Below are 72,089 nucleotides of genomic sequence, written 5' to 3'. Positions count from 1 at the left end.
ATCAGTACAAGGATAGAAGAAATCCACTCAACGTTTACACGCGATTGGCCTGCCCTGAGCGGGGTACGTGTATTCCGGGGGAGCACTTCGAGTTTCACACGCGATAGGGCTGGCTCGAGCGGGGTACGTGTATTCCGAGGGGTGCGTGTGAAGTTTTACACGCGATAGGCCTGGCTCGAGCGGGGTACGTGTATTCCGGGGGTGCGCGTGGAGATTTACACGCCATTTGGCAGTGTGTTCCGTCCCAGGTGTGCCACCCCCCCATACCCCTCAGGCAGCCAACACCACAGGGGACCACCCCACACCCCTTGGGATGCCCCACAGGCAACACATCACCCCAGTCTATAGCCCGCAGGCAGCCCATCACCCCTGGGCATGCCCCGCAGGCAGCCCATCACCCCTGGGCATGCCCCACAGGCAGGCCACATGGCATCATGCACTTGGGAGCCCCGACACATGTCCCGCACCCCACCCCCATTGACGGGAACCTGCCAGCAGGCCCTGACTCATGTCCCCCACCCCACCCCCATTGACAGGCACCTGCCAGCAGGCCCCGACCCATGTCCCCCACGCCACCCCCATTGACAGGCACCTGCCAGCAGGCCCCGACACATGTCCCCCACCCCACCCCCATTGATGGGCACCTGCCAGCAGGCCCTGACTTATGTCCCCCACCCAACACAGCATCACAATCCAGATCCATGGCCCTTATGGCCACCCAAATACCACCCCACGCCACCCCAGTCCAAACACCCAACCAATCATTCCATCCACTCCAAATTGAAATCCCCATGTCATGATAGATCCTAAATAACCAGAATGCGCATGAGTACATGTCTGTCAGACCCACACAAAGGCGACACATGACTGAGAAAACCCACATTGTGACATGCACAAAACCAATGAGAGAAGACCACACAAATGAAGTAAAAAATAAAAATGTATTATATACAAAAATGAATGAATGAAACGAAATTACACAAGAATAAAATGATAAATAAAAGGATGTCCGAAATGAAGGAAAAATTATTAATGGTGAATTGAATGAAATGCAAAGAAAAATGCCTCCAGAGTGTCCATCCATAACACCAAATCCAAAGTCAAAATAAAAAGAAAACCATTCCTCCATGGTAAAAAAAATATGTAAAATCAGGTCCATAACTATATAAAATCAAGGGTCGATGTGCCCAACAATCCAAACGAAACCTAAGAAAAAACCTACCTAATAAATAACTATTTAATAAAAGTCGGGGCATAGTCCATGCACCCCAAAGGAAAAAGTAAATAAAGGAAACCTACAACTACATAACAATTAACAAAGGCGGCGGGCTAGTCCCACGGCTCACTGCTTGATGTTCCGGCCCGAGGCATCATGAACTCCATGACGATGTTCCAGAGGTGGGCCTGTTCCCCGTGACTCGAGGTCTCACAGGGATGCAGCCATGGAATCCCTAAACTCCCTGCGTGTTTCCTCGAGGCCCTCCGCCCGCCTCAAAGCCCAGTGCATGGAGTTCTCCGCCCTGACCATCCTGAGCCATGCCCTCTCCGACCTCTGCCTCTCCGCATCTATTTGCCGGCCCATCGCTGCCACACGGAAGACACTCCCAGACCGGGGTCCTCCTGCCCCCGGGGTGTTGATGGTCTGAGCCACGATGCCTCCCACGCTGAGCCTGCTGCTGCCTCCGATGCAACTGCCTCTGCTACCACGACGGCATCCGGGCTAATGGAATCCCCCGCCGCCATTGTTCACGTGCCCTGCCCGATGATGCCAGCACATCCTCCATCCGCTGGGGTCCAGTTGGTGGGGTGGCCACCCCTGCTGGACCTCCGACTCCTGACTGCGGCAGGGATGGGATCTCCACCTGGCTGGCTGCGTTGGTTGGGGCAGATCCACAGGGGGCCCTGGTGGCATCCAGGCCAGAAGATGGCACAGAGAACGACTGGCATATAGTGTGCACAGAGGAGGAGAGGGCTGCAAGGCTTGCTGACAGATGGAGGAAACCCCCGACCATGGACCCTCCCAAAAGGGCCATGTTGGCACACAGCTCTTCGTGATGACGTGTGTGGCCCCCCCCAGAAAGCACTCACATCATCACGAATGTCATGTGTGCGCAACACAACACCAATCAGGACAGACTCCATCCGGTCACGGGTCCCCTCGTCCGCAGGTAGAGGAGTGCCAGATGACGTGGACCTCCCCCCTACCTGCGGACGGGTCTGGGACGAGGCATCCCTGCTGGTGCATGGTGATGCAGTCACAGTGTCAGGGACAGAGACTTGCACAGGCACCTCTGCAGCGACCTGCGCTGCCTCCTGCACCTGCCCAGGACTGCACCACTTGCACCAGTGGTACCACCCCCACCAGGCCCCATGTGCGGCTCTGTAGCGGCCTCGTCCTACTCTATAGACACCACCAACCTGGATGGCTATGCACCGTCTTCCGCCGTTGCAAGCCTGTGTGGGGGCTCATCCGCCCCTTCCGCTGCAGCCATAGTGGCAGACGCGGCACCAGTCCCCTCGCTCCCGGATGATGGAATTTCCTGGGAGGAAGACTGGGCTTTGCGTCGCCGGCCGGTGGAGGCATCCCTGCCGCTTTCCTCCCCAGCGCTGTCTCCGCCCTCTTCTTCACTTGCTGCTGTGTAAAGGGAGACATTGAACACAAGCATCAGAGTACTGTACAATAGTCCCCTAGACAGCAAGCAATAGTACATGAATGGCACTGTCAAACATCACTTCCATCATGTCTCCCAACACCACTTGGGTCAGTGCAGGCAACACACATGCAGGAACCGGCATGGCACATGCAACACATATTTGCATCCATGTCCACCGCACCGTAGAAACATCCAATGGTAGTCTGAAACTCAAATGCATCATGCAACATGCTGATCACATGCACACGCATCACTGGAGGGTCATGCATCTGGCCCTGTATGGATACAAGGATGAGTAGGCTGTATCAGTGAATCAACACATCGTCACGGACATGTGTCATGCATCCATGGTGCACACACTACTCAGACACACAGACATGTACATCATGCATGTCCATGACAGCAGCACACATCTCTCACACCCCAATCATGTCAAAGTACAGACACAGGCATGCATACATGTGTGCATTCTGCATGCTGCTCCGCATGATGCATTGTAACACATACACCATCCATGTGCGTCATGCATGACTGGACTCACATGCAGCACCATCATGTCCCTGCACACACACATCCATACATGATCCATGTCACACATGCAGCCAAGTAGCTAACTACCAGCACACTGCAACATGCACTGTTTTAAATGTGAATGCATGGCCACTAACTGCTCAACTCCAGACGGGCCTGCATCCTGAGGATCTGGTGGTGAAGCACTGGGCGAATGTGCTCCATGACCCTCATCTGCTGGGGGGTAAGCAGATCCCTTCTTGAGGGTCCTGGACTTGTAGTCCTCCCAGCGCTTCTGGACATGTTTGATGTCGCGGGGTGCCACCCCCTGCGCGTGCATGGCACCCACTATGTCCTTTTAGATCATCTTCCATCCTTCATTATCGGCGCCCAATGTCATGAAGAGGGCATCGTTATGCCCCAGTACTTGCTCCACCAGGATACCAACTTCCTTTTCACTGAAGTTGGTACCCCTCTGCCTCTGTGCTGGGGTGTAGCCACTTGTGCCAGAAGGTGTTGTGTCGGACATGGCAACCCCCGAGGCAGGTGTGGGTGGGCAACTGGGTCCTGGGACCGGGCTGTGGAGTGATGGAACACCAGTCGTGAGTCTTCTGTTCCAGCATGGGTGGTCACAGCAACTGGACCCCTGCAGATGGCAGATGTGCAGGCACCAAATGGCAGTGCACAGTGGCAGTAGGCAGGCAGGCAGCAGAAGTTGGCTCGTGGGAGGATGTTCAGGGATCTGGGGGGCAGTAATTCAGCTTTCTGGGCAGGAGCGTGGTCTTCCGTGTGTTGTTGCGTGGCCAGCTTGATACGGAGTGATTTAACACGTGAAAAACAGCACGTTTTTGTGAATTCCGAGGAAAGGCCCTTGGCGCGTAAGCACGTAGGTGACGTAATGTGCACGTGGGCGTTTCCCTGGCATGGGTTGAAGGTCCCATGTGGGTTTCCATCGCTCTGTACGTGGAAAGCGGTGCGTGTGTTTTCCAGGTGTTGGGGTTCACACGCGATTACTTCACAGCGGCTACAGTGCATACTTCTCCTTTTGGCGTGGGTGTTGGCTACGCATTCTTCTACACGCAAGGCAGACGTTGAGTCGCACATGCTATTTTTCATAATGCAGGTGTCCCTGTTAGTCGCGTACCCCTTTTTTTCCGGGCATACTAACCTGCGTGTTGATCACGTATGTATTTTTTGTTTTCCTGGCTGCCTCAGCGTACTGTGTGTGTTTTTTTACATGCACGTGGGCTACAGGGGTCGCTTATCTCTTTTTCTTGCTTTTTGCCTGAGCGTTGCGTGACATGTCATTTCTCATAGGGGACCACAGAATGGGACATTATTCGTAGCTGTATATAGGTGTTTGTTGTTTGCGCACACACTTTTGTAATGCGCAGGGACTCTACCGCCTGCCTTCGTGTGGCGGACGTGTTTAGGTCTGTGCGTGTCTTTGGCCATGCGCAGGTTTTCCCTATTTGATTCCATGAATACGTGTAGTTTGCATGCGTGTGGGCGTTCCGTGTACTTCCCAGCAGTACATCCCCAGTTACGCCCTTATTTTCACCCCATCCCCATTCCGGGCATTCCGCCCCGTGTTCTGCCCCCTTTTTGGTGTGTGCGCTAACGTTGTGCGCTTTTCGCTGTGTGCGTTGCGCATGGCGTTCGGGATGTTGCAATGATGTGTACACCCGTGTGCGCCACGCACAGATTTGGCGCACATCCCGGGGAAAACACGCGCAGGCCCTTCAATGAATCGCACGCTTGCGCCACGATTTTCAGCGAACATTTGTTCTATGAATCGGCCCCATAGTCATTCACAGCACCTTGAAAAGGTGTACAGTGAGCTGAGAACCCTTTCAGGGCCCGGTCATCAGTGTTAAGATGGATTTCTGAACTATGACCTGGTGGGCAGAGGTTCAGAAGGCCAGCCTATTTTCTTGGAATAAGGTAACCTCTGGACAAGCCAGAGCAATCAAGGTAGCTATGGCAGGCCTCAGTGAGCACACAAAGCAAGGACACTTACAAATTACTCCCAGACAGGTGTTATATCAAAAATATAGACACATTTATTACAAGGCCTTTGTAACTCTGACCATAGCAAAAGAATCACAATACTAAGTAAATCAACACAACACTATCAATTCAATATATATACAAGACCATTGGGGTCTAAAGGGTTAAATGCATGAAATTTGTCGACAACCTAGATGGAAAGGAAACAGGCAGTGCAGGTAGCCTTTAGGCCCCCTTCGACATCAGCAACACACCAAACTAAGAGGCAGTCCAAGCCCTAAGAAGAGAGGAGCCTTGTGCTCAATACTACATGCAATGCTAGCGCACCCGGTTGTTCCAATGGGCAAATCGGGGTCCCTTCAGGGGTCTCTAGCAGCTCAGAAAGGTGGATGAGGCGATGAAGAATACATTCCCACTCTTCAGGGAGGACATCCATTTGAAGGCAGAGGCAGTTCCAAAGTGCGGGATGGTGTCACTAGTTCGCATTGGCAGTGGAAAGGAGAGGGACCCTCAGGGGCCACTCGGGCTTAAAAAGGGGCCCTGGCACTAGGGGTCACCGGTTAGTGTTGGAAGTACTCACCGGTCCCAGGCGCTCTCGGATCCAAACTTCACCAGTTCAGTCCACTTCGCTTGCAGGTTCAAACGTGACAAAAAGGATGTCTCTGCCGCTATCAGTTCCTGAGATACAGTGAGGATTCCCAAACGGGACAGTGGTGATTTCTCCACTCCGGGTGGATGGATCGACCTGGTTTCACTGTAGCAGGCTTCAGGGGCAAGAGAGTCACAAATGCAGCGTACTTGCAAAGGTTGTTGCCGCTGCAGGGCAACACAGTAACTGCATATGCTCCGGTCCTGGTGCACTCGTCTCACTTCACACCTGGGAATGCCAAGTGTACGAAAATTGGTGTGAGGGTGCCGTGGACACAGAGCTAGCAGTATCGCAAGTTTCAAGGGCTTCCTTGAAACGGTGGCGGTGACAGAGCAAAGCAACTGGGTAAGCTGGTCAGTCCACTGGTTGGCCCAGGGACACTTCAGATAAAGCTTACTTGCAAGTTTTGATGAAGGTGGTAATAGTTGGTCCCACTATTCCAATGGGGCAAAGCGTCTTCGCAGACCTTCTAGGACGACCAGATGCAGAGGGTCCCACGGGACGACAGTGGGCTCAGGTTGCCAAACCTTCCTGCAGGTCACCAGCGGTTCCTCGACTCAGCTTCGTAGATTAAGGATACTTGGATCCTATCCTTTGTTCCATGAGAACTCCAGAGATCGACAGGGTGTTTTCAGCCTCCTCTTATCCAAAGTTTCCTTTGCGCCGAAACAGAGAGGACCCAATGGGAGATCTGCTAACAAATACGCACTCCATACGTGGACCAATAATGGACCACAGTGGTCCCAGTCATTCACTACACTCCAGACTCTCTGGCACCCAGGATGTGTATTGGGGACAGACACCCCAGCCCACATCCTGGAGGCACACACACAAGGTATGCAGGAGCCCACAAAAGCTTGGCGTTTTGCGGGAAACTGCATGTCCAAATAAGGATTGCCCCGGGTCGACTCGACCTGGGGAAGGTGAGGGGGCAAGGTGGCCAAAGGACAGGACAAAGAACAACGTAGCATGGCCATTTTGGAACCAGGCCACCTATTCGTGCCAAATTCGGTTAACAATGTTAACATGGCAGAAAAGGGTTAAAAATAATGCAAAAAGATAGCTGCCACCAGCCCTGACCATGACACATCTGCACATCTCACAAAAAGTCCATCGGTTGTATCTATCTGAAGGCTGTGCTTCTCTGGCAAAGTCAGTTTATGGTGTTGAAACAGCAGCAACACGTTTGGCGGTGTACACATGGAGGGAAAATGACATACAGTTATAAAATCTTTCCTAACACTCGCCCCTCCCAGACTTAGGACATGGGGAACTAATCCACCCCTGGATGAGTTTCTTGTTCAGGTCGGTTAAACATTCTGGACAACACATCAGCATTGCTATTTTGGACACCTGGCTTATGCTCAATAGTGAAGTCAAAGCCTAGTAGACTTATAGACCACCTAAGCAACTTTGGATTCTCTCCCTTCATGTTCATTAGCCAGTTTAAGGGCTTATGATCAGTTTGCACAGTGAAGTGGGTCCCATAGAGGTAGGGCCTCAGCTTCCTTAGGGCCCACACAACAGAGAAACATTCTTTCTCCACTGTGGACCATCCAAGTTCTCTGTCATTAAGCTGGAGACTAATGAAGCCAATAGGGTGTTCCTTACCCTTCTCATCTACTTGTGATAGTACAGCTCCTATACCAATGTCAAAGGCATCTGTCTGCACAATAAAAGATCTTTGGTAATCAGGGGTCCTGAGGACAGGGGCCTGGCACAAGGAGTCTTTTCAGCCATTGAAGGCCTTCTCACACTCTTCAGACCAAGTTACCTTATTGGGTTTCTTTGGAGTTGCGAGAGCAGTCAGAGAGGCAGCTATGGTGCCATAGTCTGCCATGACATTTCTGTAGTACCCAGTGAGTCCTAAAAAGGCTCTCACTTGGGTCTGAGTAGTGGGGGTAGGCCAGTCTTGTATTGCTTGTACTTTACTGGGTAGAGGCTGTATCCTCCCTCCACCTACTTCATGTCCAAGGTAGGCCACTGATCCTTGTTCAATCTGGCACTTACTGGCCTTTATGGTCAAGTGGGCCTTCTGAAGAGCCTGTAACACAATCCTAAGGCTCTGTAGCTCTGTAGGCTCACTACACAGGAGCCCAACTTCCCAATAAATCCTATGCTTCCCAGGAGGTACACACTCAAGCTGGGAACAGGCCTGTCTGCTTAGGCCTTCCAGAGATGGGCACTCACGTTGGCCTTTACTGAATTCCTCTCTGTCAGGACCACCTTCCACTAATAAGTCTTTTAGTTCTGGATGATCATTTGGATCAAATACTTCAAGCAATACCTCTACCTCGTCAGGTTCTGGTGTTTGACCAACTACCTCCACCTCAGTTGTAGTTGAGTTAGGAGGAATATTCTCTTTCCCTCTTTTGGATTTTCTGACTCTTTTAGCATTGGGTTTCCCGTTTGGCTGGGGGGTTGCAGTGGTCTTGGCCAGTGCTTCCCTTGTTTGAGACCGTGTGCAGGGTCTTTCAGCTGTATCTCCCACAAGCCATAAAGCTCTGAGATCATTTACCAGCAAGACCTTTCCTGGGACTTTCACTTGGATTCTCACTGGAATCCTAACTGCTGTCCCATTCAAAGTAAGAGTTACAGGTATTACTGGGAACATGAGAGGAGGGCCATGAGCCAACTTAGTGGGTAACAGAGTAGCTTTGGCAACTTCCTCTGGGTTTTCCAAGGTAGAATCCACTACAGTTCGACTACACCCACTATCCCTAAGAGCTGGAGTATCTACTCCATTGATCAGCACACTGTCCTTAAAGTAATGATTGGTATTATCTGGAATCCTAGCATAAGCCTCTGAGACTTTAGGCTCCCAGGAACCGAGGGAAACTAAAACTATCTCAGAATCTATCCCACTGGGGAAGGAATCTGAGGAGAAGGATGCCCCTGTAATCTCTTCCTCCTCATAGGAGGATAAGGCCAGATAAGCAGAGTGGACCCCCAAAGTTTTGACCTTACATCTGGCGTCCCCCTTCACATGGTCAGTTGCTCCACAAGCAAAACAAGATCCACTGGGTCTGTTTACATAGGGAGGCTTATTATAACCAGAGTTCTGTTTTGTAGAGACTGACCTCCACTACCCTGTGAGTTCTCTTGTGACTTGCCCTTATTTTTCTTTTTGTGGACCTTCTGGGAGGAAGTTTGATCAGATTCCCCACCCTCCTTATCTTTGGACTTTTCCACCTCCTCCTGCTTACCAGGATGAGTCTTGTCCTAATGGGACACTCTATGTGACACCCACACATCTGCTGCTATGGCAAATTTCCTAGGCTCTATATCCTTAGAATCTGCCAAATGCTGCTTAAGCTCCCGGGAACAAGATGCAAAAATATGTTCAAGCATGACAAGACATATCATACCTTCAAAAACAGAGACCTTATAACCTTCAACCCAGCCAGTCAAGTTTTCTAAGGATTCAGTCACATAAGACACCCAAGTACCACCTTCTTTCTTTTTGTACTCTCTGAATCTATATTTCCATAATGGCACTGCAGCCAGAATGGGGCAGTCTGCTAAGTAACCAGGCAATTTTATCAGCATTGTCAACCTGTTGAACTTCACATGCCTACTCAAAAGTATTCAGCCAGTCCATAATGTCATTCTTTTCATCATACAAACTGAGCAGATCTTTAGGAAACCGAGGATGAGAGGAGGACCCAGACCCATGTCCAGGACCGTTAGATCCATTGGAAACTTGAAGCTTGGCCAGTTCCAACTGGTGATCCCTGTCCTTCTGTTTTTCTGCCTGCTCTATCTTCAGCTTGGCCATGTTAAATTCAAGCACCTTCAGCCTAAACAGCAGTTCTTGCTTCTTGAATTCAAGCATGGCCTCAGCATCAGCACTGGCTGAAGAAACATTGGCCATCACTTCATCTAAATCCTCATGGGTCCCATTGATAAGTGCAGCGGCAGATATGTCAGTTCTGCCAGTGAGAGCAGCCCTGCCACCTTATGCACTCTTCTCAGGAGCTATGGCACTGAGTTTGGACTCTTGCCATTCCATGATTCTTTGACTCATTTCCATTTTTGTGCCTTGAGCAGGTAAACCCCTCTCACCACACATCTTTCTTAATGTTTCAGATTTAGAAGCATTTAAGGTTAACAAGGTACTTGTTTCCATACTGTTAGATAGGTCAATGGCCTTTTTTCAGTTATGCTACAACTATTCACTAAGTGTCCTGGGTTGAAATAACTTGAAATGCCTTCACTAGTGTGCAACACTGGATACCTTCAGTCCTATCCCTCTGCTGTACGCCAATTTGGTAAGATGGATTTCTGAACTCTGACCTGGTGGGCAGAGGTTCAGAAGGCCAGCCTAGTTTTTTGGAACAGGGTAACCTCTGGACAAGCCAGACCAATCAAGGTAGCTATGGCAGGCGGTCAAGACTAAGTCTCAGGAGGGGTGAGGGTGACTGAAAGACCTCAATGAGCACACAAAGCAAGGACGCTTACAAATTACTCCCAGACAGGTGTTATATCAAACATATAGACACATCTATTACAAGGCCTTTGTAACTCAGACCATAGCAAAAGAATCACAGCAGTACTAAGTGAATCAACACGACAGTATCAATACAATATATATACAAGACCATTGGGGTCTAAAGGGTTAAATGCAGGAAATATGTCGACAACCTAAATGGGAAGGAAGCAGGCAGTGCAGGTAGTCTCAGCAACACACCTAACTCAGAGGCAGTCCAAGCCCTAAGAAGAGAGGAGCCTTGTGCTCAATAGTACATGCAATGCAAGCACACACGGTTGTTCCAATGGGCAAAACGGGGTCTCTTCAGGAGTCTCTAGCAGCTCAGGAAGGTGGATGAGGCGATGCAGAAAAGGTTCCCATTATTCAGGGAGGATTTCCACTTGAAGGCAGAGGCAGTTCCAGAGTGCGGGATGACGTCGCTAGTTCGCACTAGCAGTCGAAAGGCGAGGGACTCTCAGGGGCCACTTCTGCGCAAAAAGGGCCACTAGCACTAGAGGTCACGGTTAGTGTTGGAAGTACTCACCGGTCCCAGGCACTCTTGGACCCAAACTTCGTCAGTTCAGTCCACTTCGCTTGCAGGTTCGAACGCGACAAAAAGGACATCTCTGTGGCTTTCAGTTCCTGAGATACAGTGAGGATTCCCAAACGGGACAGTGGTGATTGCTCCGCTCCGGGTGGATGGATCAACCTGGTTACACTGCAGCAGGCTTCTGGGGCAAGAGGGGCACAAATTTAGCATACTTGCAAAGGTTGTTGCCGCGGCAGGGCACCACGGTAACCGCATATACTCTGGTCCTGGCACACTCGTCTCACTTCAGACCTGGGAATGCCAAGTGTATGAAATTTGGTGTGAGGGTGCCGTGGACACAGAGCTAACAGTATCGCAAGTTTCGAAGGCCTCCATGAAACGGCGGCATTGACAGAGCAAAGCAACTGGGTAAGCTGGTCAGTCCACTGGTTGGCCCAGGGATACTTCTGCGAAAGCTTACTTGCAGGTTTTGATGAAGGTGCCGAGAATATTTGATCTCACTATTCCAATAGGTCAAAGTATCTTTGCAGACCTTCTAGGAACACCAGATGCAGAGGGGACCCACGAGACGAAAGGGGGCTCAGGGTGCCAAACCTTCCAGCGGGTCACCAGCGGTTCCTCGACTAGCTTCGTAGTTTCAGGATACTTGGATTCTATCCTTCGTTCCGTGAGAACTCCAGAGATCTACATGGTATGGGTGTTTTCAGCCTCCTCTTATTCAAAGTTCCTTTCACGCCAAAATGGAGAGGACCCATTGGGAGATCTGCTCACAAACACACACTCCATACCTGGACCAATCATGGACCACGGTAATTCCAGTCATTCACAGCACTTCAGACACTCTGGCACTCAGGATGTCTATTGGGGACAGACACCCCAGCCCACATCCTGGAGGCACACACACAAGGCATGTAGGAGCCCGCAAAAGCTTGGCGTTTCGCTGGAAACTGCATAATCTGTTAAGGATTTCAATCAGGCAATACACCCGGGTCTCAGCCTAGCATGCAGTGCACAAATGAAATACTTATTTTATTATGTCAATAGGTTCAATATTCTGAGTGATATACCACTCATATCACACCCCTTCTCAAAATACCCACAGGTCACAATGGACCAGGAATCAGGCTGGATGGTAAAGGTAATATTTATTTATTTAAGATTAAAATTAAACATATAATTTTTAATAGGGAGCAGCAATCACCAATGTGGTGGCAATAACAGATAATATGGTATCTAAGGCAGTTAAATTCACTTTTAGCAACACAGAATATAAAACACAGAGAAAAGAACAGTTTTGGCTTGTTTGAAAGATAGTTTGAAATTCTAAAAGATGTTTAGTAAGCAGCAGGTAGTCAGGAATAAAGAACAGAGAACAGGATTTGAATCCAACCTTCCCTCCCCAAACAAGAGAGAAAAACGGGTTTGCAATCATACACTTTTTAAAATGACATTCCAAATTGGCTTAGCGAAACAATGAAAAGTGTGCAAAAATCCTTAATGCTGTATAGATTTATATGGGCACAACATTGAAAATATGCTAACAATCATAAGCTATAGTTGAGCAACAGGAAACACTCTGAATCTTAATGGAAGTTTGGGAATAATTGAAAACAAGAATCACACTTTGCATGATTGCGAATTCCCACCTAAATTTCACTAAACGGTTTTTAAGGAAAACGGGTGTAATATACTGATCTTTAGTGTGGATTTTGTGTTGCGATGTAGCTACAGGTCTTATGTATAGGTCAGAGTTGAACTGAAGTCTCTAGCTATTAAACTGAGGAAGATATTCAAGGTTGAATGAGAGGCGTTTTCTAGAAAAATCGGGAAGTGAAAACAGAAAAGAACTCAGTTTGGACAAGAACATATTGACTATAGTGTTACTCTATGACTAGAGCATTCCAGCTAGAATACCAAGGAGGGACAAAGCAAGCTCTGGAGTTGATTCATGACTTCAGCACCAAATCCCCAGTGTCCTCTCCTGGCGGAACCAGTCGGATCACTCGAAGCAGGATGGATGGGTTTACATTTACACAAGATGAAAATGACTAAAGAGATGGCGCTTAGCAAGATAGAACAAAGACAGGATACCAATAAGGATTCTGACAATGTGAAAAGTTATAAAGGTAAGGATTGGATAGTTAGAGATTGAGGTGGAACAAAACAAGGTATGCTATGATTTTCTATGCTTCCTATTAATACCTACAGTCCACTTTAATTTAAGATTTTGGACTGTCAAGGGTTCTGGTCATCACATGGATCAGTCTAACCAAGGTCAGCAGGGCATATCTGGCGGAACAGGGTCATCTGGGCGGTTCTGGTCACCAGACTGCACACTGGACTGGACTGCACTGGTTACTGGAGACTGTGGATCAGTGGGATGGCGAGTTTGTTGCAGGCAAGCCTTTAGTAGTAGCAAGCCAGCTGGATCAAGATGCTTCCCTGGGGTTTTGGGATTTGTTTCAGAATTTGGGCCTAACTGAAAAAGAAGTTCAGCAATGCTGAGGCCTTGGCTTTGTAATGAAATCAGGAACCAGGAACAAGGATGGAGATTTCAGGAACAGGGTGCCACACAGAAAATCAGGATGAAGTTAGGAATCAGTGTGTCTGTGTGTTGTGAGGTTCCCTTATGTATCATGCCAAATGACATCACTAAATTATATGGCAGGGGCAAGCCTTTAGTCCACACCCCTACTGCTATGATTGGGCAAAAGCCTACTCTCTGCCTGGCTTTTCGCTGATTGGATTACAGAAAGGGATGTCATGTTTTATGGTGTTCTTTACAATGTCTGCAAACCTCCCATAGCTATGGGACCAAAATCTAACTTTACCACAAATACAGATTTATGTAGTTATGACCTCTTAGAAAATCAGATGTACGTGTTACATATTTCGTGGGTCACATTTCAATCCAAGTCCCACATCTGTGAGACCTGTTTTTGCCTTTCTGATGCATTTTGGCAATTTTAACCATGAAAGATTTGGCGTAACATTTCCCAATTTTGTACACAGATGCGCAATTACTCCTGGGATATGTGTACATCATGTTAAGTTTGCAACATTAATACTTTTCGCACAATCAGTCATTCTTCACAACTTCGGTTCCTTATGCAGTAAGAAGCTCTACCAAGTTTTCAAATGAATAACATAAATTTAGATTTAGAGTTATGCCCTTTTCACCTTTTCCTCCTTCTTGTGTCAAAGTTTCAAAGTTAAATGTCTTGAAGTTCAATTGCAAAATAGGCATTTTAAAACCAAAAGGAAGTCCATTGTCACTTAAGCAGGTTTTTTTTTTCTTTCTTTCAACTGTAAGCAAGTGTCAAATCCTTTGAAGCAGGGCCGGGTCATCTTCCTTGAGAGTGAAGCTTCCTGCCCCTCCCACTGGAAGGGTGAGTGTCTTAGCCTGCTATTGTCCTGGCCTGAGGCAAAGACAAATGTCTAATGTAACTTGAAAGGCACCATTGTCCTGGGGATTCCAAGCCAGCAATTTCCTGTTCCAGCAGTTGAAGTGTCATCCTTTCTCAGGGTCAGCACTGACAGGGCAAGTTTTTTTTTTGTTTGACATAGTTTGCCATTCAGACTGGGTTGAGCTTTGATTTACAGTTTTACATCTTAACTTTAAAAATATAGAATTAAAAGATCTTATAAGTGTGTCTTTACCATTACAAATCCTTTTATATTTCTTAAATAATCAAGCCTCTACACAATGACATACTTTTAACATAGGCAATTTTGCTCTTCATTCAGGAACAAGCACATTTACTTATTTCTTTTAAATTCGGTTTTCCTCTGCAGAAAATACCCATTCTAGTCAGCTCTAGTCCTTCCCTTAAGTGCTGGAATGGTTTGCAGCATGGAAAACTGTATCAAGCATTTGTTTAGAGTCTTTCTCTGGACAGCTGATTCCTGATACTGTTGTGTTTCCCATGGAAAAATGAAATCACAGTCCCTGGTTTGCTTTTCAAAGGATACTGTTGCCAGGAGCTGTCATTCAATGAGGCCTAGTTCCTCTGAGCCCCAATGGATGATCCTGAGCATTTCAGAACCTTTTTGATCATAGTGGTTTATGAGAATATGCTGCATTTAGCACCAAGCAGCACTTTTTAATATTAGTAAAATGTCATTTTAAAAGGGAATTTTCAGGTTTTCAACACAATGATGCTGTTTCATTCACTTTGCTCTATGTTGATTGTGGCAGAGCCCACTGGCATGCTCCTGCAGTGAGGACTCTGTTTTCACCCCACTTGAACTGTGTGTGGCAGGGTGTGCAGCCTTTTTCTGGTTGTGACACAAACGCAGCTTTTAAAGATTTTGGCGCGCTCATGAGTTAGCGCAGTCATTTTGGGCTGTTTCTTTCACCATTGCAGTAAAGTGATGTAGTGAGGCACATCTGAGTGGGTCAAAATATCCCACAGTCCAAATAAGGGCTGCCCCGGGTCGACTCGACCTGGGGAAGGTGAAGGGGCAAGATGGCTAAAGGACAGGACAAAGAACCTTGTGGCATGGCCATTTTGGAGCCAGGCCACGTATTTGTGCCAAAAGCGGTTAACATGGCAGAAAAGGGTTAAAAATAATGCGGAAAGATAGCTGCCACCAGCGCTGTCCATGACACATCTGCATATCTCACAAAAAGTCCATCGGGAGTATCTAGGGCCTTTGGAAAATGACTACAGACCCAAGTACTCTATGTTGATTGTGGCAGAGCCCACTGGCATGCTCCTGCAGTGAGGACTCTGTTTTCACCCCACTTGAACTGTGTGTGGCAGGGTGTGCAGCCTTTTTCTGGTTGTGACACAAACGCAGTTTTTAAAGATTTTGGCGCGCTCATGAGTTAGCGCGGTCATTTTGGGCTGTTTCTTTCACCATTGCAGTAAAGTGATGTAGTGAGGCACATCTGAGTGGGTCAAAATATCCCACAGTCCAAATAAGGGCTGCCCTGGGTCGACTCGACCTGGGGAAGGTGAAGGGGCAAGATGGCTAAAGGACAGGACAAAGAACCTTGTGGCATGGCCATTTTGGAGCCAGGCCACCTATTTGTGCCAAAAGCGGTTAACATGGCAGAAAAGGGTTAAAAATAATGCGGAAAGATAGCTGCCACCAGCGCTGTCCATGACACATCTGCATATCTCACAAAAAGTCCATCGGGAGTATCTAGGGCCTTTGGAAAATGACTACAGACCTAAGTACACTGTACTGGAAGGTACATTGTGTACTTGTTACATGTTGCAGAAAAGCTGCCTTAATGGCATGTCAGTTTCCCCATAAAAAGTGAGCGAAAGCCCAGAGGAGGGCAGCTGAAGGCTGTGCTTCTCTGGCAAAGTCAGTCTATGGTGTCTAAACAGCAGCAAAAAGTTTGGAGGTATACACATGGAGGGAAAATTACACACAATTATGAAATCTTTCCTAAAAGTCACAGTTTAGCACTCTAGGGGTGGGTAGAACCAATGGTAGGCCCACTGCTCTGCAACAATGTAGTGAGATAGATTTTGGGGAAGGGACAGGCCGGCCACCTGACATGTAAGTGCCAGTAGAATTACATGTATATGTACCCATATAGGTTATTATGCTCCTGTCGCCAACCCCATGCAGCAATAGGTTTTTGGAGAACGGCCCAAGTGATGATGGAGCAGTGATGTGTTTTCTAGACAAAAGAGGCCTCTATGCCATTTACTGTGTGACATGCAGGAATCTTTCTGAGTTCTTCTATCAATCCCTGTTGGTTTTGGCTGTAATAAACCACAGGGTGTACTAAGCATCTGGCTGAGTTATCCATTCATTCTGGGGAGGGAGTTCAGCCCTCTGAGTCTGTGGACCTTCAGCATCACTCTGGCATACCTGGGAGTCCGCCCCTAACAAGTTGGTAACAGAGTTGATGGTTGAGTGTGGCAGCCTGGCGCAAGATCGTCTTCCCTGCCGCAGAACCCGAGAGGCTGCAGGACCCTCACATATTTTGAGAAGACGGAAAATGCATACCCATGGAAAGGCCGTCAGGAGCCAGTTGGAAATCCCCATGCTCAAAGTCAGCGAGGAGTCCAGACAGACCAGGACAGGGAAGTGAGCACCTGGAGGACACTGAAACTGAGCAGCGCCAGCAGACCACAGAGTGTAAGCATTTCCCAGTCGAATGGCAACTGTGGATGTGATGGAGGGTATTGAGTATTGCAGTGTATTGTTTAGTATCATCGAAGATTGTCAAGGTAGATGTCACTTTTCTATGTTTAGGGTACATTTGGTTTTAGGGACAAATGGTTCTGGTGAATAACCTAGACTATTGAATCGAGGGCACGGATGGGAGAAGATATGTAAATAGTGGTTTTCCTGTGGGTTGGGTGTTCTAGCTCGGGTCATAGATGACAGTATCCCTGTAAGGGTTAGCAAGGGAAGCTAGCCTATATTGCGGAAGGTGAGTCGACTGGTTAAGTCTCCTGGAGTGAGATATTTTGCACTCCTGGAGGTGGGAAGACAGCTGTGGGATTTTTGTGTGGTTTTGGAGTAACGGGCTAAAACAGCGTGCATGCAGTAATTTGATTTTTCAGCACTACCTTGGTTAATGGTTTGTTGACATCACCCACATGTTTGTAGATAGGACACAGAGAGTATGAGACAGTGAGGAGCTAGCATTGGAAAATTGGATTGACAGACAAGTTGAACTAGTGGCGGTGCACGGAAAGGCACATGCGCAAGATTTTGGGCATGCCGTAGGAGGCAGTGAGCGCGAGTTTGTAAAAGGGTGGTGCGCCAAGCATGCTGGATAAGTTGTGCAGCCAAAGAGGCTAGTACTAACCTGAAAAGTATTGTTATTACACTGTACCTTCCTTTCAACTAGCGTAGTGTCGAAACTCTCAACTTGAGGTCAGGTAAAGGCACACAAAAGAAATGCATCGGGGGAAATGCGGGGGTGTCACTCCCACCTTACAGGGAGAAGATTTGTAAATATAGCATAGAATGGTCCATAAGTACAGAGAGAAAATTAATGAAACCATGGCCACCATGTAGAAGTTACTCCAAAGAGGTGAAGCAATCATTACTGACTCACATACAGGGTGACTCTAAGGGGAAGAAGCTAGCAAAACGCATGGCTATATTTGAGTTCTGGCACATGTTCCGGGAGGGTGAGGAGGATGCAGAGAGGCATCAGTGGATGCAGAGTCACCAGGATGTGAAGGAGCCAGGGGCTCACCCCTCCGCTTCTCCCCATGTCCCTCCGAGTGTAGCATCCGATGACACAGACGATGAGCAAGGGACGTACCCATCGCAAGCGATAAAAACCTAACTGGAATTGAGAGCAGAAGAGTGGTATTCAAATCCACCATACAAGCCACCATCAAATACAAAGGAGGGGGGCCGAGAGGCGCAGGGCAGCTGAGTAGCGAACGAGAGGCGAACAGCAAGGTGCAGAAGCTGCGAAGGAGGGGCTCAGGAGCATAGCAACAAAAGAGTGGATAGGGGGACAGATACTATTGAAACTGGAAGGGAAAACAGACAGGGAGGCGGAAGGGGCAGCTAAGGCAATGGAAGGTCTGAAGGGAAGTAGCAAAGCATCAGATTGGGCTGAGATAATGGAAGAGGCAGATATGAGAGAGAAGGTACGAGAGGAGAAACTAGAGACAGAGGACAGGGAAAGGAGAAGAGAAGAGAAGTTGAACAGAGAAGACAGAGAACAAAGGAAGGAGGAGTAAAAGGAGCAGGTGCAGAGGGAAAGAGAAGAGAGGATCAAAAGGGATCGCAAGGGAAGGAAATGAGCAGAACAGGAGCAGCAGGACAGGAAGACAAGGGAAGTAGAACAACTTGAGTGGCGAAGGGAAATAGCAGAGCAGGAAAAATGCAAGTTGGTTGAGAGGGAACAGAGGAAGTTGCAGCTGGACAGACTAGCGAGGGAACGTGCACACAGGGTACTGCGAATCACCCTCTAACTCCAACAGAGTGATACAGATGGACTTGTGCAACATACGGATGGAGTGCACCGTTTTACAATACGTAGACAACATTTTGATTTGCACCATGGCAGAAGATCAGTGTAGACAGGGCTCAGTTCACATGTTGACTGTACTAGCTGACAAGGGATACAAGGTGGACAAGGCCAATAATGTCAGAAGGAAGTGCTTTACATTCAAAAACAATCTCACAGCATTGTCAACAGATTACCCCAGAGAGAGCAGAGGCAATACACAAAACACCTAGGCCCATGACAGTGAAAGAAATGCAGCACTTCTGAGGATTATGTAACTACTGCAGAGTATGGGTTTTTGGCTACAACACATATATGAGGCCCCTACTGGGTACACTGATGGAAGCACAGAAGGGACACAAAACACTAACATGGACCACAGAGATGATCGATTTCTTCGACATGCTGAAAGAAGAAATATGCGCAGCACCCGTGCTAGGGATCCCAGATTACAAAAAGGAATTCTTCCTGTTCTCACACACTGACGGTGTAGTGATGAAGGCAGTACTGACACAGAAGACCATCATGGGACACAAACCAATAGCCTACTACAGTTGAAAACTTGACCCAGTAATGAGAGGAGACAATCAGTGCGAACAAGCTTTGGCAGCTGCCACATTTGCAGTAGAGAGGTCAGCAGCCATCGCCATGGAATGCGCTAACACCATTTACGTGGAGCACGCCCTCTTTGATATACTGCAGAAGCCAAAGAGCACACTGACGACACAAATAGCTTTAGGGTATGAAGTGATACTATCAAACGCTACACTGAAGAGAGTGAGATGCAGAGTTGTCAACCCAGCAATTTTCCTAGCAGATGTCCTACAAGAAGGTGACTATGTACACGACTACGCAGAAAACATACAGGCATTCAGTGACACTCGCAAGGAGACAAGGACGCATGTCAGGGAGGAGCTGTGCTGTACAAAGTCGGGTCATTAACTATTGACCAGACAGATGGGGTAGACATACAGGAAGTGCAGTATCGAGGTTGAAATAAGATGCGATGAGTGAGGTAGTGGCAAATGCGTGATTACCATCCCATTACTCAGCACAAGCAGCAGAACTAGTGGCCCTAATACTAGCATTAGAGCACAGCATAGGCAAGGAAGTGACAGTATATTCCGACTCAGTTTACGTGACATCAACAGTACAACAGTACACAACATTCAGAAAGGCAGACGGGACACCATTACAGCACTTTTATTGGGTAAACTGATTGAAGTGATTAATTACCCTGGACGGATAGACATAGTGAAGTGCCAAGCCCACACTATGTGGAAAGAACCTATATCAAGGGGAAACAAAGCAGCAGACTTTGAAGTGAAATGCGCAGCATATTTTGGAGAGCCATTAGAAATGGAGGCAGCATCACATGCTTGAGAGTGCACCAGGATGATGATACTAAAAGGAGAGTCCAATGCACTGTCAGAAACAGAGAGTATGGAACTACAGGGAACTCCACCCCAGGAGGAAAAGGAATTGTGGTTTAAAGGGGATGCACAATGTCTCCAACAGATGCCCTATGGTGGCAGAATAACACATGGAAAGTGATTATTCCTCTAGCATTATTGAACACTGCACTGACACAATTGCACCATCCAACACACATGGGAAAGAGGTCATTGCTGCCCGAATTGGAGAAACATGATTCTGTCCTAATTTGGCAGAACACATGGCTGAATTTGTCAGGAAGTGATCCGACAAGTGCTGCAGTCAGCAGTACCTGCATCAAAAACTTGGCTCCTTTGCTCTTTTGTTATCCTGATTTGTGATCTTGATTCGAATTTTGGAGTGTTTCTATAGTGGCTGCTGGTATGCCGCAAGCCCTGCCTGCTAAAACTTTCCCCACTTATCACAAAACTCCTGCGAAACAGGCCGCAAAGTGATCCGACAAGTGATTGCAGTCAGCAGGCGGCAGGCTGCGGTGAGAACCACAAGGAGCTGGGTGTGATTGTCCATTGCTGTGAAGTAAGAGGGGGAAAAGGAAAAAAAGTATGCTCCATTTGTGGACTCGACCACATGTATGTTTTTTCTTTTAACTGTGTTTGCCAAAGATTGTGCAGACTTTGTCGCTTTGATCTGGCCTATCTCATATACATGGGCCTACTCGAAGATATAAAGTGTCTATGCTCGGTCTATTCATGCGGAGCATACAAAGCATTTTAAAGTTGTGCTCCATCGCTGCCGTATTCAAGCGACCCGAGAAAAGAGATTTAAAGATGGCTGCCCAAGTACTTTCCTCCACCACCGCCCCCAACCTAGTCTCCCACTGTTTCTTAAACCTCTGTCTACTCTCTAACTCTGCTGTAATTAGAACCTTATAAAGTCTTGACAGGGACTCTCTCTCGATGAGGATTCAACAATGATGTTCTCAAGTGGGGTAAGGGGCCGGGCCAGCCCCTCCCTCCACCGGCTATCCATCAAAATCCCCTTAACTCGAATTAACTCAGAAATTGACATGAGAGACTCATCCATGGCCTCCACCAGGCTGGGATATTCAATAAATTTACCCTGCTGGAAGAACTGTGCCGCTTGTTCAAGGCCCGCATCCGACCAACCCTGTGTCCCACGCAGATCTCTTTTGCCCAGGTCGATTGGGGGAACCCACAAGGACGACAGAGGAGAAGGCCAGGAAGAAAGAGCCAAGTTCTCTCTGTTGTCCCTCCAAAGCTCCCATAACACAGACAACGTTGGATGATTCCTAACATTATGCGGGAAGGATTTATAGGGGACCACAACAGATCTCTCACCTTCCTGGGGTGAACTTGTACATCTTCGATGTAAGATCAATAGGTTCTCAAATCATCTCTTGAGTGCTCCAGCATCACTCGTAGCTGAGCAGCTTTGTGGTAAAGCCTGAAGTCCGGTAAACCAAAACCCATGTACGCTCTCAGGAGCGTGAAGGACCCATGATTGATCCTTGCTTTTTTCCCCTTCCATAAAATGTGCTGGACCGCTAGATGAAGGGATCTGAAAAAAGACCTCGGTATGGCGATCGGGAGGGAAGAAAACAGGTAAAGAATCCTGGGCAAAATGTTCATCGAGACTGACACCATACGACAAAACCACGAAAGGGTCAAGGGGCCCAGCGACGTAAATCAGACTTTATGTTGGCTAGAATGGGAGGATAATTTACTTCGAAGAGAAGAGATAAGTCACTTGAGAGTAGAACACCCAGATAGGATGTAGCCTTATGCTTGACTTTAATGCCCCCCGCCCCCAGGACTCCCTCCCCTCAACTTCCAACTCGGCACTACCCATCGGCATCAGACATGACTTCCCCGGGTTGACTTTCAGCACCGAAAAGCAGCCAAACGCTCGGATAAAATCCATGAGGTTCGGAAGCGAGGACTGAAGGTTGGTCAAGTACGCTATGACATCATCTGCAAAGAGGGTGAGCTTAAACTCGAGATCCCCACAGCGGACACCCGTGATCCCTTGATGTTCCCTTATGGCTATCACCAGTGGCTCCATCGCCAGAGCATAGAGAAGGGGTGAAATCGGACAACCCTGACGGGTCCCCCTGGGCAGCGAGAATAAGGCAGAGACCGTCTCATTCACTGCCACTCTGGCCCCTAGACCCATCCTCTGCTGGACCCTACCCATGTAAACCCACTCAACCCGGTCGAAGGCCTTCTCCGAGTCCAAAGACAAAAGATAGGCCTCCTCACCTGTAACCGCCACTTTGTGCATTAGGTCCAATGATTTCCTAATGTTGTCCCCCCCCTGCCTCCCCTGGATAAAGCCCACCTGATCGCTGTGCACCAGAGAAGGGAGAAGTGGGGCCTTGGCGTGTTTATATTTTTTGAAGATCTCTTCTGTTGCTATTGCTACCACTGTATACTCTAATAACATTCCCCCAACCCTAGCAGGTGGAACGACCATGTCAGGTGGGCGGGAGAACACTGCTGATACGGTAATGAAAGGTAAGCGCAGTGTTGCCATCGACGTGAAATGGGTAGACATGTATCTCACCAACACTGCTTGAGTGTCTAACAACATGTGGCACAAACATATAACAAAAGTAGGTAGCAAAACTACCAGGGAGAGCTGCTATGTCTGCTCACTAATCCCCTATGCCATGAGTGCCGTCAGAATGTACATAGCAACTGGAATACCAAAAGAAAGATCACAATGCTTGATGTATTTCTCAATGGTGACTACTTAAGGGAGATTCCACAGGAAGATAGCAACATTGAGATGGATGTCCAGAGCCACGTTCTCGTATGAAGATAGTTACATAGAGACATTAGACGTGATGAACAATTATTGTCAGCTAAATGCAGCTATACAATACATAACTGATGGGCCTGACAAAGGAGAAACAAAGACTATCATCCTAAAGGAATTGGCATGTTGCCATGTCCCTGGACGAGAGTGAAGGAAAAAGGAGGAGAGCATGCGTGCTGGGAGAGACCACAGGTACTTGTGCATGGCCAAGTGTACACAGAAGATGGATGGAAGGATGGGGTCGTAGGAAGCAAAGCATTGACATTAGCACAATCAGCAGTAAACAAAGTACAGGAAGTAAAACAACAAGTGCCTGAAAGAATGGGAGACGAGTGCAAAGTTACTGTCATGGGTGGAGAATGCAGCTGGACCAATGTCAATAATACCCCTGAAGAAACCAGCACTGTGCTATCAGAATAACTGTGAAGTTGAAGTTGCGAGAATGTAGGATGCAGAAGCATAGAAAAGCATGCCACTATGAAAGCAGGAACATCAGTACTGAGGCACCACTGCTGAGCATGTGGATAGAATGCGTACGAGAAACTGCCACCTAACTGAGGAAGAGTTCGCTCATTGGTAGATATCAATATGCCATCATTGGTCGTACCAGGAAAAGATGTGAAGCTCAATGAGTTCCCAAATATGGACACTACCAAAAGGAAGAAGAGGTCGGTGGAAGGGGTACCAATAGCCGAGAGGAGCAAGCTGAATTGAGCAGAGTGAAGAGAGGAGGCAATTACATCTCAGAAGCATCATAGGTACCGCTAGATGAAGTTCCGGCTGAACACAGACTGTTCAGTAGGACACAACTGTTCTTTGCAGCAATAATACCATCTGTACAAGCATACACAAATCCAAAATGGCTACAAATTATCCATTGGGAGCTGATGGTGACAATCAACTCCACAGTGAATGGGTTCAATGCAATAAAAGAAGAGCTCCAAGCAGTGAGAATGGTGGCACTCCAGAATAGATACGTTCTGGATTTGCTGACAGCAATGGAAGGAGGAGTTTGAGAAAAATTGGGAGTTCCTATTGCACGTTCATACCTGCCAATTACGAAGACAACGGTACACTGTCAGAAGCAGTATTTCAACTATCCCAGATGCATGCCAAAATGTAGGAAGAAGCAAAGGGGACTGGAAAGGACCAGGGCTGGATAGCATACATATGGTCATATATGAATGTGCGTGATAAAAATATACATGGCGAAGTGCAAGAAGACGGCGGAGGAAGCTATCGGGATGCAGGTCCTGATGGATGCGGACATAGGAGGGACGAAGGACAAGATTGTGGCAGAAAGAAACAAGATATGAGAGAGAATTGCGACATGAAAATAGGAAGCTTGACAACCCATTCGATGCAAAGTACTATGAAGGTAAGCGGGTGGGGTGCAAACCTGAAGGAGTGTGCTGTTAAATGAACTTGTCCTTCGATTATCATACAAACTACTATGGACACCTCAGAGGAATAACGAAGATATGGCAGCCAAGAGCAAAAGGACTGTCGTATAAGGATGTGGTCGACAGGTAGACCAGAGGGGGGAATGAAGAAGGAGTCGGGATATTGCCACCACCCCCCTCCCATCAAGTTAATGAAAAGACGGAAAGTCAGAAAACATAGTAATCACCCATTCTATTTTGGATGAATCCCAAAGGCACCAATGATCGATAAATACACTGAGAGGTATCCTCTCAGTCAGCAATACCGCCCTGGCTCAGTACAGATTTATCCATGTGTAAATGAAGAGCTGCAAGCCAGGGTCAGAGACACCTATATGGACAGACTGGACATAGCACCAAAAATCCATGTTGCTGACATCATTAGAGATACCACGACATAGCAGTATTAGACAAGAAGCACACATGCAATCCGCACTGCGGGACACAAACACACACTTGAATACATGAAGAACACGAGTGTACAGTTCTATAGTTAGAGGACAGATATATATACACACTGTCATTGCCTTTATTATTTTTGCCATTAGCCAATTGCAGCAACACAGAAAACCGCAAAACACAAGAGATCCTGAGCAAAAGCTTGCAGATGCGTAAACGTGAATAACTCTATGGAACTGCAGGAGCACCTATAGGACCTGACAGAGCCAAATGTGACTAACCTATGGAGAATATAGCATAGCATGGAGAATGTAGAAACTGCATTATAGGGTTTAGGAAAACTATAGTAGGCCTCAAATTATTGAGCAGAAAACGAGCTGAGCTGATTCAGACTGCTCAGGGAGCCAATCGTGTGAGACGAAGCCCACAGCCAAGGACAAGAGATACAGAGACATTTCAATCCTCAGACGACAAGGGGACCAGCTGCAGAAAAAGGGTCATAATTCAGAGCTGCTGAGCTCATTTTCGTGGTCTCTGGACACGTGATGCAGCTGAAGTAGACAATGGACAGTGATCAGGGGTGAGAAAGGAGAGCCGATACCAGGACGCCAGATGCAGGCTGCAACAAATGTGCAACAAATGTTGCGACAAAGCGGGACATGGTCTCGTAGGCAAAGGTGGTACACACAAGTTACAATTCAGACACATAGTTATTCCCAGCACCTTGAAAAGGTGCACAGTGAGCTGGGAATCCTTTTGGGTCTCAGGACTGGGGACGTCAGCTCTAGCCAAATATAGTTTAGAACTCTATGGGTGGATAGCAATGGGTAAGAACCAATGGTAGGCATACTGCTCTGCAACAATGCAGTGAGATAGATTTTGGGGAAGGAACTGGCCGGGAACTTGACATGTAAGAGCCAGTAGAACAACATGTATATGTACCCATATAGGTCATTAGGCTTCTGGCGGCCAATCGCATGCCACAATAGGTTTTTGGAGAACGGCCCAAGTGATGACAGAGCAATGATGTGTTTTCTAGACAAAAGTGGCCTGTGTGCCATTTACTGTGTGACATGCGGGCATATTTATGAGTACTTGTATCCGTCCCTGTTGGTTTTGGCTGTTATAAACCGCAGTATGTACTTGCTGGCTGACTGAGTTCTCTGTTTATTCTGGGGAGGGAGTTAGGCCCTCTGAGTGCGTGGACCGCCAGCATCCCTCTGGCATACCTGGGAGTCTGTCGCTAACATTAGCAATATCTAGTGTGTAGGTTCATGGAAAAGGGAAATGCAGCCTTGGGTGCCATGCAGTGCTTATGGTGTAGACCCACAGCATGCCAAAGCATGGATTGCCATAAGAGGAAGGTGGAGTGATAGTCATGGAAAGCTGGGAAGTGCCTTTTACTATTTCATTTTCTAGAGTCGCAGGTTGGATCTTATTTTAATCACTGTGACATAAGAACATGGACAGCAATCAAAGTAATTATGCAAAGAATAGCAAGAGCATCAAATGTAAAAAGAGTGGACGTGAATGAAGGATTTGAGGAGCCACAATTATCCTGACTGATTCCAGTGTAACGCACTAAGACAGAAAATGTGGCGACAATCTCCCAATCTGGGTCCTGATCGAGTCTCGGGTCTGGCCAGCATTCATGTTTACAGTCTCAGGTTTGGAATGAGAGAATAGGATTTACAAGTATTCAAGGCCATTAGGTTTTCAGGTGAGATTCACTGAATCTTGCACAGTTGGCGTAGTGAGTTTGTTAATCAGTAAAACCTTAGTTTGGACCCAAGCGATCTTATAATCAGATATCTTAGTATAACCCTTGATCAATGACATGATGGGTGGAAGGAACCAGCAAGGCACAGCTATATGCACAGGAACATTACCAGTGTGCAGATAATTTCAGATGTGTATCCTTTACCTTTAACCAGATTCTCTCATGAGTAGGTATTTAAAAGCAAAGATAGACAAAATAGGGAAGGTGGGGCACGCCTTGCAGGTACCCCATTGCAGGTTGGGGAATTCATTACAGAGTTGCAGTTATTCCGGCTGTTTGAAAGGTGCCATTAAAAGCGAGGTTATCTTTTATAATGTGTCAGTTGTAAGCCATCTTAGACAGCTCTGGGACCATCCCACCCCATTTAGGGGCAGGTCTTTCGATGCACTGTTATATGCTGGTGACACAGCTCTGAGCGACCTGACCCCTGCGGGGCTACAAGCAGGCCTTGACTATGTATGTTATGGCTAATAAGTTAACCTTGAAAGGGATAAAACTAAGATTTGCATATTTAGTAATAGTAGGAAGAAGGTAGGTTATCCATGGTTTCTCAATGTTTAGAAAATAGAGTTGTGGATTTGTTTTGTTACCTTGGCCTGACCTTTGACTGTAATGGGAAATGGGGAAAGCATTTGGACTCGGTGTGTATAAAGGCCAGTTCCAGGTTAAATGGGTTAATTAGATTCTACCACAAATTTGGTGGGCGCCTGCTGGGTAAGGTGATAGAGGTCTATAGTACAAGGTGGGGCACATGCATTGTACGGCAGTGAAATCTGGGGGAGTTCTAACTGTGAGAAGTTGGAGGTCGCCCAAAAAAATATTATGAAAATGTTGACGAGTCTCCCGATCGGAACCCCAAATTAAGCTCTGTGTTTGGAGCTGGGGATCACAAGGATAACCACAAAAGCTAAAATGAGACGAAGCGCCTTCTTTTCAAAGGTTGTGCAGGTTCCTCAGAAAAATGACAATATTCAGTTCCTGTTATCAGAGATGGCAGGATCAGGTTTCTCTTCAAGGTTTAAGTGGTTTTGGGAGGGTTTTAACACACTGCTGACAGCAGGAATTGAGTCTCTGACCACAGCAAGATACCTGAGCCTGACAGAACTAAAATCAAGGGTCAAAGAGGGGATAGGGACTTAATTCAGGAGTACAATGCAGTTGAGGCCGTAGGCTCTCTGAATCTGCGTTCGGCTATGAGATTCAATGCCGAGCAGAGGGGCAGTGTGTGTAGTGTCCCCTTGCCCAACTGTAGGTACTCTATTTTATTAGTGCATTTAAATATGTTACCACTGAAAGCCTGCACTAATCAGGGACTGGGAGACCCTTCGAAAAACTGTACGTGTTGGCTAAAAGTAAGGGAGGATCTTAAGCATTTGTTGCTAATTTGTAGTTGGTACTTAGAGCTGTAATAACATTTGTTAAGGCCCCTCTTTTTAGCAGATCATTTAAGGGAATGTAAAGCGTCACCGTATTTTGTTTGTAACTTCCCGGACCTTGATTTTATTTTTAACTTGGGAGCCTACGATTTTATTTTTAACTTGGGAACCTACCCTGCTACGTGAGCGAGGCACTGACAAGAGGTTCCAAGAAAGTTTTAAATTGAAACTGAAGTGGGGAGAATTTCCTTTTTAACATTGTGTTTTAACTGATTTAAAATTTTGCATAATTCATTCTTTTACAATGCTGTGTTTGATGATGTATGTTAATGGATAAATCTGATCAGTACCGCTTACTTACTTACTTACTGGAAAATGTGCGACCATAAGGATGCAGATGCTGGTTACTAGCGTAGAGGGATCTATTTGAAAGTTTGAGGTCTCAAGTGAAGGTGAAAATTGGGGACATCTTTACTCAGGGGATCATGTCTCTGTCTTAGTGCCATTTTGGGGGGTTGCTTCTGCTCAAGAATGAGGCATCCCTAAGTCAAAGAGGGAAGGACAAAGGTCAGTGGGGACTAGGGTGGAAGGTTCCCACTTGTGCTCAATCAAACATATTATGAAAAAAACATGAATTGAAAATAATATGAACTATTGAACATTTACTCAAGATAGATCATCCACAATGTGATGTGTCTTCTCGGTCTAATAACGTGTGTTACAAATGTTCTTGTTGTAGACTTTCAAAAGATGCAAGAAAATGAAGACTTCATCAACTGATATGAATTTCAACTATTCTGTGCCGCAGCCATGTAGCCTGGTCAGCTATGTTATAATCTTAATCTAGCGCACTGTGAAACTGGACCACTTACCCTTGAAATAATATGAATAAGGAGGGTTTGAAATCAGTGAAATCCTTCACATGTTTAAGCGATCGATGCAAACTTTGTGTCTGGGAATAGTGTAATGATGGTACCTGTATTCATTGCACCTCTACTACTACCAGGCACTTCCCCAGGACCACCTGGTTTACAGGATCCATTGCTATATCAAGGCAATGAGACTGAGTAATGCCACTGCACCAGCCATCAGATACACATTGTTAGTGTAGGTTCTTTTGGGGGTGATAGGTGATAAAGCTTCATTTGTTGGAAGAAATACAACATGCTGCAGAGGAGAGTGGCTAATAGGGCCACGTGCATTAAATGAAATGCAATGGATTGGGTGGTGGGGAAGATTGTGCAGGGGTTCATTGAATATCTTAATGCATGTCTGCCTGCGTGGAAAACAGAAACACACAACAAAGATGCATGTAGACTTTCAGACACCAATGTAGAGGGACATGGATGTTTTGTGCATTCCAACTTGAAGACACAAATGAAAAAGGCCAAAACACATTTATTTATTTTCAGTCTAGAAGGTATTAGAACTACTTACACTATGGACAGTCTTCTCCAGGCGGAGGTCGGCTGTTCCACTTCAGAAAAAGAGAGTGGTTTCTGCCTCTGAAAGAAGGGAATGGATGTAGTTTTACAGGTGATGGGCAATGATAACATGCAGTCGGTTTGTAGCCCAGAAAGACAGCAGCTAAGATGAAATTAAGCATTGAGTCTCTGTCTTCTCCCGTCCATCTCTAAGCGCTCTCTCCCTTCCTCCTGGATGTGCTTATATAGAGATAGCATATAGACTTGAACTGTCTCAGCCCTTCAGAGACATGGTCCCTGGAGCTGGAAGTGGCGCACATCCACATGACACACCTGCGGCATCAGAACCTTACTGATTAAAATGTTGTTTATTTATCTCAGTTAACATCTATCATCCAATTCTTTGGAAAGCCCCTTTATGAGTTTTAATGATGAGGCAAACTCAGCACATAATGAAATCCCAACAATCAGATGAGGGCATCTAGTGTCTGGCATGATCCACATTTCCTATGCTTGGGCTTTCGGTAACGATTCGGTAATGATTATAAAGGTCACTAAAGGTCAATACATTGCCATTTTGATTTCATCTAGTTCAGTTCTTAATGTGGTTATTCGCTGGTGAACAGCGCATTCTGTTCTGCTTCCCCTCTATGCCATATGTTGCTTTCAATACTATAGCATTAAGAACTGATCCGCCGGGCCTGATTGATTCTTATTATCCTGGCGCCCGGCTAAAAGGCCCAAGCAAAGTGAGGGCTTTTAACAAGGGTCCCCGGGCAGATAAGACTTGATCCGGGCCACCGGAGAGGGTCTTAAGGCTATTAGTACTGCAGTTTCCAATCCGGAAAGCCTGGGTGTTAATATAAATGTGTTTTCATTCAACGAATAGGACGTGTGTGGCGTCCCGCTCATTGAACGAAAATACTGGCACAAGATGGCCATCATGGATCTGGAAGGCGGGGCTTCTCTTTCATTTCCATGGAGGACGCGGAGCGGCAGCAGAAGCCCGGCAGCTGTGGATAGGGTGCCTCCACCGCTGATGAAAGGAAGTAAGTGGGACGGAGCAGGGGTGGAGGGAACAGTAAGAAAAATGATTAGGGATTGTGGGGGAAATATGCCGGTGCAGGGCGGGGAAGCAGCCTCTAGGTTCCATGGAACGCAGGATAAGATAACCCGTTTCAGCCTGCGATCCAAGGAACCTGATTAGCTGCTCCCCCCGTTGTGGGTATTAATAACTGGTATGTTTTGTTTGTGATTTGCAAAGTACTGCATTGCAGGCAACCAGTTCAATGTACGAAGGGGGATGACGCGAGGGACATCAAAGGGGGCATCAAACTGATCATGACTCATATGCATGTGTCATTCCACACTATCCTGCATATCACACAACTTAACAACAGACAATTACATGCGAGTAAATACTTAAAGTCCAGTAGGAATAAGATGGTTCTTCTGTGGTTTTGTTCGGAACTGATATGGACAGGATGTTCCAAAGAATAAGGCAGGTGATGGAAAAGGTTTTTTCCACACAGTCATTATTCCTTGCATCCTGGAATGCATGGAAAATATGTGTTGATGGTCTGGGGTAAGTCAGGTAGTTTTAGTGTTTGAATATGTTCTAGATGCACTGTAATCCCATTCAACCCAGAACAGCCAAAGTGCACACGCATGACTGCCGATAGAAAAAACTTAAATTAGAGGCACTCAGGAAACATCCTGAGATCATTGTCTACCAGAAAGGGCCACACTAATTGATGTTGCAATGTCTCTTATTTCTATTTTTGACAACGCAAACATCATTGGTTCTCCCCCGAACTAAGACCTGCCAAATAAGAAAAGGAAACATGTTAGCATGCTAGTGGTGATCTACTTATCTGGACTATGATAGCATTTCGGTAATTAGACACACCCTGAAAAAATCTATGGTTAATAGATAGATAGTTCATGAGTAAAGCGCTGTCCTTTTGCATGGAGCAAGCCTGCACTTTGCAAGTTAAATCTAGCAGCAGAGTCAAAATGTTTGAGTAGGCCTAGACACACGTCATTAAATAAGACCCACAGCCCCTCAAGTCTTTTTGGCGTGAGTCCTCCCATACCTTGAGTGTACAGCATGTTCTTTGCATGGACAATGCCTGGATCCAACTAATGATGGATTCCCAGGCATCTCAGAATAATATAAGGAGCCTTCATTCTCAGGTCGAATGTTGGGCTTACCCCCCAAGGTTTTCTCAGCCAACCAAATCAGAGACCCAAACTACTCCTAGTGGAATTGTGTTACTCTATAAAAGGCCCCGCTAACTTCCTGTTCCTTTGGATTTTGCCAGACTATGAGGGAAGGTGTTAGAGAGGGCAGGATCACACAAATAGGGCACTTGGCACATTTGGACAGTTTTGGGCGGATGTTTGGGTGTTTGTACAAGCAGTTTTAGATTTTTTTGTTGTAGAGTATATTGCTGTTTTTAGGAGTGTTTTTGTTGTCCACATGTTGTGCCAATTTGTCCCCTTACTGTTTGTTCAGTAATTTGTTTCACCCATATGAAAAACAAACGTTGTACTTTAGTCTTAGCTCATTTCAGAAAGAAAAATTAAAAGCCAAAAAATTATTTCTTGTCGATGATCCTAATCACAGAAAATCCAGCCAAACTACCCAAAATATCTGTTTAACCTTTCCTAGTTTCTGTTTACCAGTTTCTTTTCGTAGCTGCTTTTCTCTCCTCTTGCTGTATGTTAGTTTGTCATTATTTATAATGTGGCATTGTGTTTTATCCATGCTCTTGAATCACTCACTGTGTTCCTAAGAATATGCTGATGCTGGAATATTGATTGGTGGGGTCAGGCCCCTGATCTCATTGTATGCAGATGATATGCTGCTCTACGTCAACCACCCAGAAGTAAACCTGCACTATATTTTGAATATAATGGACCAGTTTGCGGAACTCTCCGGCATCCATATTAACCATGACAAGTCTTGCTTGTTCCCGTTGGTGGGCCTTACAGGTCTGGACTGGGATTGGCTGCCTGACGTAGGACTGCAGTGGAACCCTGACACCTTCGCATTATAATGACACACAGAGGGAACTAGACTACATAGTAAAATCCATATCATTCTGGAGGAGTCTGCCCCTGTCAATGGTAGGCAGAGCTGCCCTATTCAATATGGTGGTGCTCCGTCGCTTGCTATACCATTTTATTAATATACACTACAACATACCAAGAGGTGTTTCAGTGAGCTAGATTCAGTAGCCAGGGCATTCTTATGGGCGGGGGTGGGCAGAAGTGCACTGAACACACTACATTGGCTCTGCAGTAACGGCGGGATCAAAGTCCCCCATGGTATGTTATGTTATGTTATTTTGCATTCATATAGCGCCTTATATACCATTGGTATGGCCTGAATGTGCTGTTAGGTTGAACGCCCTTGGGAACCAAAGTTATGGTCAGTAGAGAGAGGAGAGGGAGTCGAGGTGTGTGTGAGCACCGGGTATGTGTGCAGCTCGTGCGGTATTCGTGTAATAGCTGCTTCTTAGTGGTAGGTGTGGTGGTTGAGAGATCAGGAGTATGTGTTTGTTCTGGCAGGATTTATCCAGACTGGATGTGGCTGTGTTAGGCCTGAGGAGAACGCCTGACTGGGGGGTGTGTAACCAGCGGTGTTTACTTAGAATGATGTGGAGTGAGCGGCGGATGTTGGTATGAGAACAATTATACCGAATGGTGTCATTTTATCTCTGTGTTCTAGTTGAGTGGTGATGTAAAGGAGAGAGTAAGCGGGGTGGTGTGATATGATGGGTTATATGCCCTTTCAAACATTCTCTGCATTCCAAAGCATACTCTATACGTCACGGAATTCTATGCTCTCCAGTCTTTTCCATGCACTCCTATCCACTCCATGAACCCCAGTCTGCTCCATGCACTCCGGTCTGCTCCACGCACTCATACATTCCAGCCTGCACCGCGCGCACCAGTCTGCCTTGCATGCTCTAGTCTGCCCCGCGTACTCGAGTCCGCCCTGCGTGCTCCAGTCTGCCCCATGCATGTACTCTTGTCTGCCCCACGCATGCACTCTTGTCTGCCCCACACATGCACTCTTGTTTGCCCCACGCATGCACTCCTGTCTGCCCCACGCATGCACTCCTGTCTGCCCCATGCTCTACGCATTGAGCAGTTCTACATACTCATCTGTTCTACACATTGGTACTGGATGCAATCTGTGCTCATTCGTTCTACGTACTCGTCCACTCTACGCAACATGTCCGTTCGCTCTGGGCACTTGTTCGCTCCAGGCTCTCATCCGCTTTATGCCCTCACACGTACTATGCATTCACCTGTTTTACACACTCACCCCCTATACGGACTCATCCCTTCTACGCACTCATCCCTTCTATGCACTCATCCCTCTACTCACTCATACCTCTATGCACTCATCCCTCTACGCACTCATCCCCTCTATGCCCTCATCCCCTCTACGCCCTCATCCCCTCTACGCACTCAACCCCTCTATGTACTCATCCCCTCTACGCACTCATCCCCTCTACGCACTCATCCCTTCTATGCACTCATCCCCTCTACGCACTCGTCCCCTCTATGCACTCGTCCCCTCTACGCACTCATCCGCTCCCCGCACTCATCCCCTCTATGCACTCATCCGCTCCCTGCACTCATCCGCTAGCCGCACTCATCTGCTCCCCGCACTCATCCGCTTTAAGCACTCTTGCTTTTCACGCATTCAACAGCAATATCCTGTTCTATATAATTATTTCTACACTCATCTATTCTATACCTTCATCTGCTCTGTACACTCATCCTCTCTGTATACTCATCCGCTCCATATACTCATCCACTCTATACGCTTATCCGTTCTATACACTCCTCAGCTCTATACACTCATCAGCTCTATACACTCATCCGCTCTATCCACTCGTCCGCTCAATCCGCTCATCCGCTCTATACACTCATCCGCTCTATACACTCATCCGCTCTGTACACTCATCCGCTCTATACGCTCATCGTTCTATACACTCATCCGTTCTATACATTCGCCCAGTCTGTACATTCATCTGCTCCAGAGATCTACAAGCTCTACACACTCTCTGCACTTCCGTATTCATCCACTATCCACACTCATGCGCTCTACTTGCTTCTCCTGTGGATACTTGCAGATAAGCCCAGGAGCCGTCACATGCTCTACATACTCATCCGCTCCACATACTCACCTGTTCTACACACTCATCCGGTTTACGCTTATCTGTTCTGCACATTCATCTGTTTTACGCACTCCTGCGTTCTACTTGCTGCTCTGTATTTACGCACTCATCCGCGCTATACGCTCGTCCTTTGTCGCTCTACACACCAAGCCGCTCTACACAATCATCCGCTCAACATGTTCATCCATTCTGTACACTCATCCGATCTACATATTAATTCGATTTCCACACTCATTCGAACTATATAGTTATCTGTTCTTCCACTCATGCATTCTACCACTCAGCACATTCATCTGTTCCACCTGCTTCATCCATTCTAACTATTTCATCCATGCCATTCACTTCGTTCACTCCTCATGCATTCTGTCCATTTCAGCAGTTTAATTCTCATTACTGTTTCGGTATAATTTACTCTTATTAACCATTTTACTGCTTTGATCTGCTTTATTCATTTAATTGTGTTTGTCCTTCTAGTTTATATTAGGGGTTATTAGCTGTCAATTTCTCGCATCAGGTAGATTGTTGGATTGGTGTCATTGAGTTGCTGCTAGTCTGTTTGAGTTAGTTTGGTATGGGTTGGTTTTAGGGGAAGAGCCAGGTTTTCAGCAGTTTGCGGAAAGATGTTAAATCCTCAGGCGGATGTGGGGTGGGAGTGAGTTAATCTTCGGTATGACTAGGAGGCTGGCTGAGCTTGATCTTAGGGTGCGTGGGGGGTGATAGGGTTTTAGCTTGTCTTGAAGATATTGAGGTCCGGTTTTATGCAGTGCTCGATGGGAGATGCATAAGGTTTTGAAAGTCACACTTCGGGCTACTGGAAGCCAGTACAGCGTCTTAAGGGCTGGGAAGATGTGGTCTCTTGGGCCGGGCGCAAGTAGCAGTTTGGCTGCCGCGTTTTTTGTGCCCTTTGGAGTTTATTCAGTTGGTACGCGTGGACTCCGAGGTATAGGGGGTTTGCATAGTCCAGTCTTGATATAACGATTGATTGGACCGCAGAGAGTCTGTTGGGAAAGGAGAGATATGGAAAGATGCGCCTAAGGGTAATAAGGTGGTAGTGGCAGGTCTTTAAGACATTGTTGACTATCCGCGACAGCGTTAGGTCAGAGTAAAGGTTGCATCCAAGATTTTCCACTGATTTGGAGGGGGTCGGCGAGTTGCCCATGGAGGATGGCCATGGTAGTGGGTGCGGAAGAAGTTCGGAGTTGCAACATACCATGATTTCGGTTTTGGAGGGGTTTAACAGGAGGTGGCTTTGGGTCATCCAGAGTTCTATGTCAAGGAGGCAGGCGGCCAGGTCAGGTCAGGAGTTGGGTTTTGAGTTCAGGAGTTTTAGAATTAGTTGAGTGTCGTTGGCGTAGTTATAGCACAGGATGTTGTGCGAACAAATTATTGGTGGGAGGGTGATCAAGTAGAGATTGAACAGGAGGGCGGATAAGCATGCTCCTTGTGGGACTCCCGTGTCGACTGGTCGGGCTTGGGAGGTTTGGGTGGAGAGTATCGTTATTTGGTACCTATCTTTGAGGAATGAAGCTATCCATTTAAGAGCGGTTCCACGAATTTCATGGGAGTGGAGGCGGTCCAGGAGGATTGTGTGATTGATCGTATCAAAGGCGGTGGTGTTTGAGATGGGGCGGTAGTTTTTGGGCTCAAGAGGGTCGAGCGAAGGTTTTTTAATGAGAGGTTTTACATGAACCGTTTTGAATGCGTCGGGAAAGATACCAGAGGAAAGGGAGGCATTTATGATGGATCTTGCGTGTTCTTCTGCGCAGGTGGAAGCTAACATTTCTTTGAGGGTTGTGGATGGGCAAGGGTCCATCGATGAGCCAGATGGTTTGCGTGCAAATCGAAGTTTGAGAAATTGCTCTGGTGATATTAAACTAAAGGATTCAAACGTTGGTTGCGTAGTGGTCGCGGCTGGTGGGCTGGTCAGTACGGGCGGAGAATTGCCTGGTGGATGTAAGAGAGCCAGTTTGGTGGCTAGAGTATTTTTTCTTTTGCGAGCTGTGATATAAAAGTGGAGGGAGAGTGAGTCGCACAGTGATTGTGAGGGGGTCAGGACGGTTGTGGTGCAAGCCGGATTGGTGAATTCGGAGATGATATTGTGGAGTTCTTTGCTTGGGTTTTTGCAGTTTAGGATTCGGGAGTTGTAGTGGGCTTTTTTTGCTTTCCGGATTTTGGCCTTGTACTGAGAAAGGTGTCGGGCCAAGGTGGCCCTGCTCTCCTGGGTTTTGTCTTTCTGCCATTTGCATTCTAGGTATTTATATAGTTGTTTAGTTATCTTCAACTCAGGAGTGAACCATCTGGGGAAGAGGCCACAGCGGGTTGATGGTTTGCAAGGGGGTGTGAGCCACATCAGAGATGCGTTGAGCCATGAGTCAAAGGCGTTAGGGTTAGTTGTTTGTTGAGATGGCAGGTAGGTGGTGGAGACTGGAGGAGTGCGTCAGCTAGGTCCGGGGTGATTATTAGTTTTTTCCAGCATTTGCGTAGATTCAGAGGTTCAGATTTGAGTACGGGAAGGGGGTCGAGTGAGCGAATGGCGAAGGAGAGAATTAAGTGATCGGACCAGATGATAGGGGTGGGGGGCTTTAAATGAATCACGGTGTTGGAGCTAAAGATGGCATCAATAGTGTGTCCTTTATAGTGAGTCGGGCCATTTATGTGGGGTTGGAGGTTAATTGCGTCTAAACCGTCGACCAGAGAGTGTGTCATAGGGTTGGTGGGGATGTCGAGCCATATGTTGAAGTCTCCAAGAAAGGTGAGGTTGGGATGGTTTAGTTGAAGGGTGGCAATAGAGTTGCATAGGTTGTTTGCGAATTGTCTATCATGGCCAGGGGGCCTGTAGATTATTGGGAAACTGTGTGAGAGCGACTGGGAGAGGGTTAGTTTAACGAGGAGAGATTTGCAGGAAGGAATGGAAGGTTGGTTGTCGATGATTGAGGCATGGAAGAGAGATATGAAGATGAATGCTACTCCCCCTCCTCTGGAGGGACAGTTAAGTGGGATGAGGGAGTAGTCAGGGGGGAAGGCTTCATTAGCGATTGGGGCGAAGTCGTCAGAGAACCAAGTTTCAGTGATGAAAACTAGGTCTGCTTTGTCAGAGGCGAGGAGGGCAAAGATGCAGTGTCTGTTTTTTGCTACGGATCGGGCATTAAATAGGATGCAGTTCACATCGGCACACAGGTTGGTCTCGGAGCTGGAGCGGAAGGGGGTGGTGGCGGAGAGAGTGGAGACTGGGGAGGGGGAGGGGTAAGGTGGGTGATGCTCGATGGGAATAGTGGGCAAGCAGAAAAATTGGCGGGCTTCGGGCGGGATTGGGTGGCTGCGTGTGTTAGGATGATCGAGTATGGTTCGGGGGATTTGAAGGTGGGGTGTGGGCGGTTAGGAGTTTCAGTTGCAGTTGATGAGAAATCAAGGGAGATGGGTTTCAGGAAGGGGGAAGCCACTGGGGAAGGAGGTGATTGCGGGAATGAGGTGGAGGGTCGAGACAGGGGAAGCGAGGAGTGCTGAGAGATTGAGGGGGACCAGGAACGTTTCCTCTTTAGTTTCTTTGTTGCGATTGGAGTGTGAGAGAGGGTAGGGGGGTCAGAGGCAGAGAGGGATGCAGCTTTGGTTCTTGCTAGGGCTAGGTGTGCAGTTTTTATGGAGGGGAAAGGGTGCGGTCGGGGGGAAGGTGGCAGGGGTTTGTGGGCAAGGCAGGGGGTGGATGATTGCAGGGCAGGGTGTGCCTGTTATGATAGTGAGGGGAGCGGGCATGTGTAACATTGGCTGGTCAGTGGTGGGGTTCGGGGGAGGAGTGGTCCTAGGGTGGTTGGCTCGCCATCGTGCCCCTCTGACTTGGTGTTTGGAGAGGGGAATGGTAGGGAATGCATACGGGGGTGGGATGATTTGGTCAGGGGGATGGGAGGGAAGGCAGATCTGGGAGTGGGGGCGGTCCACGGTGGTCGTTTCTGACAAACTCTGGTGGAGTGGGTGTGCTCATGCTTCATACAAGCTTTTAGGTGGAATTTAGGAGGGCTTTCTAATTGTATTTCTAAATTCAGTGGGGGAACGCTTTTAGGCACACTTCCAAGTTCAATTTGCACAGAGATGATATTAGACTATTATGTGCACTTCTAGGTTCGACTGTACATAGAGGTGATGTTAGGCTATTAGGTACTATTAGGTACACTTCTAAATTCAACTGCACACAGAGATGCTATTAGGTCTACCTCTAGATTCAGTTTTGTATAGAGTGGATATTTAGACTATTAGGTGTAGTTCTAAATTCAACTGTACACAGAAATGATATTAGGTCTACCTCTAGATTCAATGTTGTATAGATATGTTATTGGGTCTATCTCTAGGTTCAGATTTTGTGTAGAGGGGATATTAGACTATTAGGCACACTTCTCTCAATTCGACTTATACAGGGAGGGTATTAGGCATGATTCTAAAATCAACTTTGTACAGAGAGGTTATTAGGGAGATTAGTCGATTCAACCAGGCACAGTATTAGACTAATAGGATATTGGCACACTTCTAGATTCAACTTCCGCAGAGAGGCTATTGGTCGCCCTTCTACATTTAACTTTCCCTCAGAAGCTATTGGACAGTTAACATTTCCTCAGAAGCTATTGGGCACACTTCTAATTTCCACTTTCACAGAGAGTCTATTGGGCACACTTCAAAATTCAATTTTCGCATAGAAGCTGTTGGGCACACTTCTAAATTCAACTTTCACAGAGAGTCTATTGGGCACACTTCTAAATTCAATTTTCGCATAGAAGCTGTTGGGCACACTTCTAAATTCAACTTTCACAGAGAGGCTATTAGGCACACTTCTAAGTTCAACTTTCACAGAGGGGCAATTGGGCCACTTCTAAATTCAACTTCTAAGTGCCCTTCTAAATCCAACTTTCACCTAGAAGCTATTGGTACACGTTTAAATTTGAATTCTAATGCACTTCTGAAATTAAACTTTCACAGAGAGTCTATTGGGCACACTTTTAAATTCACCTTTCACAGAGAGGCTATTGGGCACACTTTTAAATTCAACTTTCACAGAGAGTCTATTGGGCACACTTCTAAATGCAGCTTTCAAAGGGTGGCTGTTGGGCACATTTCTAAAGTCAACTTTGCACAGAGGTGTTAGAGGGCACACTTCTAAATTCACAGAGGGGCTGTTGGGTACTTGGGTGTTGAGATATATTATTTTGCAGGGCAGCTGCAATTTGTCATTAGCTGGCTCGCAAATGAAATTTCATTAGACAGAATTCTCCTGCAACCATCAACCGAACATTACTTCCTGAAGGAGGTGCTATGGGTCAGTGACGCCCGACTCCTGCAGCAGCAGAGCATTGCTACACTAGGCAGGGAGCAGTGGGACAGGGCAAGGAACGTTTTAGGAACCTTGGGAACAGGCTGGACGTGATTTAAAAGTTCAGGAGGCATTGGGAGAACAATGAGGTAGTGTGGAGATATGTTGCAAGAAAGGAAATAAATGGATTTCACTGCACTGACTCTGCCACACATGGTGGCCTGACTTTCAAGAAGGCATTGAGAACGACCCGGTACTTAACACTATGCATGATGTGGCAGAAGGGGGTCACATGGTTACTAGATTATACAAATTACTTATGAGTAAATTCAGTGAACCAGACCTAGCAGTACACTGAACATTGGAGGACGGCCTGGGCAGAACATGTACAGATCTGGAGAGGACTACAGCCCTGCTTACACTAGGACTCCAGGAACTCTAGATGTAAACTCACGCAACTGTACATCACACACAGAGCTTACCTGACCCCCCACATGGTCAAGCATGGCCATTTTGGAGCCAGGCCACCTATTTGTGCCAAAAGCGGTTAACATGGCAGAAAAGGGTTAAAAATAATGCGGAAAGATAGCTGCCACCAGCGCTGTCCATGACACATCTGCATATCTCACAAAAAGTCCATCGGGAGTATCTAGGGCCTTTGGAAAATGACTACAGACCTAAGTACACTGTACTGGAAGGTACATTGTGTACTTGTTACATGTTGCAGAAAAGCTGCCTTAATGGCATGTCAGTTTCCCCATAAAAAGTGAGCGAAAGCCCAGAGGAGGGCAGCTGAAGGCTGTGCTTCTCAGGCAAAGTCAGTCTATGGTGTCTAAACAGCAGCAAAAAGTTTGGAGGTATACACATGGAGGGAAAATTACACACAATTATGAAATCTTTCCTAAAAGTCACAGTTTAGCACTCTAGGGGTGGGTAGAACCAATGGTAGGCCCACTGCTCTGCAACAATGTAGTGAGATAGATTTTGGGGAAGGGACAGGCCGGCCACCTGACATGTAAGTGCCAGTAGAATTACATGTATATGTACCCATATAGGTTATTATGCTCCTGTCGCCAACCCCATGCAGCAATAGGTTTTTGGAGAACGGCCCAAGTGATGATGGAGCAGTGATGTGTTTTCTAGACAAAAGAGGCCTCTATGCCATTTACTGTGTGACATGCAGGAATCTTTCTGAGTTCTTCTATCAATCCCTGTTGGTTTTGGCTGTAATAAACCACAGGGTGTACTAAGCATCTGGCTGAGTTATCCATTCATTCTGGGGAGGGAGTTCAGCCCTCTGAGTCTGTGGACCTTCAGCATCACTCTGGCATACCTGGGAGTCCGCCCCTAACAAGTTGGTAACAGAGTTGATGGTTGAGTGTGGCAGCCTGGCGCAAGATCGTCTTCCCTGCCGCAGAACCCGAGAGGCTGCAGGACCCTCACATATTTTGAGAAGACGGAAAATGCATACCCATGGAAAGGCCGTCAGGAGCCAGTTGGAAATCCCCATGCTCAAAGTCAGCGAGGAGTCCAGACAGACCAGGACAGGGAAGTGAGCACCTGGAGGACACTGAAACTGAGCAGCGCCAGCAGACCACAGAGTGTAAGCATTTCCCAGTCGAATGGCAACTGTGGATGTGATGGAGGGTATTGAGTATTGCAGTGTATTGTTTAGTATCATCGAAGATTGTCAAGGTAGATGTCACTTTTCTATGTTTAGGGTACATTTGGTTTTAGGGACAAATGGTTCTGGTGAATAACCTAGACTATTGAATCGAGGGCACGGATGGGAGAAGATATGTAAATAGTGGTTTTCCTGTGGGTTGGGTGTTCTAGCTCGGGTCATAGATGACAGTATCCCTGTAAGGGTTAGCAAGGGAAGCTAGCCTATATTGCGGAAGGTGAGTCGACTGGTTAAGTCTCCTGGAGTGAGATATTTTGCACTCCTGGAGGTGGGAAGACAGCTGTGGGATTTTTGTGTGGTTTCGGAGTAACGGGCTAAAACAGCGTGCATGCAGTAATTTGATTTTTCAGCACTACCTTGGTTAATGGTTTGTTGACATCACCCACATGTTTGTAGATAGGACACAGAGAGTATGAGACAGTGAGGAGCTAGCATTGGAAAATTGGATTGACAGACAAGTTGAACTAGTGGCGGTGCACGGAAAGGCACATGCGCAAGATTTTGGGCATGCCGTAGGAGGCAGTGAGCGCGAGTTTGTAAAAGGGTGGTGCGCCAAGCATGCTGGATAAGTTGTGCAGCCAAAGAGGCTCGTACTAACCTGAAAAGTATTGTTATTACACTGTACCTTCCTTTCAACTAGCGTAGTGTCGAAACTCTCAACTTGAGGTCAGGTAAAGGCACACAAAAGAAATGCATCGGGGGAAATGCGGGGGTGTCACTCCCACCTTACAGGGAGAAGATTTGTAAATATAGCATAGAATGGTCCATAAGTACAGAGAGAAAATTAATGAAACCATGGCCACCATGTAGAAGTTTCTCCAAAGAGGTGAAGCAATCATTACTGACTCACATACAGGGTGACTCTAAGGGGAAGAAGCTAGCAAAACGCATGGCTATATTTGAGTTCTGGCACATGTTCCGGGAGGGTGAGGAGGATGCAGAGAGGCATCAGTGGATGCAGAGTCACCAGGATGTGAAGGAGCCAGGGGCTCACCCCTCCGCTTCTCCCCATGTCCCTCCGAGTGTAGCATCCGATGACACAGACGATGAGCAAGGGACGTACCCATCGCAAGCGATAAAAACCTAACTGGAATTGAGAGCAGAAGAGTGGTATTCAAATCCACCATACAAGCCACCATCAAATACAAAGGAGGGGGGGCCGAGAGGCGCAGGGCAGCTGAGTAGCGAACGAGAGGCGAACAGCAAGGTGCAGAAGCTGCGAAGGAGGGGCTCAGGAGCATAGCAACAAAAGAGTGGATAGGGGGACAGATACTTTTGAAACTGGAAGGGAAAACAGACAGGGAGGCGGAAGGGGCAGCTAAGGCAATGGAAGGTCTGAAGGGAAGCAGCAAAGCATCAGATTGGGCTGAGATAATGGAAGAGGCAGATATGAGAGAGAAGGTACGAGAGGAGAAACTAGAGACAGAGGACAGGGAAAGGAGAAGAGAAGAGAAGTTGAACAGAGAAGACAGAGAACAAAGGAAGGAGGAGTAAAAGGAGCAGGTGCAGAGGGAAAGAGAAGAGAGGATCAAAAGGGATCGCAAGGGAAGGAAATGAGCAGAACAGGAGCAGCAGGACAGGAAGACAAGGGAAGTAGAACAACTTGAGTGGCGAAGGGAAATAGCAGAGCAGGAAAAATGCAAGTTGGTTGAGAGGGAACAGAGGAAGTTGCAGCTGGACAGACTAGCGAGGGAACGTGCACACAGGGTACTGCGAATCACCCTCTAACTCCAACAGAGTGATACAGATGGACTTGTGCAACATACGGATGGAGTGCACCGTTTTACAATACGTAGACAACATTTTGATTTGCACCATGGCAGAAGATCAGTGTAGACAGGGCTCAGTTCACATGTTGACTGTACTAGCTGACAAGGGATACAAGGTGGACAAGGCCAATAATGTCAGAAGGAAGTGCTTTACATTCAAAAACAATCTCACAGCATTGTCAACAGATTACCCCAGAGAGAGCAGAGGCAATACACAAAACACCTAGGCCCATGACAGTGAAAGAAATGCAGCACTTCTGAGGATTATGTAACTACTGCAGAGTATGGGTTTTTGGCTACAACACATATATGAGGCCCCTACTGGGTACACTGATGGAAGCACAGAAGGGACACAAAACACTAACATGGACCACAGAGATGATCGATTTCTTCGACATGCTGAAAGAAGAAATATGCGCAGCACCCGTGCTAGGGATCCCAGATTACAAAAAGGAATTCTTCCTGTTCTCACACACTGACGGTGTAGTGATGAAGGCAGTACTGACACAGAAGACCATCATGGGACACAAACCAATAGCCTACTACAGTTGAAAACTTGACCCAGTAATGAGAGGAGACAATCAGTGCGAACAAGCTTTGGCAGCTGCCACATTTGCAGTAGAGAGGTCAGCAGCCATCGCCATGGAATGCGCTAACACCATTTACGTGGAGCACGCCCTCTTTGATATACTGCAGAAGCCAAAGAGCACACTGACGACACAAATAGCTTTAGGGTATGAAGTGATACTATCAAACGCTACACTGAAGAGAGTGAGATGCAGAGTTGTCAACCCAGCAATTTTCCTAGCAGATGTCCTACAAGAAGGTGACTATGTACACGACTACGCAGAAAACATACAGGCATTCAGTGACACTCGCAAGGAGACAAGGACGCATGTCAGGGAGGAGCTGTGCTGTACAAAGTCGGGTCATTAACTATTGACCAGACAGATGGGGTAGACATACAGGAAGTGCAGTATCGAGGTTGAAATAAGATGCGATGAGTGAGGTAGTGGCAAATGCGTGATTACCATCCCATTACTCAGCACAAGCAGCAGAACTAGTGGCCCTAATACTAGCATTAGAGCACAGCATAGGCAAGGAAGTGACAGTATATTCCGACTCAGTTTACGTGACATCAACAGTACAACAGTACACAACATTCAGAAAGGCAGACGGGACACCATTACAGCACTTTTATTGGGTAAACTGATTGAAGTGATTAATTACCCTGGACGGATAGACATAGTGAAGTGCCAAGCCCACACTATGTGGAAAGAACCTATATCAAGGGGAAACAAAGCAGCAGACTTTGAAGTGAAATGCGCAGCATATTTTGGAGAGCCATTAGAAATGGAGGCAGCATCACATGCTTGAGAGTGCACCAGGATGATGATACTAAAAGGAGAGTCCAATGCACTGTCAGAAACAGAGAGTATGGAACTACAGGGAACTCCACCCCAGGAGGAAAAGGAATTGTGGTTTAAAGGGGATGCACAATGTCTCCAACAGATGCCCTATGGTGGCAGAATAACACATGGAAAGTGATTATTCCTCTAGCATTATTGAACACTGCACTGACACAATTGCACCATCCAACACACATGGGAAAGAGGTCATTGCTGCCCGAATTGGAGAAACATGATTCTGTCCTAATTTGGCAGAACACATGGCTGAATTTGTCAGGAAGTGATCCGACAAGTGCTGCAGTCAGCAGTACCTGCATCAAAAACTTGGCTCCTTTGCTCTTTTGTTATCCTGATTTGTGATCTTGATTCGAATTTTGGAGTGTTTCTATAGTGGCTGCTGGTATGCCGCAAGCCCTGCCTGCTAAAACTTTCCCCACTTATCACAAAACTCCTGCGAAACAGGCCGCAAAGTGATCCGACAAGTGATTGCAGTCAGCAGGCGGCAGGCTGCGGTGAGAACCACAAGGAGCTGGGTGTGATTGTCCATTGCTGTGAAGTAAGAGGGGGAAAAGGAAAAAAAGTATGCTCCATTTGTGGACTCGACCACATGTATGTTTTTTCTTTTAACTGTGTTTGCCAAAGATTGTGCAGACTTTGTCGCTTTGATCTGGCCTATCTCATATACATGGGCCTACTCGAAGATATAAAGTGTCTATGCTCGGTCTATTCATGCGGAGCATACAAAGCATTTTAAAGTTGTGCTCCATCGCTGCCGTATTCAAGCGACCCGAGAAAAGAGATTTAAAGATGGCTGCCCAAGTACTTTCCTCCACCACCGCCCCCAACCTAGTCTCCCACTGTTTCTTAAACCTCTGTCTACTCTCTAACTCTGCTGTAATTAGAACCTTATAAAGTCTTGACAGGGACTCTCTCTCGATGAGGATTCAACAATGATGTTCTCAAGTGGGGTAAGGGGCCGGGCCAGCCCCTCCCTCCACCGGCTATCCATCAAAATCCCCTTAACTCGAATTAACTCAGAAATTGACATGAGAGACTCATCCATGGCCTCCACCAGGCTGGGATATTCAATAAATTTACCCTGCTGGAAGAACTGTGCCGCTTGTTCAAGGCCCGCATCCGACCAACCCTGTGTCCCACGCAGATCTCTTTTGCCCAGGTCGATTGGGGGAACCCACAAGGACGACAGAGGAGAAGGCCAGGAAGAAAGAGCCGAGTTCTCTCTGTTGTCCCTCCAAAGCTCCCATAACACAGACAACGTTGGATGATTCCTAACATTATGCGGGAAGGATTTATAGGGGACCACTACAGATCTCTCACCTTCCTGGGGTGAACTTGTACATCTTCGATGTAAGATCAATAGGTTCTCAAATCATCTCTTGAGTGCTCCAGCATCACTCGTAGCTGAGCAGCTTTGTGGTAAAGCCTGAAGTCCGGTAAACCAAAACCCATGTACGCTCTCAGGAGCGTGAAGGACCCATGATTGATCCTTGCTTTTTTCCCCTTCCATAAAATGTGCTGGACCGCTAGATGAAGGGATCTGAAAAAAGACCTCGGTATGGCGATCGGGAGGGAAGAAAACAGGTAAAGAATCCTGGGCAAAATGTTCATCGAGACTGACACCATACGACAAAACCACGAAAGGGTCAAGGGGCCCAGCGACGTAAATCAGACTTTATGTTGGCTAGAATGGGAGGATAATTTACTTCGAAGAGAAGAGATAAGTCACTTGAGAGTAGAACACCCAGATAGGATGTAGCCTTACGCTTGACTTTAATGCCCCCCGCCCCCAGGACTCCCTCCCCTCAACTTCCAACTCGGCACTACCCATCGGCATCAGACATGACTTCCCCGGGTTGACTTTCAGCCCCGAAAAGCAGCCAAACGCTCGGATAAAATCCATGAGGTTCGGAAGCGAGGACTGAAGGTTGGTCAAGTACGCTATGACATCATCTGCAAAGAGGGTGAGCTTAAACTCGAGATCCCCACAGCGGACACCCGTGATCCCTTGATGTTCCCTTATGGCTATCACCAGTGGCTCCATCGCCAGAGCATAGAGAAGGGGTGAAATCGGACAACCCTGACGGGTCCCCCTGGGCAGCGAGAATAAGGCAGAGACCGTCTCATTCACTGCCACTCTGGCCCCTAGACCCATCCTCTGCTGGACCCTACCCATGTAAACCCACTCAACCCGGTCGAAGGCCTTCTCCGAGTCCAAAGACAAAAGATAGGCCTCCTCACCTGTAACCGCCACTTTGTGCATTAGGTCCAATGATTTCCTAATGTTGTCCCCCCCCTGCCTCCCCTGGATAAAGCCCACCTGATCGCTGTGCACCAGAGAAGGGAGAAGTGGGGCCTTGGCGTGTTTATATTTTTTGAAGATCTCTTCTGTTGCTATTGCTACCACTGTATACTCTAATAACATTCCCCCAACCCTAGCAGGTGGAACGACCATGTCAGGTGGGCGGGAGAACACTGCTGATACGGTAATGAAAGGTAAGCGCAGTGTTGCCATCGACGTGAAATGGGTAGACATGTATCTCACCAACACTGCTTGAGTGTCTAACAACATGTGGCACAAACATATAACAAAAGTAGGTAGCAAAACTACCAGGGAGAGCTGCTATGTCTGCTCACTAATCCCCTATGCCATGAGTGCCGTCAGAATGTACATAGCAACTGGAATACCAAAAGAAAGATCACAATGCTTGATGTATTTCTCAATGGTGACTACTTAAGGGAGATTCCACAGGAAGATAGCAACATTGAGATGGATGTCCAGAGCCACGTTCTCGTATGAAGATAGTTACATAGAGACATTAGACGTGATGAACAATTATTGTCAGCTAAATGCAGCTATACAATACATAACTGATGGGCCTGACAAAGGAGAAACAAAGACTATCATCCTAAAGGAATTGGCATGTTGCCATGTCCCTGGACGAGAGTGAAGGAAAAAGGAGGAGAGCATGCGTGCTGGGAGAGACCACAGGTACTTGTGCATGGCCAAGTGTACACAGAAGATGGATGGAAGGATGGGGTCGTAGGAAGCAAAGCATTGACATTAGCACAATCAGCAGTAAACAAAGTACAGGAAGTAAAACAACAAGTGCCTGAAAGAATGGGAGACGAGTGCAAAGTTACTGTCATGGGTGGAGAATGCAGCTGGACCAATGTCAATAATACCCCTGAAGAAACCAGCACTGTGCTATCAGAATAACTGTGAAGTTGAAGTTGCGAGAATGTAGGATGCAGAAGCATAGAAAAGCATGCCACTATGAAAGCAGGAACATCAGTACTGAGGCACCACTGCTGAGCATGTGGATAGAATGCGTACGAGAAACTGCCACCTAACTGAGGAAGAGTTCGCTCATTGGTAGATATCAATATGCCATCATTGGTCGTACCAGGAAAAGATGTGAAGCTCAATGAGTTCCCAAATATGGACACTACCAAAAGGAAGAAGAGGTCGGTGGAAGGGGTACCAATAGCCGAGAGGAGCAAGCTGAATTGAGCAGAGTGAAGAGAGGAGGCAATTACATCTCAGAAGCATCATAGGTACCGCTAGATGAAGTTCCGGCTGAACACAGACTGTTCAGTAGGACACAACTGTTCTTTGCAGCAATAATACCATCTGTACAAGCATACACAAATCCAAAATGGCTACAAATTATCCATTGGGAGCTGATGGTGACAATCAACTCCACAGTGAATGGGTTCAATGCAATAAAAGAAGAGCTCCAAGCAGTGAGAATGGTGGCACTCCAGAATAGATACGTTCTGGATTTGCTGACAGCAATGGAAGGAGGAGTTTGAGAAAAATTGGGAGTTCCTATTGCACGTTCATACCTGCCAATTACGAAGACAACGGTACACTGTCAGAAGCAGTATTTCAACTATCCCAGATGCATGCCAAAATGTAGGAAGAAGCAAAGGGGACTGGAAAGGACCAGGGCTGGATAGCATACATATGGTCATATATGAATGTGCGTGATAAAAATATACATGGCGAAGTGCAAGAAGACGGCGGAGGAAGCTATCGGGATGCAGGTCCTGATGGATGCGGACATAGGAGGGACGAAGGACAAGATTGTGGCAGAAAGAAACAAGATATGAGAGAGAATTGCGACATGAAAATAGGAAGCTTGACAACCCATTCGATGCAAAGTACTATGAAGGTAAGCGGGTGGGGTGCAAACCTGAAGGAGTGTGCTGTTAAATGAACTTGTCCTTCGATTATCATACAAACTACTATGGACACCTCAGAGGAATAACGAAGATATGGCAGCCAAGAGCAAAAGGACTGTCGTATAAGGATGTGGTCGACAGGTAGACCAGAGGGGGGAATGAAGAAGGAGTCGGGATATTGCCACCACCCCCCTCCCATCAAGTTAATGAAAAGACGGAAAGTCAGAAAACATAGTAATCACCCATTCTATTTTGGATGAATCCCAAAGGCACCAATGATCGATAAATACACTGAGAGGTATCCTCTCAGTCAGCAATACCGCCCTGGCTCAGTACAGATTTATCCATGTGTAAATGAAGAGCTGCAAGCCAGGGTCAGAGACACCTATATGGACAGACTGGACATAGCACCAAAAATCCATGTTGCTGACATCATTAGAGATACCACGACATAGCAGTATTAGACAAGAAGCACACATGCAATCCGCACTGCGGGACACAAACACACACTTGAATACATGAAGAACACGAGTGTACAGTTCTATAGTTAGAGGACAGATATATATACACACTGTCATTGCCTTTATTATTTTTGCCATTAGCCAATTGCAGCAACACAGAAAACCGCAAAACACAAGAGATCCTGAGCAAAAGCTTGCAGATGCGTAAACGTGAATAACTCTATGGAACTGCAGGAGCACCTATAGGACCTGACAGAGCCAAATGTGACTAACCTATGGAGAATATAGCATAGCATGGAGAATGTAGAAACTGCATTATAGGGTTTAGGAAAACTATAGTAGGCCTCAAATTATTGAGCAGAAAACGAGCTGAGCTGATTCAGACTGCTCAGGGAGCCAATCGTGTGAGACGAAGCCCACAGCCAAGGACAAGAGATACAGAGACATTTCAATCCTCAGACGACAAGGGGACCAGCTGCAGAAAAAGGGTCATAATTCAGAGCTGCTGAGCTCATTTTCGTGGTCTCTGGACACGTGATGCAGCTGAAGTAGACAATGGACAGTGATCAGGGGTGAGAAAGGAGAGCCGATACCAGGACGCCAGATGCAGGCTGCAACAAATGTGCAACAAATGTTGCGACAAAGCGGGACATGGTCTCGTAGGCAAAGGTGGTACACACAAGTTACAATTCAGACACATAGTTATTCCCAGCACCTTGAAAAGGTGCACAGTGAGCTGGGAATCCTTTTGGGTCTCAGGACTGGGGACGTCAGCTCTAGCCAAATATAGTTTAGAACTCTATGGGTGGATAGCAATGGGTAAGAACCAATGGTAGGCATACTGCTCTGCAACAATGCAGTGAGATAGATTTTGGGGAAGGAACTGGCCGGGAACTTGACATGTAAGAGCCAGTAGAACAACATGTATATGTACCCATATAGGTCATTAGGCTTCTGGCGGCCAATCGCATGCCACAATAGGTTTTTGGAGAACGGCCCAAGTGATGACAGAGCAATGATGTGTTTTCTAGACAAAAGTGGCCTGTGTGCCATTTACTGTGTGACATGCGGGCATATTTATGAGTACTTGTATCCGTCCCTGTTGGTTTTGGCTGTTATAAACCGCAGTATGTACTTGCTGGCTGACTGAGTTCTCTGTTTATTCTGGGGAGGGAGTTAGGCCCTCTGAGTGCGTGGACCGCCAGCATCCCTCTGGCATACCTGGGAGTCTGTCGCTAACATTAGCAATATCTAGTGTGTAGGTTCATGGAAAAGGGAAATGCAGCCTTGGGTGCCATGCAGTGCTTATGGTGTAGACCCACAGCATGCCAAAGCATGGATTGCCATAAGAGGAAGGTGGAGTGATAGTCATGGAAAGCTGGGAAGTGCCTTTTACTATTTCATTTTCTAGAGTCGCAGGTTGGATCTTATTTTAATCACTGTGACATAAGAACATGGACAGCAATCAAAGTAATTATGCAAAGAATAGCAAGAGCATCAAATGTAAAAAGAGTGGACGTGAATGAAGGATTTGAGGAGCCACAATTATCCTGACTGATTCCAGTGTAACGCACTAAGACAGAAAATGTGGCGACAATCTCCCAATCTGGGTCCTGATCGAGTCTCGGGTCTGGCCAGCATTCATGTTTACAGTCTCAGGTTTGGAATGAGAGAATAGGATTTACAAGTATTCAAGGCCATTAGGTTTTCAGGTGAGATTCACTGAATCTTGCACAGTTGGCGTAGTGAGTTTGTTAATCAGTAAAACCTTAGTTTGGACCCAAGCGATCTTATAATCAGATATCTTAGTATAACCCTTGATCAATGACATGATGGGTGGAAGGAACCAGCAAGGCACAGCTATATGCACAGGAACATTACCAGTGTGCAGATAATTTCAGATGTGTATCCTTTACCTTTAACCAGATTCTCTCATGAGTAGGTATTTAAAAGCAAAGATAGACAAAATAGGGAAGGTGGGGCACGCCTTGCAGGTACCCCATTGCAGGTTGGGGAATTCATTACAGAGTTGCAGTTATTCCGGCTGTTTGAAAGGTGCCATTAAAAGCGAGGTTATCTTTTATAATGTGTCAGTTGTAAGCCATCTTAGACAGCTCTGGGACCATCCCACCCCATTTAGGGGCAGGTCTTTCGATGCACTGTTATATGCTGGTGACACAGCTCTGAGCGACCTGACCCCTGCGGGGCTACAAGCAGGCCTTGACTATGTATGTTATGGCTAATAAGTTAACCTTGAAAGGGATAAAACTAAGATTTGCATATTTAGTAATAGTAGGAAGAAGGTAGGTTATCCATGGTTTCTCAATGTTTAGAAAATAGAGTTGTGGATTTGTTTTGTTACCTTGGCCTGACCTTTGACTGTAATGGGAAATGGGGAAAGCATTTGGACTCGGTGTGTATAAAGGCCAGTTCCAGGTTAAATGGGTTAATTAGATTCTACCACAAATTTGGTGGGCGCCTGCTGGGTAAGGTGATAGAGGTCTATAGTACAAGGTGGGGCACATGCATTGTACGGCAGTGAAATCTGGGGGAGTTCTAACTGTGAGAAGTTGGAGGTCGCCCAAAAAAATATTATGAAAATGTTGACGAGTCTCCCGATCGGAACCCCAAATTAAGCTCTGTGTTTGGAGCTGGGGATCACAAGGATAACCACAAAAGCTAAAATGAGACGAAGCGCCTTCTTTTCAAAGGTTGTGCAGGTTCCTCAGAAAAATGACAATATTCAGTTCCTGTTATCAGAGATGGCAGGATCAGGTTTCTCTTCAAGGTTTAAGTGGTTTTGGGAGGGTTTTAACACACTGCTGACAGCAGGAATTGAGTCTCTGACCACAGCAAGATACCTGAGCCTGACAGAACTAAAATCAAGGGTCAAAGAGGGGATAGGGACTTAATTCAGGAGTACAATGCAGTTGAGGCCGTAGGCTCTCTGAATCTGCGTTCGGCTATGAGATTCAATGCCGAGCAGAGGGGCAGTGTGTGTAGTGTCCCCTTGCCCAACTGTAGGTACTCTATTTTATTAGTGCATTTAAATATGTTACCACTGAAAGCCTGCACTAATCAGGGACTGGGAGACCCTTCGAAAAACTGTACGTGTTGGCTAAAAGTAAGGGAGGATCTTAAGCATTTGTTGCTAATTTGTAGTTGGTACTTAGAGCTGTAATAACATTTGTTAAGGCCCCTCTTTTTAGCAGATCATTTAAGGGAATGTAAAGCGTCACCGTATTTTGTTTGTAACTTCCCGGACCTTGATTTTATTTTTAACTTGGGAGCCTACGATTTTATTTTTAACTTGGGAACCTACCCTGCTACGTGAGCGAGGCACTGACAAGAGGTTCCAAGAAAGTTTTAAATTGAAACTGAAGTGGGGAGAATTTCCTTTTTAACATTGTGTTTTAACTGATTTAAAATTTTGCATAATTCATTCTTTTACAATGCTGTGTTTGATGATGTATGTTAATGGATAAATCTGATCAGTACCGCTTACTTACTTACTTACTGGAAAATGTGCGACCATAAGGATGCAGATGCTGGTTACTAGCGTAGAGGGATCTATTTGAAAGTTTGAGGTCTCAAGTGAAGGTGAAAATTGGGGACATCTTTACTCAGGGGATCATGTCTCTGTCTTAGTGCCATTTTGGGGGGTTGCTTCTGCTCAAGAATGAGGCATCCCTAAGTCAAAGAGGGAAGGACAAAGGTCAGTGGGGACTAGGGTGGAAGGTTCCCACTTGTGCTCAATCAAACATATTATGAAAAAAACATGAATTGAAAATAATATGAACTATTGAACATTTACTCAAGATAGATCATCCACAATGTGATGTGTCTTCTCGGTCTAATAACGTGTGTTACAAATGTTCTTGTTGTAGACTTTCAAAAGATGCAAGAAAATGAAGACTTCATCAACTGATATGAATTTCAACTATTCTGTGCCGCAGCCATGTAGCCTGGTCAGCTATGTTATAATCTTAATCTAGCGCACTGTGAAACTGGACCACTTACCCTTGAAATAATATGAATAAGGAGGGTTTGAAATCAGTGAAATCCTTCACATGTTTAAGCGATCGATGCAAACTTTGTGTCTGGGAATAGTGTAATGATGGAACCTGTATTCAATGCACCTCTACTGCTTCCAGGCACTTCCCCAGGACCACCTGGTTTACAGGATCCATTGCTATATCAAGGCAATGAGACTGAGTAATGCCACTGCACCAGCCATCAGATACACATTGTTAGTGTAGGTTCTTTTGGGGGTGATAGGTGATAAAGCTTCATTTGTTGGAAGAAATACAACATGCTGCAGAGGAGAGTGGCTAATAGGGCCACGTGCATTAAATGAAATGCAATGGATTGGGTGGTGGGGAAGATTGTGCAGGGGTTCATTGAATATCTTAATGCATGTCTGCCTGCGTGGAAAACAGAAACACACAACAAAGATGCATGTAGACTTTCAGACACCAATGTAGAGGGACATGGATGTTTTGTGCATTCCAACTTGAAGACACAAATGAAAAAGGCCAAAACACATTTATTTATTTTCAGTCTAGAAGGTATTAGAACTACTTACACTATGGACAGTCTTCTCCAGGCGGAGGTCGGCTGTTCCACTTCAGAAAAAGAGAGTGGTTTCTGCCTCTGAAAGAAGGGAATGGATGTAGTTTTACAGGTGATGGGCAATGATAACATGCAGTCGGTTTGTAGACCAGAAAGACAGCAGCTAAGATGAAATTAAGCATTGAGTCTCTGTCTTCTCCCGTCCATCTCTAAGCGCTCTCTCCCTTCCTCCTGGATGTGCTTATATAGAGATAGCATATAGACTTGAACTGTCTCAGCCCTTCAGAGACATGGTCCCTGGAGCTGGAAGTGGCGCACATCCACATGACACACCTGCGGCATCAGAACCTTACTGATTAAAATGTTGTTTATTTATCTCAGTTAACATCTATCATCCAATTCTTTGGAAAGCCCCTTTATGAGTTTTAATGATGAGGCAAACTCAGCACATAATGAAATCCCAACAATCAGATGAGGGCATCTAGTGTCTGGCATGATCCACATTTCCTATGCTTGGGCTTTCGGTAACGATTCGGTAATGATTATAAAGGTCACTAAAGGTCAATACATTGCCATTTTGATTTCATCTAGTTCAGTTCTTAATGTGGTTATTCGCTGGTGAACAGCGCATTCTGTTCTGCTTCCCCTCTATGCCATATGTTGCTTTCAATACTATAGCATTAAGAACTGATCCGCCGGGCCTGATTGATTCTTATTATCCTGGCGCCCGGCTAAAAGGCCCAAGCAAAGTGAGGGCTTTTAACAAGGGTCCCCGGGCAGATAAGACTTGATCCGGGCCACCGGAGAGGGTCTTAAGGCTATTAGTACTGCAGTTTCCAATCCGGAAAGCCTGGGTGTTAATATAAATGTGTTTTCATTCAACGAATAGGACGTGTGTGGCGTCCCGCTCATTGAACGAAAATACTGGCACAAGATGGCCATCATGGATCTGGAAGGCGGGGCTTCTCTTTCATTTCCATGGAGGACGCGGAGCGGCAGCAGAAGCCCGGCAGCTGTGGATAGGGTGCCTCCACCGCTGATGAAAGGAAGTAAGTGGGACGGAGCAGGGGTGGAGGGAACAGTAAGAAAAATGATTAGGGATTGTGGGGGAAATATGCCGGTGCAGGGCGGGGAAGCAGCCTCTAGGTTCCATGGAACGCAGGATAAGATAACCCGTTTCAGCCTGCGATCCAAGGAACCTGATTAGCTGCTCCCCCCGTTGTGGGTATTAATAACTGGTATGTTTTGTTTGTGATTTGCAAAGTACTGCATTGCAGGCAACCAGTTCAATGTACGAAGGGGGATGACGCGAGGGACATCAAAGGGGGCATCAAACTGATCATGACTCATATGCATGTGTCATTCCACACTATCCTGCATATCACACAACTTAACAACAGACAATTACATGCGAGTAAATACTTAAAGTCCAGTAGGAATAAGATGGTTCTTCTGTGGTTTTGTTCGGAACTGATATGGACAGGATGTTCCAAAGAATAAGGCAGGTGATGGAAAAGGTTTTTTCCACACAGTCATTATTCCTTGCATCCTGGAATGCATGGAAAATATGTGTTGATGGTCTGGGGTAAGTCAGGTAGTTTTAGTGTTTGAATATGTTCTAGATGCACTGTAATCCCATTCAACCCAGAACAGCCAAAGTGCACACGCATGACTGCCGATAGAAAAAACTTAAATTAGAGGCACTCAGGAAACATCCTGAGATCATTGTCTACCAGAAAGGGCCACACTAATTGATGTTGCAATGTCTCTTATTTCTATTTTTGACAACGCAAACATCATTGGTTCTCCCCCGAACTAAGACCTGCCAAATAAGAAAAGGAAACATGTTAGCATGCTAGTGGTGATCTACTTATCTGGACTATGATAGCATTTCGGTAATTAGACACACCCTGAAAAAATCTATGGTTAATAGATAGATAGTTCATGAGTAAAGCGCTGTCCTTTTGCATGGAGCAAGCCTGCACTTTGCAAGTTAAATCTAGCAGCAGAGTCAAAATGTTTGAGTAGGCCTAGACACACGTCATTAAATAAGACCCACAGCCCCTCAAGTCTTTTTGGCGTGAGTCCTCCCATACCTTGAGTGTACAGCATGTTCTTTGCATGGACAATGCCTGGATCCAACTAATGATGGATTCCCAGGCATCTCAGAATAATATAAGGAGCCTTCATTCTCAGGTCGAATGTTGGGCTTACCCCCCAAGGTTTTCTCAGCCAACCAAATCAGAGACCCAAACTACTCCTAGTGGAATTGTGTTACTCTATAAAAGGCCCGCTAACTTCCTGTTCCTTTGGATTTTGCCAGACTATGAGGGAAGGTGTTAGAGAGGGCAGGATCACACAAATAGGGCACTTGGCACATTTGGACAGTTTTGGGCGGATGTTTGGGTGTTTGTACAAGCAGTTTTAGATTTTTTTGTTGTAGAGTATATTGCTGTTTTTAGGAGTGTTTTTGTTGTCCACATGTTGTGCCAATTTGTCCCCTTACTGTTTGTTCAGTAATTTGTTTCACCCATATGAAAAACAAACGTTGTACTTTAGTCTTAGCTCATTTCAGAAAGAAAAATTAAAAGCCAAAAAATTATTTCTTGTCGATGATCCTAATCACAGAAAATCCAGCCAAACTACCCAAAATATCTGTTTAACCTTTCCTAGTTTCTGTTTACCAGTTTCTTTTCGTAGCTGCTTTTCTCTCCTCTTGCTGTATGTTAGTTTGTCATTATTTATAATGTGGCATTGTGTTTTATCCATGCTCTTGAATCACTCACTGTGTTCCTAAGAATATGCTGATGCTGGAATATTGATTGGTGGGGTCAGGCCCCTGATCTCATTGTATGCAGATGATATGCTGCTCTACGTCAACCACCCAGAAGTCAACCTGCACTATATTTTGAATATAATGGACCAGTTTGCGGAACTCTCCGGCATCCATATTAACCATGACAAGTCTTGCTTGTTCCCGTTGGTGGGCCTTACAGGTCTGGACTGGGATTGGCTGCCTGACGTAGGACTGCAGTGGAACCCTGACACCTTCGCATTATAATGACACACAGAGGGAACTAGACTACATAGTAAAATCCATATCATTCTGGAGGATTCTGCCCCTGTCAATGGTAGGCAGAGCTGCCCTATTCAATATGGTGGTGCTCCGTCGCTTGCTATACCATTTTATTAATAAACACTACAACATACCAAGAGGTGTTTCAGTGAGCTAGATTCAGTAGCCAGGGCATTCTTATGGGCGGGGGTGGGCAGAAGTGCACTGAACACACTACATTGGCTCTGCAGTAACGGCGGGATCAAAGTCCCCCATGGTATGTTATGTTATGTTATTTTGCATTCATATAGCGCCTTATATACCATTGGTATGGCCTGAATGTGCTGTTAGGTTGAACGCCCTTGGGAACCAAAGTTATGGTCAGTAGAGAGAGGAGAGGGAGTCGAGGTGTGTGTGAGCACCGGGTATGTGTGCAGCTCGTGCGGTATTCGTGTAATAGCTGCTTCTTAGTGGTAGGTGTGGTGGTTGAGAGATCAGGAGTATGTGTTTGTTCTGGCAGGATTTATCCAGACTGGATGTGGCTGTGTTAGGCCTGAGGAGAACGCCTGACTGGGGGGTGTGTAACCAGCGGTGTTTACTTAGAATGATGTGGAGTGAGCGGCGGATGTTGGTATGAGAACAATTATACCGAATGGTGTCATTTTATCTCTGTGTTCTAGTTGAGTGGTGATGTAAAGGAGAGAGTAAGCGGGGTGGTGTGATATGATGGGTTATATGCCCTTTCAAACATTCTCTGCATTCCAAAGCATACTCTATACGTCACGGAATTCTATGCTCTCCAGTCTTTTCCATGCACTCCTATCCACTCCATGAACCCCAGTCTGCTCCATGCACTCCGGTCTGCTCCACGCACTCATACATTCCAGCCTGCACCGCGCGCACCAGTCTGCCTTGCATGCTCTAGTCTGCCCCGCGTACTCGAGTCCGCCCTGCGTGCTCCAGTCTGCCCCATGCATGTACTCTTGTCTGCCCCACGCATGCACTCTTGTCTGCCCCACACATGCACTCTTGTTTGCCCCACGCATGCACTCCTGTCTGCCCCACGCATGCACTCCTGTCTGCCCCATGCTCTACGCATTGAGCAGTTCTACATACTCATCTGTTCTACACATTGGTACTGGATGCAATCTGTGCTCATTCGTTCTACGTACTCGTCCACTCTACGCAACATGTCCGTTCGCTCTGGGCACTTGTTCGCTCCAGGCTCTCATCCGCTTTATGCCCTCACACGTACTATGCATTCACCTGTTTTACACACTCACCCCCTATACGGACTCATCCCTTCTACGCACTCATCCCTTCTATGCACTCATCCCTCTACTCACTCATACCTCTATGCACTCATCCCTCTACGCACTCATCCCCTCTATGCCCTCATCCCCTCTACGCCCTCATCCCCTCTACGCACTCAACCCCTCTATGTACTCATCCCCTCTACGCACTCATCCCCTCTACGCACTCATCCCTTCTATGCACTCATCCCCTCTACGCACTCGTCCCCTCTATGCACTCGTCCCCTCTACGCACTCATCCGCTCCCCGCACTCATCCCCTCTATGCACTCATCCGCTCCCTGCACTCATCCGCTAGCCGCACTCATCTGCTCCCCGCACTCATCCGCTTTAAGCACTCTTGCTTTTCACGCATTCAACAGCAATATCCTGTTCTATATAATTATTTCTACACTCATCTATTCTATACCTTCATCTGCTCTGTACACTCATCCTCTCTGTATACTCATCCGCTCCATATACTCATCCACTCTATACGCTTATCCGTTCTATACACTCCTCAGCTCTATACACTCATCAGCTCTATACACTCATCCGCTCTATCCACTCGTCCGCTCAATCCGCTCATCCGCTCTATACACTCATCCGCTCTATACACTCATCCGCTCTGTACACTCATCCGCTCTATACGCTCATCGTTCTATACACTCATCCGTTCTATACATTCGCCCAGTCTGTACATTCATCTGCTCCAGAGATCTACAAGCTCTACACACTCTCTGCACTTCCGTATTCATCCACTATCCACACTCATGCGCTCTACTTGCTTCTCCTGTGGATACTTGCAGATAAGCCCAGGAGCCGTCACATGCTCTACATACTCATCCGCTCCACATACTCATCTGTTCTACACACTCATCCGGTTTACGCTTATCTGTTCTGCACATTCATCTGTTTTACGCACTCCTGCGTTCTACTTGCTGCTCTGTATTTACGCACTCATCCGCGCTATACGCTCGTCCTTTGTCGCTCTACACACCAAGCCGCTCTACACAATCATCCGCTCAACATGTTCATCCATTCTGTACACTCATCCGATCTACATATTAATTCGATTTCCACACTCATTCGAACTATATAGTTATCTGTTCTTCCACTCATGCATTCTTCCACTCAGCACATTCATCTGTTCCACCTGCTTCATCCATTCTAACTATTTCATCCATGCCATTCACTTTGTTCACTCCTCATGCATTCTGTCCATTTCAGCAGTTTGATTCTCATTACTGTTTCGGTATAATTTACTCTTATTAACCATTTTACTGCTTTGATCTGCTTTATTCATTTAATTGTGTTTGTCCTTCTAGTTTATATTAGGGGTTATTAGCTGTCAATTTCTCGCATCAGGTAGATTGTTGGATTGGTGTCATTGAGTTGCTGCTAGTCTGTTTGAGTTAGTTTGGTACGGGTTGGTTTTAGGGGAAGAGCCAGGTTTTCAGCAGTTTGCGGAAAGACGTTAAATCCTCAGGCGGATGTGGGGTGGGAGTGAGTTCATCTTCGGTATGACTAGGAGGCTGGCTGAGCTTGATCTTAGGGTGCGTGGGGGGTGATAGGGTTTTAGCTTGTCTTGAAGATATTGAGGTCCGGTTTTATGCAGTGCTCGATGGGAGATGCATAAGGTTTTGAAAGTCACACTTCGGGCTACTGGAAGCCAGTACAGCATCTTAAGGGCTGGGAAGATGTGGTCTCTTGGGCCGGGCGCAAGTAGCAGTTTGGCTGCCGCGTTTTTTGTGCCCTTTGGAGTTTATTCAGTTGGTATGCGTGGACTCCGAGGTATAGGGGGTTTGCATAGTCCAGTCTTGATTTAACGATTGATTGGACCGCAGAGAGTCTGTTGGGAAAGGAGAGATATGGAAAGATGCGCCTAAGGGTAATAAGGTGGTAGTGGCAGGTCTTTAAGACATTGTTGACTATCCGCGACAGCGTTAGGTCAGAGTAAAGGTTGCATCCAAGATTTTCCACTGATTTGGAGGGGGTCGGCGAGTTGCCCATGGAGGATGGCCATGGTAGTGGGTGCGGAAGAAGTTCGGAGTTGCAACATACCATGATTTCGGTTTTGGAGGGGTTTAACAGGAGGTGGCTTTGGGTCATCCAGAGTTCTATGTCAAGGAGGCAGGCGGCCAGGTCAGGTCAGGAGTTGGGTTTTGAGTTCAGGAGTTTTAGAATTAGTTGAGTGTCGTTGGCGTAGTTATAGCACAGGATGTTGTGCGAACAAATTATTGGTGGGAGGTTGATCAAGTAGAGATTGAACAGGAGGGCGGATAAGCATGCTCCTTGTGGGACTCCCGTGTCGACTGGTCGGGCTTGGGAGGTTTGGGTGGAGAGTATCGTTATTTGGTACCTATCTTTGAGGAATGAAGCTATCCATTTAAGAGCGGTTCCACGAATTTCATGGGAGTGGAGGCGGTCCAGGAGGATTGTGTGATTGATCGTATCAAAGGCGGTGGTGTTTGAGATGGGGCGGTAGTTTTTGGGCTCAAGAGGGTCGAGCGAAGGTTTTTTAATGAGAGGTTTTACATGAACCGTTTTGAATGCGTCGGGAAAGATACCAGAGGAAAGGGAGGCATTTATGATGGATCTTGCGTGTTCTTCTGCGCAGGTGGAAGCTAACATTTCTTTGAGGGTTGTGGATGGGCAAGGGTCCATCGATGAGCCAGATGGTTTGCGGGCAAATCGAAGTTTGAGAAATTGCTCTGGTGATATTAAACTAAAGGATTCAAACGTTGGTTGCGTAGTGGTCGCGGCTGGTGGGCTGGTCAGTACGGGCGGAGAATTGCCTGGTGGATGTAAGAGAGCCAGTTTGGTGGCTAGAGTATTTTTTCTTTTGCGAGCTGTGATATAAAAGTGGAGGGAGAGTGAGTCGCACAGTGATTGTGAGGGGGTCAGGACGGTTGTGGTGCAAGCCGGATTGGTGAATTCGGAGATGATATTGTGGAGTTCTTTGCTTGGGTTTTTGCAGTTTAGGATTCGGGAGTTGTAGTGGGCTTTTTTTGCTTTCCGGATTTTGGCCTTGTACTGAGAAAGGTGTCGGGCCAAGGTGGCCCTGCTCTCCTGGGTTTTGTCTTTCTGCCATTTGCATTCTAGGTATTTATATAGTTGTTTAGTTATCTTCAACTCAGGAGTGAACCATCTGGGGAAGAGGCCACAGCGGGTTGATGGTTTGCAAGGGGGTGTGAGCCACATCAGAGATGCGTTGAGCCATGAGTCAAAGGCGTTAGGGTTAGTTGTTTGTTGAGATGGCAGGTAGGTGGTGGAGACTGGAGGAGTGCGTCAGCTAGGTCCGGGGTGATTATTAGTTTTTTCCAGCATTTGCGTAGATTCAGAGGTTCAGATTTGAGTACGGGAAGGGGGTCGAGTGAGCGAATGGCGAAGGAGAGAATTAAGTGATCGGACCAGATGATAGGGGTGGGGGGCTTTAAATGAATCACGGTGTTGGAGCTAAAGATGGCATCAATAGTGTGTCCTTTATAGTGAGTCGGGCCATTTATGTGGGGTTGGAGGTTAATTGCGTCTAAACCGTCGACCAGAGAGTGTGTCATAGGGTTGGTGGGGATGTCGAGCCATATGTTGAAGTCTCCAAGAAAGGTGAGGTTGGGATGGTTTAGTTGAAGGGTGGCAATAGAGTTGCATAGGTTGTTTGCGAATTGTCTATCATGGCCAGGGGGCCTGTAGATTATTGGGAAACTGTGTGAGAGCGACTGGGAGAGGGTTAGTTTAACGAGGAGAGATTTGCAGGAAGGAATGGAAGGTTGGTTGTCGATGATTGAGGCATGGAAGAGAGATATGAAGATGAATGCTACTCCCCCTCCTCTGGAGGGACAGTTAAGTGGGATGAGGGAGTAGTCAGGGGGGAAGGCTTCATTAGCGATTGGGGCGAAGTCGTCAGAGAACCAAGTTTCAGTGATGAAAACTAGGTCTGCTTTGTCAGAGGCGAGGAGGGCAAAGATGCAGTGTCTGTTTTTTGCTATGGATCGGGCATTAAATAGGATGCAGTTCACATCGGCACACAGGTTGGTCTCGGAGCTGGAGCGGAAGGGGGTGGTGGCGGAGAGAGTGGAGACTGGGGAGGGGGAGGGGTAAGGTGGGTGATGCTCGATGGGAATAGTGGGCAAGCAGAAAAATTGGCGGGCTTCGGGCGGGATTGGGTGGCTGCGTGTGTTAGGATGATCGAGTATGGTTCGGGGGATTTGAAGGTGGGGTGTGGGCGGTTAGGAGTTTCAGTTGCAGTTGATGAGAAATCAAGGGAGATGGGTTTCAGGAAGGGGGAAGCCACTGGGGAAGGAGGTGATTGCGGGAATGAGGTGGAGGGTCGAGACAGGGGAAGCGAGGAGTGCTGAGAGATTGAGGGGGACCAGGAACGTTTCCTCTTTAGTTTCTTTGTTGCGATTGGAGTGTGAGAGAGGGTAGGGGGGTCAGAGGCAGAGAGGGATGCAGCTTTGGTTCTTGCTAGGGCTAGGTGTGCAGTTTTTATGGAGGGGAAAGGGTGCGGTCGGGGGGAAGGTGGCAGGGGTTTGTGGGCAAGGCAGGGGGTGGATGATTGCAGGGCAGGGTGTGCCTGTTATGATAGTGAGGGGAGCGGGCATGTGTAACATTGGCTGGTCAGTGGTGGGGTTCGGGGGAGGAGTGGTCCTAGGGTGGTTGGCTCGCCATCGTGCCCCTCTGACTTGGTGTTTGGAGAGGGGAATGGTAGGGAATGCATACGGGGGTGGGATGATTTGGTCAGGGGGATGGGAGGGAAGGCAGATCTGGGAGTGGGGGCGGTCCACGGTGGTCGTTTCTGACAAACTCTGGTGGAGTGGGTGTGCTCATGCTTCATACAAGCTTTTAGGTGGAATTTAGGAGGGCTTTCTAATTGTATTTCTAAATTCAGTGGGGGAACGCTTTTAGGCACACTTCCAAGTTCAATTTGCACAGAGATGATATTAGACTATTATGTGCACTTCTAGGTTCGACTGTACATAGAGGTGATGTTAGGCTATTAGGTACTATTAGGTACACTTCTAAATTCAACTGCACACAGAGATGCTATTAGGTCTACCTCTAGATTCAGTTTTGTATAGAGTGGATATTTAGACTATTAGGTGTAGTTCTAAATTCAACTGTACACAGAAATGATATTAGGTCTACCTCTAGATTCAATGTTGTATAGATATGTTATTGGGTCTATCTCTAGGTTCAGATTTTGTGTAGAGGGGATATTAGACTATTAGGCACACTTCTCTCAATTCGACTTATACAGGGAGGGTATTAGGCATGATTCTAAAATCAACTTTGTACAGAGAGGTTATTAGGGAGATTAGTCGATTCAACCAGGCACAGTATTAGACTAATAGGATATTGGCACACTTCTAGATTCAACTTCCGCAGAGAGGCTATTGGTCGCCCTTCTACATTTAACTTTCCCTCAGAAGCTATTGGACAGTTAACATTTCCTCAGAAGCTATTGGGCACACTTCTAATTTCCACTTTCACAGAGAGTCTATTGGGCACACTTCAAAATTCAATTTTCGCATAGAAGCTGTTGGGCACACTTCTAAATTCAACTTTCACAGAGAGTCTATTGGGCACACTTCTAAATTCAATTTTCGCATAGAAGCTGTTGGGCACACTTCTAAATTCAACTTTCACAGAGAGGCTATTGGGCACACTTCTAAGTTCAACTTTCACAGAGGGGCAATTGGGCCACTTCTAAATTCAACTTCTAAGTGCCCTTCTAAATCCAACTTTCACCTAGGAGCTATTGGTACACGTTTAAATTTGAATTCTAATGCACTTCTGAAATTAAACTTTCACAGAGAGTCTATTGGGCACACTTTTAAATTCACCTTTCACAGAGAGGCTATTGGGCACACTTTTAAATTCAACTTTCACAGAGAGTCTATTGGGCACACTTCTAAATGCAGCTTTCAAAGGGTGGCTGTTGGGCACATTTCTAAAGTCAACTTTGCACAGAGGTGTTAGAGGGCACACTTCTAAATTCACAGAGGGGCTGTTGGGTACTTGGGTGTTGAGATATATTATTTTGCAGGGCAGCTGCAATTTGTCATTAGCTGGCTCGCAAATGAAATTTCATTAGACAGAATTCTCCTGCAACCATCAACCGAACATTACTTCCTGAAGGAGGTGCTATGGGTCAGTGACGCCCGACTCCTGCAGCAGCAGAGCATTGCTACACTAGGCAGGGAGCAGTGGGACAGGGCAAGGAACGTTTTAGGAACCTTGGGAACAGGCTGGACGTGATTTAAAAGTTCAGGAGGCATTGGGAGAACAATGAGGTAGTGTGGAGATATGTTGCAAGAAAGGAAATAAATGGATTTCACTGCACTGACTCTGCCACACATGGTGGCCTGACTTTCAAGAAGGCATTGAGAACGACCCGGTACTTAACACTATGCATGATGTGGCAGAAGGGGGTCACATGGTTACTAGATTATACAAATTACTTATGAGTAAATTCAGTGAACCAGACCTAGCAGTACACTGAACATTGGAGGACGGCCTGGGCAGAACATGTACAGATCTGGAGAGGACTACAGCCCTGCTTACACTAGGACTCCAGGAACTCTAGATGTAAACTCACGCAACTGTACATCACACACAGAGCTTACCTGACCCCCCACAGGATATCACTGTTCCAGGGAGCAGAGGAATGGAATAGCCCCAGATGTGCCCTTGACAATGCTGATTTTATTCATATGTTCTGGACTTGCTCGGTGATCAAAAAGTTCTGGCAGGAGATAGCAGATAAAGTGGTCAGGGGATGGATACAGATGCACACCTGTCCCCCAGAAGCTTGCTTATTGGGATTATATTAGAGGGGAAGAAACACACATCACACCTCACCAGGATGAAGGAACTATTCTGTGTGTTAGCCAAACATAGAATCGTAAAATAGCCTGGAAGTTGGCGGAGGAACCGAGTGGGCAGACTTAGAATGCTGGGCAATGGCCAAGACCACAACTTGGCACAGAGCAGTGTATGGTGGGTTGAGAGAAGTGAGCACAGAAGTAGCTGCTTGGGAGGCACTGACGCAGGCAATGTTTTCCCCCTCTGACACAAGGCTCCCGTGAATGAGCCGCTTGGGAAGTGTCACCTGTTAATATATGATGTGGGTCATAGACAAAGGGGATGCTCTTGGAATCTATGAGAGCCGTTGCCTAGTGCCTATAGACTGTGTTGAACTGTAGCCTGTAACCATACATGTATGCACATCGCAGATGCTTTTTGGTTTGTGTTTTAGTTTTTGGCACATGTGAACATTTGTATTTATTACATGTCATTACCAATCACTGAGGCTATGTAAACTACATGAATGCCTGTTGTTTATTGTGCCTTGATGTGTTCAATAGATAGAAGTCAAGATCAGGAACTCAAGCTGAAGTTGCTTTCAGTTAGGAATGTTGTATTGGATTGGGCCCATGTAATTAATAAAGGGAAAGTAAACCAACTCATCTCCCTGAGAATTAAGGAACCATCATGGATGTGTGCTCTGATACCCAGTCTCTCAGTTTTCTTTTTCTGTTAAGGGCGGAACAGTTATGGGTGAAGATCAGCCATTGACCAGTCTCTTTGAGTCTTCACCTGTGAGCCTTTGCTTTGGCCCCCCTATCTGCTGCAGCCATGAGTACCCCTAGCTTGCAAATTACTGTGCTGTGTCTCCACTGAGTGATCCTCGGTATATTGATACAACTGTTTGCCAAAGTGCCTCTCAAGTGCATTCATACACACAGTAAGCACACGTGTCACCTATTTGATAATGAAAACTGACCACCTTGTCTTTGAAGCAAGGGGTGGGAATTTCACCAGCAGTTATCCCACATCATCCTTAGCTTTAGTGAAGTGTATAGGCATGAGAGCATTGCCAGCTGTGCTCCCTATGACCCACTAGACAAGTCATATTCCTGCACTGACCAGATCTAGGTTGAGTAACCATGCCACCGCCAGGAATGTGCTGATGCTAACACATTGGGTGACCTTCTTATATGGTTGTGTAGGGTAATGGACATTGCTTAGCAGCTAGCACTGAGTTGCTCTAAGACCTGCTCCTTCCAATGTTTAAGGGTAACTGCTATGGTAGTCAGTTGCGGTGTTGCTCTGCTCATGCAGACGTGGCATTTATAGTGTGGAATTCACCAAATTGGCACTGCTGTTTTTATATTTTTTGTGGCAGGTTTGGCACACCAGCAAATTGTGGAAAGCATTTCTGGCTAACCATGAGTGACTGAAATTGGAGCAGATTGTTTGTCACTCATGAATCGTGACATTAGAAGTCTGGCAATGGTTGAGGAATGAGTAGCCACAGGCTGGAGTTCATGGGCAAGCATAGGCAAGTGCAAAGCCATAGAAAGAGACGAAGATAGGTATACCCCCAGATTTTCTATACCCATCACTGGAATAGGAAAGCCACCAAATGACAAGGGCAAGAAAGAAGAAGTCCATGACTCCGCACAGAATGAGGGAGAAGAAGCACCCACCACCAGAAACTCAGTCTTGTCCCCATTAAGTGTAAGCCAGTCGTGGCCCATCCACTCCTTCACTGCCTCAAGACAGCCTCGCTGTCGGGATGACACTTCAGTTCGGTCAAGATCTAACCTCACCAAAATCTTTGTGTCATCCACATAGGAGTAGCACCTGAAGCCGTGGGAGCAGATTAGTACCATCAGGGGCTGAACATAGATGTTAAACAACATTGTGGGCAGAGCAGTACCCTGAGGGACACCACAGCAGAGAGAAACAGAAGAAGAGAAGAAAGGACGCAGTGAAAGAGATAGGCCACTACTCATTACAAACAAGGTAAACCAGGCCAGGAAGGTTCCAGAGAGGCCGGCAGAAGACAGGCGGGACAGGAGAATGAGATGGTCCACCACGTCAAAAGCCGAGGACATGTCTAACAATATCAGGGCTCCGACACCACCTCCTTCAAGCAGCCTGGCTAAATCATCCACAACCAAAACCAAGACACTCTCGGTCCCTCTCCCTGGCTGGAAACCTGCCTGGAATGGGTGCAACAAAGGGGAGGACTCAATGAAGGAAAACAGAAGAGAAGTAAAAACTTCCAAACGGTTCATAGGGAAAGGAAGAAGAGAAATAGGATGTAAATTAGACAATTCAGTTTCATCCAGTGACAGTTTTTCCAGCAAGGGGATCACAATGGCTTGCTTAAAGGGATGGTCTAGTAAAACATTTTATTTAAAAAATAGATAGGCAACATAAAAAAAATACTAGCATTCTCCTTTTTAAAACTTCCTATGTAAAATTTTGAGCTATTCAAGCTCAAAATTCGCAAAAGCAAGCACATGGGCGCATCCATTTTGTAAAATGGAGGCCCTCCTGTGCTGGCTTTTGCTTTTGCGTCACTAATGAAGGAAAAGCCAGCCAGTTGTAGTAAACAAAGGCTACCGCTGGGTGGCTTTCCCTTCATTAGTGCTGTAGGTGGAGGACGGGGACCGGAGACCAGAGCAGGAAAGCTGCAGCTGAAGCTCGGTAAGTGCTATTTATTTATTTGTAAAAAATAAGCACTAGCTGCAGTTTTTTTCTAAGTTTTCTGGGCTGGAGGAGCCCGGAAAACTTAGAAATAAAACCACAGCTTTAAAAACATTGTATTTATGTTTGCGGTCGCTTTTGAAGCGACCACAAACATAAATACAACGTTATTGTGTTGGAAAACGCTGTGGTTTTTCTTTCCAAGATTCTCAGGCTCCTGCAGCTCGGAGGAGCCTGAGAAACTCGGAAAGAAAAACCACAGCGTTTTCCAACACAACCGCGTTGTTTCTGCCTGAATCTGCTTTCCCATTTGGGGTTCTCGGGCTCCCCACGGGGAGCCGGAGAGCCCCAAATGGGAAAACAGATTTAGGCAGACAAGCAGCATTTAGCATTTCCCATTTGGGTCTCTCGGGCTCCCCACGGGGAGCCCGAGAGCCCCAAATGGGAAATCAGCTGCAGGTAGAAACACTACGCGGCATGTAAACATAACCGCATGTGTTTCTGCCTTCTGTGGCTTTCACTTTGGGTCTCCGGTGCTCCCCTAGGAGCACCAGAGACCCAAAGTGATAGCCACAGCAGGCAGAAACACATGCGGTTGTGTTGGAAAACGCTGCGGTTTTTCTTTCCAAGTTTCTCAGTTCTTCAAAAGCGACCGCAAACATAAATACAACGTTTTTAAAGCTGCGGTTTTATACTTAGAGAAAAAACCGCAGCTAGTGCTTATTTTTTTAATAAAAATAAATAGCACTTACCGAGATTCAGCTGCAGCTTTCCTGCTCTGGTCTCCGGTCCCTGTCCTCCGCCTACAGCACTAATGAAGGGAAAGCCACCCAACGGTAGCCTTTGTTTACTACAGCTGGCTGGCTTTTCCTTCATTAGTGCCGCAAAAGCAAAAGCCAGCACAGGAGGGCCTCCATTTCACAAAATGGATGCGCCCATGTGCTTGCTTTTGCGAATTTTGAGCTTGAATAGCTCAAAATTTCACATAGGAAGTTTTAAAACGGAGAATGCTAGTTTTTTTTTTTTATGTTGCCTATATTTACTAGACCATCCCTTTAAGTACTTCAGGAATAAAACCTGAGTGGCAGGAAACGTTAACAACTTGGGTGACTAAAGATATTATGTCTGGCGGAATGTCTTTAACCCCTTAAGTGTGGAGGATGAGGTATCTCGTCCTCAGCACTACGTTTCCAGTGCAAGGGGTGAGATACCTTGTCCTCCTTACTGCTTAACTATGGGGTGGTGGATTGCCCACCCTGCTGCAGCAGCGATCCTCCCGACCCCCAAACAGTGAAGCAGAGGACTTCCCCTTCCGTGCATGGGGGTCGAGTGGATGCTGTGATGACATCAGTGGATGCTAGGTGCAGCCTGTCTCCCTTGTTGGTCGACCGTCCCGAAGTTCAGCGCCAGCCCCAGGGTGCCCCGGACGTATCCCCATCCCTCTCTTTAGGGAAAATCTGTAACAGAGGTCAGCCGAACTCCTGGATGGTCAGGGGTGATGTGGCCAGGATTTGGCACCTGTCCCATGCCCTGGCAGGGTCCCTATGCCTTCCCTGAGGGAAATTCTGTAGCGCAGCCCAGCCAGCGCTCCAGGATATTCAGGGGTTATGTCCCTGGCCTTGGGCGGCTGTCTCCCTTTTCCCTGTTTTCCTTGGAGGCTGCAACACCCCAGGCCAAAATTCTAAAAATATCCGAAAGCTTTTGGAGATAGCAGTGGTTTAGCCTTTCCATTTGTGCCCAGGTAGGTGCAACCACATATGTGAGGTACCGTTTTTGTCGGGACATCTGTGGGAACGTGGGAAGGTACTACATGGGTTGTTGGCAGCGTGTTTTAGTAGTTTCAATGTGGCAAATGTCTGAACATTGTTTTTTTTTCCCTACATTATGGACTTTGTTGGGCCTTGTGGGTCATACATTCCTGGGCGATTAATGCAAGTCAGACCTCTGTGGATTCCTGCGGGTGTCTTCTTTTCAGAAATGCATGGGGTTCCCTGTTTTCCTTAGTGGCTGTGACACCACAGGGACAAATCTGTAGGTTGTCCACAAGACCAAAATCATAATAGAGTTCCTCTCCCGAACCCCTTTGGTGATAGCAGTGGTTTAGCCTTTTCCCTTTGCACCCAGGTAGGTGCACCCACACATGTGAGGTACTGTTTTCACTGGGATACCTGTGGGAATGTGGGAAGGTAGGACATGTGTTGTTGGCAGTGTGTTTCAGTGGTTTCCTAGTGACAAATGTCTGAAAATGATTTTATTTTCCCTTAAATTTTAGAATGTGCCGGGCCGTTGTGCATAATACATTCTAGGATCGATTTTTGCAAGTCAGACCTCTTCTTTTCAGAAATGCATGGGGTTCCCCTTTTTCCTTTGTGATCTCAACACCCCAAGCCCAAATCTGTGGGTTGTCCACAAAGCCATTTCCAGTCTTCCCATATTATTTAAAGTACCCGGGGTTCAGCCTTCTCCCTTTGTGCCCAGGAAGGTGCACCCACATATGTGAGGTACCGTTTTATTTGGGATACCAGTGGAAATGTGGGAAGGCAAGACTTTTTTTGGCTGTGTGTTTTGGTAGTTTCCTGGTGGCAAATGTCTGAAAACTTAGTTTTTCCCCCTAAATCTTGGACTTTGCTGGGCCTTGTAGGTAATACATTCTAGGGCGATTTGCACATCAGACCTCTGTGGATTTCTATTTGCGTCTTCTTTTCAGAAATGCATGGGTTCCCCGTTTTCCCTGGTGGGTGCGACACCCCAAGGCCAAATCTGTGGGGTGTCCACAAAGCCAAATTCAGTCTTCCCAGGGCATTTTATGAACCAGTGGTTCAGCCTTCACCCTTTGCGCCCAGGTAGGTGCACACACATGAGAGATACTGTTTTCATTGGGACACCTGTGGGAATGTGTGAAGGTAGGACATTTGTTGTTTTCTCTTGGTTTTGATAACGTTTTCATACATTTTCTACTGCACCTTGTTACACAACCCTTTAATTTCCCAAATGTAACCTACATTTAGTTGCTGCTTTAGGCACTGTACACTTTTCTAACCCGCACAAGTCACCTATCCTTCAAAAGGTCTGCATGTGCTCTTTCAAAAAATGTATGCCTGCCTCTCCGCACCACATTTGTTTTCCTTATTTTCACATGCAAAATACATCTGTTTCGGCCGTGAGCAAAACAATCCTGTTTACCATGGCTCTGTTTTTGGCTTGTGGTATTTCTTGTTTTGTGAAACATTGTGAAAAATGTGTGATTTCCTAACTAGAAGGATAGGGGAATGTTTGTTTGTTTGTTTATTTATTTGGTAATACGCACCAAACCCTTAGGTAGTTGGGCGTAACAGGAATAGTAAACTAAAAGCTTAGGTACAACAAACATATAGGTACAAGCATGCATGCAGAGATATAATTTGCTACCACTAGCAGGTTACAGTGAGGAAGTGGTGCTGTAGGTCACATATTCCAGTCAAATAGTGCAGTGGGTAACAGATACAGTGAGAGTGGTAGAGCCGTATGCCACGGCTACCATGAGGCAGCAAGATAGGAGGAGCAGAGAAGGGTAACAGGTATCAGGTACAGTCCTTGTGCGGTGGGGTGAGTGTTAAAGGTTATTTGTTTGTAACCAATTTAGAATGTTGCGTCTAAATGTATGGTAGGGTTGTTCAGTTCTAATGTCTGTAGGGAGTGCATTCCAGGATAAAGCTGCTTTGACCGGGAAGCTGGAGACACCAGCTGTGGTTCGTTTGAATCTAGGGACCTCTAGAAGGTGGGCATTGGCAGATCTGGTTGGGCGTGTTGAGGTTCTCCTATTTATTAGTGCCTAAGTACAAAGCATTACAATAGTCCAGTCTGGACATTATAAGTGCATTAGCCAAGGTGATGCAGCTAATTCTGGAAATACATGGTTTGCAAGCCCGGATGAGTTTGCAGGTGTAAGCAGTAGAGGACGCTAGTGAATTAACTTGTTTCTTGAGGGTTAATGTGGAAGCAAGGTATACACCTAGAGTTATAACTATTGGCATCACCCTAATGAAGTTACTGTCAATATTGAACGAGGCATAACTGGGGCTGAGTTTTTTTAGGTTCGCCTCTGAACCTAGGATCAGTCTCTCAGTTTTGTCGTCATTCAGGCAGAGGCCATGGGATGCCATCCATGCCTGAATAAGGAGGTATATCTTGTTTACCAAGGCCGTGTCCTCGAGAAAGT

The sequence above is a fragment of the Ambystoma mexicanum genome, chromosome 3p, assembly GCF_040938575.1.
Source record: "Ambystoma mexicanum isolate Mex_15411 chromosome 3p, UKY_AmexF1_1, whole genome shotgun sequence".
In the NCBI taxonomy this organism is placed as follows: domain Eukaryota; kingdom Metazoa; phylum Chordata; class Amphibia; order Caudata; family Ambystomatidae; genus Ambystoma; species Ambystoma mexicanum.
The sequence above is the reverse complement of the archived record's forward strand: the minus strand, read 5'-3'. Positions refer to the sequence as shown.